This window comes from Drosophila novamexicana, unplaced genomic scaffold, assembly GCF_003285875.2.
Source record: "Drosophila novamexicana strain 15010-1031.04,08,12 unplaced genomic scaffold, DnovRS2.1 tig00004554-arrow-pilon, whole genome shotgun sequence".
In the NCBI taxonomy this organism is placed as follows: Eukaryota; Metazoa; Arthropoda; class Insecta; order Diptera; family Drosophilidae; genus Drosophila; species Drosophila novamexicana.
The window spans coordinates 1,661,679-1,732,826 of NW_020825051.1; the positions used below are offsets into that span (position 1 = coordinate 1,661,679).

Below are 71,148 nucleotides of genomic sequence, written 5' to 3' on the forward strand. Positions count from 1 at the left end.
TTTGCTGTCCGCAGATACGAATCAAATAAATTAAAAGTTTTCTCAGCTTATTTCTTTCAATTTTTTGCGAATTTCCACATATGTCTGTCGGCTATGTGCACAATCTTTAGATTTTCCTGGCTGTGCATGCCAATTCTCGACTGCATATGAAGTTCAAACGGTAAAGCGATTCAATTTATGAATTTGCATTTTAATAGGAAGTTTTTCAGCTTAAGTGCTTATATTTAATAACTGCCTTTGCTTTTGTTCTCCAGCAGTTTAAAATGTTTGGCTCTTAAGTTTAATTGAGCAAATACTTGCAATGGATATGATTTCATAGTTCTATTTTTGCATAAGAACTCTGTTTTTCTAATGAACATTTAGCTGGGGCTACAGCAGCTTTGCCAGCAAATGCTTAATGGATATATAAATTTAAAAACTTAGTTTGGTTTTTGTTCTCTGTCTGGACCCTGACTACTTTGTTTTTATGTGATATTTGCGAAGGCTCGAGGATATTTTGACTGCCTTTAAAGGGGCTCAGACAAATAAGTAGTTCAAATTAAGAAAGATGATAAAATTTGAAATTGTCAATTTAATATCACGTTGCTTTGCATTTAAAAGTATTTTTTAAACATATTTAAAACATATCAAAAACAAAACTACTTTAATTTCAAGACACATCCAATCGATGGCTGCCTTCTGCATCCTTTTTGCATAATTTTTTATCAAATGACGACAGTGGCGAAGTTTGACCAGCTGCTTGATTAAATTTCGAATAGATATCAGACAGACGTCGCGATAGAACGGACGGCAACAGCAAAAAGTCTGCTCAGTTTGAAATTGCAACATGGTCCTGCGGGCATTGGAATGCTTTCAATTGCATGTTTGCAACTTTGACTACAAGTTTATGTAATTGACAATTACATAGCGCTAACACAAAATGCTGTTTAATTTCCATATGAAGTCGTGTTATATACGAATATTACGTATACGCACCATTGTGCTGAGCTCGACTGCAAATTTGTATTGCTGTCGGCATGACTCAATTAAAGCTGACCAAGGACTTGGGTGTTGCTGGCTTTAATTATGCGCTACATGAACACCTTATTGCTAACGAGTTTCTGTCAAGGACCTGCGTTCAGTGCACCGACCGCCGACCTGCCATTCGAGTTGCGAGTGGAAGTCTTTTCATTTTGCTTCCTTTGTCTTTCCTCACATTTACGTTTCGCTTGTTTTGGGCTAGTTACTGCAGGTAACGAACCCAACTCTCATATTTCAATAGGGCCAAATGCTGAAACGTATCTGCTCACATATACGTAGTGTAGCCCTAAAGGGTATCCGCCGCCAGGCTCATGCTCAACTACATGGTCCCTGAGCAGAATACGCTTTTATTGGCTGCCATTTCTATTTTTGAGGTCATTTGCCACCTGCAAGCCAAGCAGAGCTCCTGAATTTAAAACCTTTTTTTCTTAGCTTAAGCTGGAATTATCTGTCGATTGTCTTATGTTAATAATTTCTATGTGCCATTGTTGTAGTCGCAGTTAAGCGAAATTTGCTTTGGGATTTTCTGCTAAAATCTGTGCGCATTATTTATAGTATTTTGTAGCATTTTCTATGGCTCGCGGCGTGTAAAAACAAATTCAAGGGAATCGAAAATTTATGCACAAAACCAAAAGAACATAGTGTAAAATTTGTTTTGGCGGTTGCCCAATGAATGCGCCCCCAGCGAAATGGAAACAATTCGTTAAAAAAAGCAGAGATTATGTTAAAGCGTTAAGGTTATTTGAAATTTGGTTAAATTAGAGCTAAAACGCTGAGAAAACTCGGAATCTATCAGGGACTGTTAGAGCTAGAGTCCACAAATTTGGAGCATAAGTTATTGTACATCACCTTACGGTATTGATGAGTCTTCCCCATTTCAGCCGAGTTTTCTGAGCATATCTCACAGATTATAAGAGCCGGTGCTATGTTGATTTTCGCGAGGTTTACGCAAATAAGAACACCTGCCAGCACACTCAAAACTTAAAAAAAGGAACAAACAAAACACTTTGAAGAAGCACAGCATTGTTTGGGTGTACACTTTCTCGTGCTCGCAACTTTCAAGTACAGAAAATTTTGCAACGATCGAACAATAAACAAAGAAGATATTTACAAACACATTTCCCAAACAGTGTTACGCGGCAAAGAATAAGCACAGCCGCGTGCGTGCTTGTGTCTGTAAGAGGCTTGAATTTATGCCACAAAAACAGGATATCTTTTAGGCGAACACCCTTACTCTTAAGGAAATGCACAAGCCAAAAACAAAATCTCTGCAGATTATGGCAAGGCAACTGTCGATACATACTACCAATCCCATCAATCATTTGCTCAATCTCATTCTTGACAGTTGAACTTAAATAAGCATTGAAATCCTTTCAAGTTCTGCCAAAACTTTCAACTATACAACAGCATTTAAATGTGCTTCGGCAGTTTATCGAGTCTAAATGGAGCGTAAAGCTAAAAAGCCCGTGCAAACAGCTATGTGCAAATGAATTTTGTGGTTTGGCAATAAAGTTAACAAATTAAAAAAGGGCATGCACATGTGTGGGTTGTATTATGGTTTCAAAGTAAAAATTGTGTTTTTTACTCACATGCGTTGAACGACATGTCGTTCGCATTTCAAGTGCAAATTACATTTTCCACACTCACACACACATAGACAAAACAGGGGCTTAACACACTGAGAAAACCACAACAACAACGAAAACAACAAAAAACAATTGGCAGAGTGTCAACAACACGACAGCAGCAACAAATATGCGCAGCCCAAAATGCCGGAAGTTGTTATGCAAATTTTCTATCAAATTTGTTGCGTGTTGCTTGACGCATTTTCATTATTATCACAGCCGCAACCATTGTTGTTGTTGTTGTTGTTGCTTTTGTTGTCATTGTAATTGCTCGATTAATGCCATGTGTGCAGCATGTGTGTGTGTGTACAGTGTTAAGCCTTAAAGCCTGACAATGTCATTGGATCGCGTTCTGGCCAGCAGCTTATGCTATAAAAATAAAGCCACGCACATAAAGTTCCAGATTGAATCTCGCTGTGGCTGCTGCTGCAGCCGCTTAAATAACCACTGACAAACCTGGCCGAAAGCGAGTGTGGAGCTATTGAATGGGGTCGAAAGGGACAATACAGCACGTGCGCGCACTCACACACACACACACACACACATATCTACACTTACGCGTAAAGCTGTTCCAGAAGTTTGTCCAAATGTTGTTTTTTCTGCGGCAGACATAACCCCAAGGCTATCGTTCGCGGGCCGCACTCTGGACTCAAAGAATAACATGTTTTTTTCTTCAAATTGAATCTTTTAATACACTTGTAAACCTTTATTGCTTAAGCTTTGATAAAGGTCATAAATAAATGCTTATAAGTTTAAGCAATTTTTTTAATTTGAAGATGTAATTAATGAAAATACAGCAAAATAATATAGTCTCGAATTAATTAATTAATTCATAAGTAAGCTATCAAATTTAATGTAATATAACTTTTACGAGTTTTGCACTTCATTATCTTTATGCCCAAATTGGGATACTCGTCCTTAACTATTTCAAATTTTGCCTTTAATGCAGTAGCATGCCATAAAAATCTGAAAGTTGCTGCAACAATTTCGCTGAAATATGTTCCTTTTTTTTTGCTGAAACTAGAAAGTTGACTGCGTCATACGCGCCGTATGCGTAATATTGAACATGCCGCATGGCTTCGAATTTCTAGCATTAGTTCAGGTCTAAGCGATGTCCACAAGTGACGCTCGTTGTCAACGGTTGTTGTCATGGCAGCAACATCGTTGGGCCTTAATTAAGCCATTTTGTTGTTACACATACGCACCGTTGCACCCAGCACAATTAACTTAAAAATTTCTACCCTTATTTTTTGTTGCTGCCGGGCAAAAAACTTTGCCAGCTTGTCAATAGCATAGCTTAAAAGGCAGGAAAGAGCTTAAGTTGTGTTTTCTATTACTTGTTTTTCGAATAGCTGAAGTAGATTAATTAACTGATTTTTAGCCTGCTCTTTGGGTTAAAAGTTTTGAGTCCCAGCCGCTGCTCAACTGTTTACCCAAAAAAAATCCCATTGAATACACTCTCTCATCGTTGGCGCTCAGCTCAGAAGACTATTGGCTTTAAGTCTGGTTGCACAACGAAATCGGCCTTGCATGCTTTAAGCTCAATTTGCCGTCAGTCGCAACCTGTGCAGCAAAATCCTCATACAGCAACAACAATAACAACAACAGCAGCCATTTAAAGCACAACAAGCTTACGCACCCACACACACACACACGTGCCCGCATATGAAGTGCGTCTGTATGTGTATTGTGTACAGAAGTTGTTTCAGCTTCTTGACAGGTGTTGAAAATGGCGCCTACTTGTTTGGCATTGCTTCGCCAGTGTTGTTAAACAGTTTACTATTCATATATATATATATATATATTTACTAAATATATATATATATATATATATATTTACTATATATATATATTTACTATATATATATATATATATATATATATATATATATATATATATATATATATATATATAAACGACTATGTAAGCTGCTTATGTACGATGTGAACATCAAATAAATTGTCTACCTTTTGATGCTGTGCCATGGAGATCAAAGGGTATTCTAGCCACAAGTTTACCTTTTTAGCTTTTCAACCCCATGCCAGACAAATTTGAATTCTATTTTCATAGCACTTACTTGAAACGACAGTAAAATAATTGTTCTCATGTTCTCAAACAAATTGCACAGCTTTATGGTAAAGTGTGTTTAGTTAGTTTAATTTTGTGAGATGGGAAACCATGGCAAGGCACACACTCACACTCACACACAAAGCTATTCAAATAGTCAACGCAGGTAGATAAAATCTATGAACAACTGGAAAATTTTATAGCAAGCATTGTCTTACAGTTCCACTTTTGCTTTAATGCAGAGCGCAGTTGAGGCAGCACAGAGACAGAGATCGAGTTAGAAACAAAGATGAAGTCAAGTCGGGCACGTTGCGCTGGAGCCGCCTGCATGTTTATTGGTTTCCCTGCACGTCCGGTTCCAATTTCAACTATGCAGCAGGTATGAAAGCAGTTGGAACTTAGACAATACACGCACATAAACACACACAAATATATATATATATATGCACAACTATAGTTGCAATTTGTTGTTGTCATATTTGCAGCCACAACGGCAAACTTGAATGCCTTTCATGTGATTTCATTAATTTTGCCAGTTTTCTTGGAATTTTTTGCTCGTTGTAACAAAAACATAAAACTGTTGTTGGCATGTTTTTTCTTCAGTTTTCAGTTGGTTCAGCTGCTATTGTTTCGATTCGAAGTTCAAAATTTGAGCATTTTTAGGGTAAGTTGCTTGTCAAATACACATTTTTATTAAGTCAACTGAATTAAGGCGAACAAACATTTGCTCAGTTAGAACATGTTGATATTAAGGTATTATATATATATTCTATTATTCTTTACGAGAGTTTACTTGCACTTTAAGATTGAATATTAATTTAATTTATTTTAAATTTATTTTATTGATATAAAAACAAATCGATTGCTGATATTCAACACCCGAGGACAGCGTTGCAAGTTTAATAAATGGCTTTAAATAATCGCTGGCAAATTGTATTAATAAATAAATGTTTTGTCAAGCCGTGCATTAAATATGCCCTGATTATCCTGTGCTTGCCAAAACATTTACCGAAAAAATATTGAACAAAAATTGCAAATGCAGTGTTGAGTGCTTTTAAAAACCACAGCTACCCATGTTTACCCCTCGTTACCCCCTCATTTCGACTAATTTATGTGCGCACATTTCCGGCCAGTGGCCAAATAGCTAATATAACTAAACCTACTTTTGTTACATTTGTGGCAACATTATTCAATTATCATGTTTAATGCCAATTTTTGGTCTGTTCGGACGCAGCGACACGGGCCATAAAACAAGCTTTTGCCACGCCTCTTTCGTTTGCGCCTGTTAATAATTAACAACTTTTGGGGCTGAAGTGTTTCTGCAGCCCGAAAGTTTTTTTTTGTATTATTTGCCTTTCTGGTTTGTTTAACCAAGCGTTGCGGACTGAACAAGCAACTGTTGTTGTTGATTGGTATAAAGGATATACATATATATATATAGAAATTCAGCTTTAAACATGAGAAAGACTTGGCAAGATGTTAGGTTACTATAAATGCATTTTAAAACATTTAACAGAAAAACAAGGTAAACAAACTTAAACGAAATGTTACTAAATCAGAGAAAGGCCATATTCGAAACAGCCAGAAGAATTTACCTTTACAAAAATTTACCTTTTACATAATTTATATAGGGGTCCGATCTGCCCGGTTCTCATATACATATGTATTACAATAGAATTCATAGAAAGATTTAGGACAATAGCCTAAAAACTTAGAGGCTACTTTGCATAGGAACCGACAGCTCCAGCCGACTATACCAATTCAGCTATTGATGCTGATATATATAATCTATATACATACATCCAAAATATTAATGCCCTCTATGTGGCATACAAAATCTCGTTATCTCCGAATGAATTTAAAATAAAATGTAACCTTAAGCTCCTTCGTTTACTTAGATTTAAGACTAAGAATTTAAAGCGAACTTATGTCAAAAAGAAAAGAAAAATGTGTTGGCTTTTTTTCTGACTCTAAGCTGTTAGCCTTCAAAGACGAAACTAAATGTCTTGCGGCAAGTGACACTTGAAGTCATCAACGAAATGGTCCGACAATTGACATAGCAGCTAACGAGACTACTTGGCCCCGAAAGTAATTACATATAAAGCTGCTCTTTTTCGAAAATATTTCGGTTGGAGTAAAGTGAATTTTAGATAGCATCACCAGCTTATAAGTATAAGCTTATTACATTTTAATTTAAGTGGCTTTTAGCTAAATGAGTTATGCATTAGTTATACATAGTATTTAATTTCTACGTCCCGTTGATTTTACTCAATTGATTTAAATTTGCAAAACTCAAAGTGCATATGGGAAATAACATAAATCCCAGTTCTAATTGCAGCTTATGGCGCCCCGTTGAGGTGATGCGGGACGGCTTGCAGTGATTTTCAATAACTAAGTACCTCAAAGTAATGCTCATGATGAGGCATTCATGTTGAACACGAAATGAATGTGGGCCACCCACAAGCTGAAAGCTGCACAAGCAACTCGAGTGTAGATAACCAGCTGCAACAATGTAAGCTGAATGCACAAAGCTCCAAACTACTCTAGATGCTAGGAGCAGAAATGCTTCAGCTAAGAGTATTGCATTATGAGATATTATTAATATCCGGCATATTGTGAAAGCAGATACCTAAATTAGTAGATCAGCTAAATGCTGTAAATCTGGAAAACGTAGGACTTAAGATTAAGTTTTAGATCGGTTTACTTGAATCGCGGCTATAAGATAAGTTGTCTAACTGACTCAGTCACATTATTGTTTTAATAATAATACAAATTCTAACAAATAACTATAATTAATATAATTATAATAAGATTACAAGCGATACTTAATAAATAATATACTAGAGGATACCCGTTGCTTATAGATAATATTAGTGCAAAAAACCTTTAATGAGAACGACTGCAAGTGATTGACAGCGAGTGATGCACATAAGGGAAGTAGACTGAGAATGATACAGTGAGATAGATAGTGCGAAAGAAAGAGAGACGGGGGAGCGAGAGCATGTGAGAACAAGTGGGCAGAGAGTCATAGAGAAGGTCGCCTTCATACAGACAGACTGGATGCACAAAGTTTAACTCCCAGCAAACAAATAAAAAGGAAATATATATTATCTAAATGTATATAGATAAATAATAAATCAGACACTCAGCTGAAAATTCTTAATTGTTGCATATAGCCATAATTGTTGCTAATAGTCGGCTAAGCTTGTGCAGCGCACAGTAATTGCCAACCTGTACGCACTTGTAGGAAAGCCCAATGGAGGGGTGCTTGCCATTTGACACAGAGATCACGTAATTACGTTAATGAGACTCATTAGATGCGCCAATGGTAGCCAGGCTGGAGCGGAAAGGCACAGAGACCCCCGGCTGCAGTTGCCCTGATAGGAGTTAAGATGTATTTCTTTATAAGTGCCACATGCAACATGGCTGACTTTGCTAATGCGCTGTGAAAACTTGTGGCAAACGGCTTTAAAGCTCTCAACGCAATTTAACAAATGACGCTACAATATTAATTTCAGGAATCTGACCACATGACTGCCCACAAGAGATGTGGGCAACTGATGGCCAACAAAACTGCAGCGTACAAGGCAGTTGAGTTCTGTTTGATGGGCATCAAAAACTAGCAACCAGTGCTGTGGCAGCTATGCTCGTTGCAGCCGCTTGCTAATTGTAGTTAAATCTAATATGCAAAGGCTACAGCAGACACAGGCAGCCCAGCCAGGCTGCATCCAGGCTGCCATTTAGGCCCTGCTGCACGTACACTTTAAATGCTCTCGTGCATTCCGGCGGATGTTGGGTGTGCACTGGGGGTGGCAGGCACATTGTTGCCGCCCGCTTTGAGCTAAAGCTTTAACGGTTTCGGCCCAAGCTGTTGGTAGCTGCACTTAACGACGCATGAGTTTGCTTTGGCCCTTTGCCGCAATTTGCTCGTCCGGCTGCCTGACGCCAGGCAAAAGTTTTTCAATCAATTTCATATGAAAACTTTTCATTTAGTACACAAAGGCTGACAGTGCGTATGCTTAATAAAAAGACAAACGAACAGTCATAATTATTATCGGATACCCGAGGCTGGAAAATAATATTTTCTCTAATAATTTTATCAGTTTGTAAGCCAAATATATTTTAAATTTTGTGATTGTTCTTCATTTTAAATTAACTTCAAAAGCAAACTATATATGTTAAAGCAAGTTATGCGAGTTGAAAATGCCGTGAATTGTGTCCCTCTAAATTCGATAACCGTTTATATATATTTTTAAAGGCTTTGCAGTCGTAACATATTGCAATAATTAGCCAAACATCGCATTTGTTTTTGTGCTTAAATGTATTCAGAAAACCATTTTGCTGAAGGCAATCTAAATGGAGTTGGCTGCTTCATTTTATTAGCTGATGGTTCGGTTTTATTTATTGCATATAACTAATTTTCAAAGTCCATGCAGAATTTATTATTAATTGCGAACAGAAAATTAACGACTGTCACGGCTGTTTTTGAACATGTGAAAGCAATTCGAACTGTCAAAACAATATCATTTATTACGCAATTGAAGTTATTACAGCGCCACAATTGACTGCGTGGAGTGCTCGAGGGGGAGAACTTTACTAAAGTTTTCAAGTCGATTAGCTGAAATTAGAGAAATAAAAAATAAGCTGCAATAAATTAGGCTAATTAATGGAGGAGGTAAACAGCCAGGTGTGGCTTGCCTAACTGCACAACTAAGTTTACATAATAAACAAAGGGCTTTAGCCTTAAGCTGATTTTAAGTAAAGCATAAGGACTCAAAATAAATACCTATCACTTTCTTCAAATGTTATTTAATACTCAGCTAAAGGAATACAACTACTTCTCACTGTAAACGACTGAAGCTTATATTTCGCTTTACTCCTGGCGAATTTATATTGACTCGGAGCTGCGGGCGCTTTCTGTTGCTCTTAAGTTTCACGGACATCTTCTTTGATTTTATTGCTGTTCATGTACTTTTTCAGTTTTCCGTGGCAGCGTTTCATAGCCTCATGTAAATTAAATTTCATTAACATTCCGTATGTTGTCAAGTTGCTGAGTTCTGCATATTATGGCTACCCCGCTGAGACTTGGCTTGGCAGAATTCAAATTGTTTAGAAACTTGTTCAATTCTTTGAAAATTATGGGAAAATAAATAGCTAAGCTTATTTTGAGTTTACATATTTTTAAATTAACTTTTATATAGTTTTTTGTTTAATTTATTACATAAGAATAATCAAGCTTTACATAAATTATATATAAGTGTATAGGACTTAATTACACAACTAATTTTATAAGCGAATTATGTCTATTTTAACAAACAACAATTTTTCGTATTATTATTCTTTCTTTTCCGAGTGAAATGACAACGTTTTAATCAAATTATATTTTGTTTTGCCAAGTGCTTATTATTTTTGTTGACTTATCTACTTATTGTTATTTTTTTTTTATATTAGATTTATTATTTTAGTGCTTTTTACAAAGCATCCGAAGTGAGCGGCATTTTTATTCAAATGCGCGGCTGTTTTTATATTAATATATATTTTTTATTTAATTTATCAACAATTCAATTTGTGTTGCATACACAAGTTTATGTGTACCTATTATAATTGATTGAAAATATTTGCTGGGGCTCAGTTGCAAACACTTTCATCAATATAAAATATATATTTTTTTTTTAGTATGCATATACAACAGTTTTATGCAGCCTTCGCCTATCACTTATAAGTAATTTCTTTAACAGTCGATGCTTTTAAATAAAATCGCTCGATATCAACTCAATTATATAATTACTTTTATTATTGGCTTAAAAAGGATGCAGTGATTGTTTAAAAGCGCATCGATTAATATAGCAAAAGCTAATTTCTTATGTACAAAAAGTACAATTATGTAAAATTTCACGCAAATTATTTTAACAAATAATTGCACTGTCACTGCATATTCGAACCAATATAAGTAAGAAAAATAAATTTGAAGAACTATACATATTTATATATGTTTCTAATTATTATTTTCTTTTTATATTCAATAGCTGTAAATATATACACCGCGACAACATTGAATAGTTGCTATGGAAAAAAAATAACGCGCACAACTCTTGCAGCTATTTTTTGGGCCATGTAAATGAAAATCCAATACTAACATAAGCGCATTATGTGCGCTTTGTCATCCTATTTGATTTGCAGTTGACAGCAGCTGCACGGGGTGGCTGCGGGAGGGGGTGGGCCGACGTTACGTGTACTCTTGCATGTGCACACAACAAATTTTTTTTGGGAATTCTCTGAACTGTAAAGGACTGCTGCTTGTCATACATACACATGGCTGTGGGGAATCCAACGGTGCGTATGAATGCTGCGCATTATTATCAATTTTTTATTGTTATATATTTTGTTGTTGTTGTTGTTGACGTTATGCAAAATGCCCTAATATATATGCAATAGTTTATTGTGCGCACCACAAAATAACTTATCAACCGTAAACTGTAGATTTGGACCAAACACGTTTAAACACGGAACAAGACTTATTGAATTTTAAATTTACATAAGCAGCTATCCGCTTTTGTGCGCTCAACACTACGCGACATGAGTGGAACTGTTGGTGGCACTGGCACTGACAATGGGCGCGCACAGGTGATGATCTAGGGCACCGCTGCTGCTGTCCACAACCACGACAATGGCCTGGTATGGCGCCGTGGGCAGCGCTGCCAGCTTAGCTGCTGACAAGCAACGTTTCAAAGGATTTCCTCCAGTAGTGTTGGCAACAGCCACCTGGCTGCATGTGCGCTCTATTGGCGGTTTTGGATAGAAAAGCTGCTGCTTCTGCTGCTTCTGCTGCTGCTGCTTGTGCTACAGATTCGTCACCTCGGTAGCATTGTTGGTCGTTGTGGTGGCGGCAAGCGTCACCACTTGTGGCAGCTTGTGCGTCGACTGGCACTTGTCAGGCGCCGCTGCGACCACAGAGCGCTGCAGTCCGTCCGCCCGTGACGCAGCAAGTTCATCCTGTGCCACCGGCAGCCATTTGTCCAGGAACTTGGGTCGAAAGAGCAGCGTAAATGTGCTGCGAAATTGTTTGCTCATGGAGCAATAGAGTATGAAATTGATGCTAGAATTGATTAAAGCCAGTACGTCCATAAGGTCACCTAAAGAAATGGAGCGCATGGATTCAATGTGCCGAGCAGCCCAAGATTAATGTACAGAGCAGACACTTACTCAGTCTTAAATAGCACTGCATGAGGAATTCATTGCCCAGCACACTGTTCAGCAGTCCCAAAATTCCTTGCGGAAACTCTGTGATTAGGAACAGCAACAGCACCGCCAGCAGCATGCGGGTGGTGCGATCCGTTTGCTTTTCTTTTTCCAGCGTTTTGCTATTCTTGCGCGGTCGCTCCGCTGCCTTTCCGTTGACCAAAGTCTTTGTGCCGTTGCTGGCCGCCGGTTTGCTGGTGAGCTTCTTGCGACGTCGCTTTGCCTCAAGCAGTGCCATAATGAGCCGCACCGAGAGTATGGTCAGCGCTATGCAGGGTATCAGTTTGATGAGCACGCTGTAGATCAGAAATGTGGCAGTCTGCAGCGAAGTATTGTGCAGCGCCAGGTCGCTGTGGTACAGTCGATAGACGGTCACGTTGCGCACCACCAAAGAGGCGGGCGGCACAGCTGTTGGTGGCATTGGCGTTGTGGGCAAGACGCTCATGTTCAACCACTGCGTAACATTGGCTGTGGGGCTAGTGGGAGTGGCATTTACAGCAACAGACATTTTAGCCTGCATTTCGTTTCTATAGTCAATCACATACTGACTCATGGGTATGCTGCTGATCAGATTGCCCTCCACATCCAATTGATCCATAAACTCTGCTATGGCCGTGATCAGATACAGTGAGGGTGAAACGACCAGCACACAAACCACATAGGCTGTTGTTATGGTTATTATGGTGGTGCGCATGCCGCACCACACGCGATTCTTTTGCGGATGGCCCACTGCAATGTACCGCCAGACAGCCAGCGTAACTGTTAGCCAGATCGAGATGGTGTGCAGCACCTGTGCAAAGATCGAATGGAACTTGATGAAGCAGGCCCAACCATAACTCAGCTTCTGCTCCCTGGGCAGACTATCCTTCAGTATGTAATCGTGCACCGTATACGGTATATATTCTAACATCACAGCCAGATCGGCCACAGCCAAGCCCGTTAAAATCGCATTTGTGGGTGAACGCATCTCGCGTCGTGTCAGCACAATGATGTTTAGTGTGTTGGCTATGGTTCCCAGTATGCAGACCACCAGCGAGACATAGCCATGCATGTTCTTGTAGCTGTAACGAAAGTAAGAGATGAAGAAAGAGACAGAGAGAGAGATGGAATGAGTGTATGGAATGCATACAAAATCATTTAATTAACCTTAATAATATTCAATTTATATGTAAATTGTCTTAGTTTATGCATTTGCCGGGGTTTGACATACTGTTGAAACGGACTCCCCCTCGGTTTTCACATCCCAGGTTTTGCACTAAGCCTTGTTTATTCATATAAAAGACGCGGTTTAAATGGGCTACTACTAAATTTGTCTAGTTAAAACGTGTTGGTAATTATGAAAATCTTTAAAGCTAAGTTACATTTTATTTGCGTTTATAAAGAAAATTCCCTGTTAAAGCTGCCTTGGATACCTGTCTAGAAATAATAAAGCTTCAAAGAAACGTGTGGGTTTCGCTTTAATTAGCCGGGCCTGCGAGTGGTAAAACATTAATGCTTGCTATGTGCCACAGAGTGTGGCATCAAGATGCTGCTGCTGTGGCTGACGATTGGAATGTGGATGCTTAGATTAGGGCCTGTCTGCCTGCTTTAGTAATTAGATGTGTATCTAACACTTGGCCATTTGCTTTGTATGTCAAATAGCTACGTGCCAAATTGCCGAAGACCAAAGCTGAAACTTGGAGTGTGCTGTCACGGCCAAACGGCCTCAAACTCAGTTAGTCACTCAAGGGCGCGCTCATGTGCGGCACACAACGTGAAAAATTGTAGCGCCAATGTGTCAACAGTCGTATAAAAGAATAAAGACAGCTTGACGGACAGACAGACAGACAGACAGACACGCGCACATAAAAACTTCAAAAAGTCAGTCAAGTGCAACCCTTTATGGCGTCAACTGTCCTGGCAACGCGACGTATGCGTAATATTAATGGCTCGGCTGTAGCCAAACTTTGACACACGCATAAAACAAGCAATTAACATGAATAATAATCATGTTCATTTCGCAGCTCCTGTTTTGACAATAAGTTAAACATTTTGTTTGCCCAAAAAAAAGGGTCGTTTATAGAAGCAAATGAAATAATAAATTATTTGCTGCAAAAGCAGAAAAAATTCTTTTAATTTTGATAGACAGCTTGTCGCTGTGTCACTTTTTGTAATAGCTTTTAACTAGTTTTAGTGTGACGTATTGCATGTCAGCCTCAAATCGAGTGCGAAATAGAATCGGTTCTATTTTTTTTTTTCGTTTGTTGCGCTTGTCATTGAGGACAATGGAACAAGTGCAGGACATGTCCAGGCAGGTGTCCAGCGTCGCCCCGCCAGCATCGCATCTGCAGTTAAACAAGCTTTTTCATTTTTGGGCGAATTTTACAGCACCATTCATCAAAGACATTTGGCCGTCGCGCATTTCAGACGCGTTTTCTTTGGCCAAGCTCTGGTCCTGGCTGCCGCTGTGTTCGCCTAATAAAGAATACCCAGCTTTGTTTAATTTATTGCTGCTGGTAATCTTAGTTGATGAATGGCAACATAGACCCATACCTTAGCATTGAATTGTTTTCTTTAAAAAAGTTTTAAGACTACGCACAGATGTGGGTACATACATATGCATGCATATATTTCGAGCTCTTTAAAAGCCTTGTTGCCAGTTGGTAGTTTCTTCCTTTATAATTGCTGCAAATTTTACTTTGCCTAAATGAGAAAAGGTGTAAAAAAGTGATTTCTTTGCTGCCCAAAATAGGTTCTACGCAAACGCACCAACTGGGGATTTGCTTACATTTACTATTTTTTGGGTAAACATGAGCAGAGAACATAGCAAACATATTGAGAGCAGCTTTTATTGCACTAGCGAGGTCTGAATACCCTAACAGACATATTGGACAGGGCTGTCCCATCCTATCCTTCTTCCTATCATTCTTATATGTAAGCTGCTTTTCCCGTATAGGTAAGCAATAATACCCTTATTGCCTTTCAAAGGGTTCGGGGTATGCAAATATAAAAGAAAAGTAAATATAGACATTACCTTTTTTTGTAATATTTGCAATTACGTGAAACAATGCAAGTACACGTAAATTTTTTTCGAATCCTTTTATAAATGATCAGCTAACGCGTTGGTTTTGTTGATTTTGGAAAGCCCTTGTTTGTTTTTTTGTAACAAAAAGTGAGATGAGAAAGGTAAACAGTAAACATTTTACCTGAAGCAAGCAAAACAGCAGCAGTAGCTGGCTTCTCTGTATAATATACATGTTTATGGTACCATGCCAAGGGATCTAGTATAGCATTTAAGTTGCGAGTAAAAGCGTGTGGCAGCTTTAAAGCCCTCTGGGGTTGAGCTACACACTTGACGTGCCTCACACTTTGCGTTAAGTCTAATTTCTCGAAGAGCAAACGACGAACGGAAAACCACAAGCAACCCGCCCTTGCGTGCATCACAAACAAAGCCCGCCTGGAGGCCAAATCCAAAACGAAAGCTGCTGTCGAAAACTGCACCCACCTACATTTTTGGCTCGAGTCGCTGAACTCGGCCGTAAAAATTTGGGGAATAATTTGAATGCTCGGCTGCTGCAAACTAAACAACAACAAACAAACCCGAATAAAAAGGGCATGTTAAATATTTGTTGGCTGGAGGCTTACAGTTTTTATTCGCATTGCAAGCAACTGTTTGCCATGCACATGTGCTCTGTTTTTTATTGCCTAGCACGTGAGCTAAGCACCAGAGACTATTAAATTTAAATGGTTATCCAATGTTAAATTGATAGAGCGTTAAGTTTCCAATAACAAAGCTGAATCGTAATGTCTAATAAATGTGATTTTATTATAGCTCAATTAATCAACACTGGTTTTTATTTTAATGTACTTTTCGAGACAATAAAAGTGATTGTTTTTTTTTTATTTTTTTTTTAAAGCAAGTTGTTTAAACAAGTCTTTTTAGGACTTACTTAATTTTATGTTTAAGCTAAATTTTGGATAAATTTGATTTTATGTGCTTAAAGGTGCACGTTGGGACAAGGCTTCGGGAAATACCATTTGCATGTGTGGAAAAATCGCGAAAAAATGTTTTTATCAAACTTTTTTGTTTATTATGCGAACCCCTTTATTTAAAGGTCTTTATTCAAATTCATTTGAGGGGCGTTTCACACTTGGAGACCTCCTCCATAACTTATTGGTTGCTAAGCTTTGATTATTAATATATTTACCCATTTTAGGCTGAATCTTAAAGCTGTGAAAATTGAATAAAATTTGAGAAAAATAACACTTAAGATATTTTGCAGCAAATATTTCAAGTTGCGTGTTCGAGAGAAGCGGAAGAAGCACAGCAGCTGTCCAGCTAGTCCGGTTCTGGGTACATATAAGTCCGGCCCGAGCCTTTTTATATGCTCTTTCCTACTTTTTGTTTGTATATATATTTCTCACTTTACGAGCGCTGAGCATGCGATAAACATAAATATTTCCTGCCGCTTTTATATACATTAATTGCATATAATTTTTATATCTGTTGTTGCTGTCATAAAATTGTCTTCACAAACAATTGTCGTGCATATAAAAATCCACCAAGTAATTGACGACGCGAATTATGGCACTTTGTGGTACAAAATCGAAGTAAAAGCCCAAAAAATATATAGCATTATGATACATTAATCGATTTTTGATGACATTAAGCAGCAAAGCATTAACACTTAAATATCCTGGCGAGTGCTGTCATTTGTCCTTGGGGAGCTCTCGAGGCGCAGACACTGACATTGGCATTGGCAAACTTACCTCGTATGAAAATTATCCGTGCCCGTGCCGCAATAGAGCGGCGTGGTATCATTGCTGCCGCCAGCCATTGTTTTTGTTATTCTTGTTGTTCTGCTGCTTGTTGTTGTTGTTTATGTTGTTGTTGTTGTTGTTGTTGACACTCTACTGTTGCCGCTCTGTAGTCAATGCAGCCGCGACTGCCAAGGCCAGCGGCGGCGGCTGCCTGTGCATTAAATGCGTTGCGCGCAGACGCATTAATAATAAAATATTGTTCAAATTTCCAATACGTTCTGCAAATAGAATAGAAGAAATTTAGATAGTGTTTAACATGGCGTATAATTAATGCAAGTTGTAAAATGAAGCGTATACGCCACATGTGCCGCAACTACTTAAATATTTCATCATGCGCCTCGGGCGCCTGCCACTTAGTCAGGCCTTAAGCCGATTAGCAAAGTGCAGCAATATTTTCATGCTGATCACAACAAGTGGCAGCTAGAACATGGCGAGCTTCCATTTAATTGGCACAATGGCCAGCTGCAGCGCATCTAAATTAGAGCTAAAGCTCGTCATAAAAAAGGTTGCCACTGGAGCTGACCCAGACGTACCGCATTTGTATGGCATATTTGCCGTAGATTCTCTCCGTAGCTAAGCGATAAATTAGATTTGTATTTGCAGCACACGCAGACAAATGACATTCCTTGGCAAATGTTATCCATCTTGCAAGGTCTCAGTATCTGTGACTGTCGTCTATCTGCCTTACTCAAATCTCCTTTGTTCCCGTGCTCGGCTATTTGTTATCTGTCATTTGCTTTGCTTAGCACTCGTTGCGGTTGCCACACTTCCTGCTCCTAGAGATTTTAATTGCATTTGCGGAAACGGCGGCACTCGGCTGCCGGCTGCCGAGTGTCGGGCCAACGCTGAGGTTAAGGCAACTTCAATTAACACGTTCCATGGCATGCAAAGCCGCAGCAGCAACAACAAGAATGCTCCTTTAATATGCAGCCCTATGATTTATAATTCTTTCATAACATGTGTGTGCAATAAAATATTGTGGGCTTTAAACTTAATTAAAATTCATTGATTCATGTGGGGAAGATTTTCAATAAGCACAATGCAGTCACAATTGGGTGAATATGTAAAAGAATTTCGTTTACTAAGGCTCCTACTTCTATATTGGCTGCAACGTAAACTTGTTAATTTAAAAGTTTCAACTTACTGCTCGCCGGTTCATTTGTTTGCAGCTATAAATTAATTAGCCTAATTAATTTGCTACAATTGATTGTCACTCTTCTGGCCAAAAGAAATTAAATTCCATGCACACACACACGCTTGCCCGCAGCTCTGGCACATTAATAACAAAAATTCTAAGAACTACGTGTAGCCGCCAGCGCGTATTTTTATGCTTTTAATTACAGAAAACACACTCTCGTGCATGTGTGTGTGGGTGTGTAATAGGATGACAAATGAAATGATTAATTAAGGACAATGGCGGCTACTTTGCTTGACGGCGCACAAAAGTATGCTATGATTTTTGCAACAATGAAAAGACTCGAATCAAAGCAACTGATTATATTGAATAGCCAATCGCCGAGCTTAACATATTGGCCAACGAGTGGCAGACAAAGTATTGTATGAATTCACACACCGACGCAATCAATTTCACAACAACAAGAACTTAATTTTTCGCATGAAAAGCCTATTAATAACACAAATGTGCCACAGATTTCCATTTGTGCACAGTCCAATGCGCACAGGCCACAACAAGTACAATGCCCATCGGGCATCAGCTATTGGAGAGGCATCTGATTTGCGCTTAGGTAAGTTGAATGAATGCCAATGCCAGAGAGTAATGGTCAGCCAGTACACTGCCACAAATCGCAGTCACTGTAACCATTTGCCCTTGCTTTTGTTTCAATGGGCGAACAATGAAAAATGGACCCGACAAGTCAAACCGAAGGATCGTGTAACCTCTGAGCTGATGGAAGGCTATTTTTGTCTCTGCACCTGCATTAACTTCGTTTAGCTTCGACACTTGATTTATGCACTGAAGCGTGCATCACCTGGTCAGGCTTAAGGACTGAACATTGTCGGGACACATCAATTCATATGCATTTTATACTATCGATGACAATTATTGATTTGATTTTCTTTACCAGCATTGTTTAACGTATTTTCCCTTGTGCTTGTTTTTTCTTTCTGCATTTTATTTATTTTCGTGTAAACAAAAAGTTGAATTTTCCTCGAGCATTGTTGTTTACACAGGGCGCTCCCAGGGCACTGGAATTATTTTAAATTGTTTTTTAAATGGCCAACGAATAAAATATTTCAGCTGTAAGTGAAGTCGTGAATGATGAAGCTGTTTTGCGAATAAGCGCAACAGCCGGGTTTTGTCTTTAAAAAGCAACTGCAAATTGTCGGAAATTTGTTCGATTGAATTGTTGATTGCCGTAAAAAGATGGCGAAAGGAAATTAGAAAATTGTGATTCGAGTTTCAGTGTGTAAAAAGATTGCGTAGATACTCAGCAGCAGCTGCTACAATTGAGAGAGTTTTAGATGCTTAAATGGAACGCTAAAAGGATATGTTTATATAATCGGTTGGAGACGGAACAGGATGCGTACGCAGAATCTCACGAGGCTATCTAGTATGCATGCACATTTTAAGACCAAGGAATATGCTCATTTGTTGGCTGGCAAAATCTAACAAAAAAAATGTCAAATGTCTCCTTAAAATTCTACAACTTTTTTACCTTTTTCTTTAAACAAAAAGTCAACAACTGAGTGGGAATTAGCTTAAATACACCAGAGCTCAACTAGGTAAAATAGTTTTCAATGGAAAAATTGTTGATTTCTTTATCCATCCAATCTTTCTGAGCAGCTTATCTATCGGCCTGCCTGCAAATTTAATTTACAATATGGATGAGAATGAGATGGAAAACGATACTTATATATTTTTACTCATTTACACAAACTATTTCTTTCCGACTTTTCTCCCTTCTTTATTAAATCATTTGCAATTAACTTATATCATGATGCGCTCTCACGCGGCAACATTGTGAATTTCTCATCAGCCATGCGACTTTCTTGGCAACAACAACAACAACAACAATAAGTGACAACTGTCGCTTCCCAAGCAGCGACGCTCCTCGCAAGTTAACAACAGCAACAAAGTTCACGGCGATGATAATAGATGGGCGCATGCTCCCTCAAAGGCAGCATCAGGCCATTAGGGACGTTTGGGTTGAACGCTGTGCAACACTTAAAGTCGTATACATAATGCATATGAGTTGCCACGCCCACTCAATGTTTAAGGCCGCTTACATAAAATACAACTTTAATTGCTTGAAGCTACAGTTTTGACTTAAACGGAGCTGCATTTAACTTTAAGCATCATATTTATCATTTTGTTTCATAAAACAGTTGAGTCACGGTCACAGCGTGGCATAAATTGCAAGGGGCGAGGGTGGGGCTAGTTGGGACGATGTTTATGCCACTTGCAGCACGTCTGTCGGCCCTTGGTCATGACTCTACATGTATACAAAGTACAAACACACTGTACAAACATAAATACAGTTACATGCTGTAAATATTTTGGCCGACTTGCCATTCTGTCAGCTAATATCCTTACAAATTTCCGCCAGCTGAAAACTAAGGACAGCCATAAGGACATAAGCGACTCTGCACTCTCTAATCCTGACTCTTCATTCTCTGCTCTCGGCTTGCCAGTCTTTTGTGTGGCTGCCTATGCCTGAATGAACAAAAACAACATTATTTCTATGTCAGTTACGAAATTGTAACAAAAATGAAAAAGCGAACCGAGTACCGGATTGCCGAATAGCATATACCCTTGGGGATAGTTAAATGAACTTGTTGTCACGTTTGGTAAATATAAAATGGTATAATGTTTATATAATATAAGTTATATTGTATAGTTATTGTACAAGACTCGACAATGATCAAGCTCCTTTCCATATGCAAATGCTTAATAGTCCGATTCAGCCGATATCATGAGAGTGTATTAACTCTTCGTTCTGATCGTTAGCCCAGGTATTCTTCGAGGTTTAATTGGTGCCTTTCTAAAGCTCTTTGTTAGGGCATTAAATAACGAACTGTTGGCTTAATTACCAGCTGGAAAGTTAATTTGGAATAATATTCTGCCAGTCATGATGACCTGTCAAGTGATTAAAATAATACCTTTGCACATTTATTTGCCTGCAAATAATTTTAATCAAACCGCACAGGTGCCTCGGCCTCGGCCTCGACCTCTCGACTGTCGTTGCCAATAATTCAAATGTCAGCTAACAGTTATTGTCATTGTGGTTGTTTTTGCTGTGGTTGTTATTGTTGTGGCTGCGTCTTATTTAAAAAATAAAAAATAAAAAGAGCTCGACTTATTACGCAAAATGAAGCTGAAATATGTTTAAAGAAAGTTGAAAGAAGGGTGCTTTATGCATATGTGTGTGCAGTGCGTTTATATATATATATTTATTTATATATATGTTTTTTTTATGTGTGTGTGCGCATGTGTGCGTGTGTGTGTGTGTATGTGTGAATTTCCAATGTGATGTATTCATTTTCAGTGATTCTTGCGCTTGCCACGCATACGTCATGTTGTCTGAGTCTGAATGCGAGCGAACAAAAGCGAGCTCATTTGACATTTGCATATGGTATATGAAAACTGCTTAAGGAAACAAAAGACAATCAGACCGCGAGACAGGCAGACAGACAGACAGACAGATAGATGGCTTGCATTTGAAAGTTGGATGTAAAAGAAGCGAGAACTTATTCTTTTCTTCACCATTATCAGAAAACATTCCATGAATTTAAATGCCTTTGCAATCTGATGTACTGTCTGGCATTGATAAGTTATGAATTTGATATTGCATAAGTGGATTTCCAGTTATCAAAAGCATGAATTCTAAAATTGTGCAAACAGCTGAAATGGCTGAGCAATGACTTAGATATTGTTATGCACAGCAAACATGTATTCGGATAAATAGAGTGTGCTTCATTAAGTTTGGATTTCATGAACTGCTATGCAAATTTTGCATAATCAACGCTCCAGCACGTATATCCTGTTTGTGCAAGCCATCGGCTGCCCACTGCCTGCCATAATAATGAAGCTAATTGCGGTCTCGCCAAAGCTGGTAATTGAACTGCAACCGTAGCCACAACAGCAGTCAGAACAACAACAACAACAATTTGGGTTATCAATGCAATTACACATGAGTTCATACTATTTGCAGCGCCCGTTATTGTACGTCCCCAAGGACCAAGCCGAGCTGGGGCAGCAGCTGTAAGAATTGCCACACAATACAGATAAAAGCCAACATCTTTTGGAGCCATATCCTGTTGGCTGCCATTTGGCTTAATTGAAATGTGCCCGGCCCGCCTGAAATACCTGTTAACTAGTAGCCAGTTGGCCAATTGAATGGCAGCAATTTGCAACGGCAACTGCAAGCAAAAGTTGCACATGTTCCGAGCGAAGCGTGTAAATGGCTTAACAAAGTGAAAGTCGACTACATCATGTGTAAGGAGCACGTCCTTAAGTGCAGAGCTTGCCCAGAACAAAGCTTCTCCTAATTGACTGAGCGAGCTGAGCGAAAGCAGTCAAAAGATTGTTGCCAAAATTAAAGAGACACTTTAAAACGCAGAAGTCGATCCGGATAAGAAGAGGCTTAGTTATTATCATCGTGACTGGCCAAGTAACTGACTGATTGATGGATTGACTGACTGGTTGATTGATGCACAGTCCAAGCCGTCAGAGCCAGGAAGATATTGATACTGTATGTGATGTAATGCAAGGACTGATTGAGTGACTGATTGAATGTGCTCAATACACCATCAAAACCTAAGTGCTAGGAAATAACAGTTTTCACTGAACTTGCTGCAAGTGGAAGGACTGTGTCTGGTTAACTGATTGACTGACAGCTTGACTGAATGAACGACTACTGCAACGTTCCCATGTAAATGATTATGTGCTGTAAGTGCAAGGCCTGATTGAGTGTGGTTAACTGATTGACTGACAGACAGGGGCACAATGCACAGCCCCAACCTTAAGAGGAAATTAGGGAAGTTAGTCTGTCCCCTGTATTTAACTTCTGCGATGTAAGCTCCCGAACTGTGGAACTTTTGTTACAAAAGGTTGAATGAAACTTCTTCATTTAATTCCTGTCAGGCTCACACTCATTGTGAACACTAGTTAGAGTCATGTTGCACACTTTTCGGAAAATCCACCTGGCTAGATTTTCTGGCTAGATTTCACCCAATCGGCTACAAATCCATTAATGCCGCCTGCTAAATTATATTTGTTTGCTTAACGTATTTTAGTTAATTATATTTCACATTATATCTACTGATTGTTTTCCTAATTGTTGCTCATACAAAAAAGTATTATATGCTTATTAAGCATACGCCATGCGCACCTCACTAAACTATCAAAAAATCAATTTGTTTACCTGACATTGCACCTGAATTTGATTTTCAGATACCGCCCTCTACGCTTCGCCCTGACACATAATAAGCAGCTGTCAGTTGCTGCTATAGAAAAGTCGACTGCTCATAACAATTGGCATGGCCCGCCACAGCCCCCGCTCCGTAGACTTCCGCTTCCACCATAGTTTACATTCAATGCTCGCCTTCGGGGCGGGACCAAGTGGACAAGTAGTCGACCATCAAATAGACGCATTGAAGCGGTGTGAACGTCTTGAGGGCACCATTGAAAACAAGGTCAAAAGTGTAAAAATACAAAGTTATGTAAATAGCCAGCGGGCCAGGACTAGATACTCGCAATGGTAATTACAATTCGGCATACTAGCATATAAAAAAGGAAACAGTCAGCAGATATGCAAAGTGAAATGCAATGACTAAAATTTAACAAATAAGAGCGTCGCAGTCGGCTGCTACCGACTGACAAATACACTGTTCTCAGTTTATTTAAACTATGGTAGTTGAACGCAAAACTAATATACTCTATTATATATATTGCGAACAGAGTATACAAATGTAAGTATAAGAAATCGGAAAGTGACAGTCAAATCAAAGTTGTAAAATTTCTATCAACTACAAATCGCAAAAAAAAAGTCAAGATAGAAAATTGCTTCGAAATGTTTGAAAAAATGCGCATAAATTCTCCTCAGACTCGCCAAACAAAACTTTTATGAAGCTCTTAATAAGCTTAAAGAAGTGGCAAAAAGACTTGCGACTCGGCGAAAAGAACTTCAATTCAATTGGGACTAGCTTTTTCTCTTCTTTGCGATTTTATTTATTATATAACTGCGACTACCATTTACAATGCAGGTGGTGTGAAAAGTGAAAAACACGTGCACAATGAACTTTCAAAATGATCTGCACGAATGAGTTCATAGTTGATGAGCTGGTAAACAAAATGCTTTAAGATATTTTCCATCAACTTTTCATATTTTTGAAAATATACTGTTTGGCAAATGTGGTAAGGGTAACACCATGATTTTAGTCAGAAATTGGGTCTTGTATTCAATGAAAATCATTTGAGAGAATGACAAGGGGTAACTCAATAATTATTGCTTCGTGTTTAACAACAATTTTTGATTCGAATCTATTCTTTTGTGTCTCGCGCGTTGGAAATAACAGTTTTTGAAAATCGTTATAAATAAAATAGTAAACATTTCTATACTAGTACGGATAAGTTCTTTCGATTGGCATTCAAGTAATCAAATTCTAAATTTGGTGAAATGGGCTCAATCTAAATATTTAGCATTTTAACACGTTCCATTTAGGCAGTCAGTTTGTCGCTTTAAGCTCTTTTAAATATGTAGATTTTTAAGCTTAGCTCAACACAGCTCACTTTATTTTTAAATAGAAAAATCCGTTGTACACTTTGAACGCACATCTTGGCCCCTTTTTATGGTGCAACTATCATTTTATATAGAGCTGCCCTGCTGTCCTTGTCCTTGGTGCCATTATAGACAAAGCTATGCATTTTGTGCACCTTTTCAACATTTTGTTTCTTTGTATTTGCACAGGAAATGCATTTGCCTTGAAGCTTACCCAGGATAAACAATGAAAATAGTTAAATAAATGCTTCCCAAAGCGCAAAAGAGCAGATAATGGTGACGGGAAGTGTCATAACTTTAAAACGGAAATGACACCTTTAGCAAGTAAAAGTATTCGTGTGGATCCAATGAAGACAAAAGCGAACAGCTATTCCCAGGCTGGTGACGTCTGAATACGCTTGCCGGCAAGGTAAAGAGGATCTTACAAAGAGAGCAAAAGAAAGTTAAAATCAATGAAAGATAATCTCGTCTGGCGTATCCTAATATATATCTGGGGTTCTGCAATGCATAGCTTGTTTCGCAATGTAATGTGAGGATATGGAATTAAATGCAATTGAAAAGTAAAAGGAAATTGCTTGCACTCTGCGTTGAATATTAAATAGATATCAACCAAAGCTGCGGCACAGGCCGAGTCGTGGGTGTGACAGTGTGGTGGGCATGCCTATTCAATGGATAATAATTCGAATGAATTACTTGTGGAGCGCCTTGGGGCATTACGCACTAGTAAGCTTTGCATTCCTTGATTCCTTGGAGACGACAAGTCGCCAGTCCAATAAAAATGCCGTGCAGGACATTGTGCTGTGATTTTCAGCGCACAAGGACAAACACACACACCCACACAGACTGCGTGCTGACAGAATAAAATGAGGCAGGCACGGGTGATATCAAGGCAGCTAGAAACATCTCGTTATCATAATCAGCAGCTACCGCTTACAGTCGTTGCTGTGGCTGGCTCTCAGCGTTAAAGTAAACGACATTAATGGAAACATCAAAGTAATTTGATTGCATTTTGCCACAATGGATATGAATGAGTCGGCGCAACTGGCGACGGCCCGAAAGAATAAAGGCATAAGTCCAGGCGAATGCAAAAAGAACACATATATAAACATACAAATGTGGAAACACGCATCTATATGTATATGTGCATATCTAAGGCAGGACATGAGCAGCATCGCCTAAGTAGCAGCCAGTGAGGACAGCAGCCAACAACAGCTCGCCTGCTTGGCAATGATATCCTGCTGTGAGTGCTGCCTCTGCTCATTTTCGTTTTCTTGGTCTCTGCGGCATATAAAATGTTGTGCGTGTTGTTGTCTTGCCTGGTCTCAATGTCGTGTTAATTTCATTTGCGTTCAGAAATAGATACCCAAATGGAATGGGAATGGGCGTTTTGTGGGTGCACATCAGCTAACAAAATTATGTAGTTACAACCAAGTCGCATGTCCTGCGCATCCGATGAAACATACAGCTAAGACCGGACAAGTGACCAGTGTGTAAGCATGGCTTCTAACTAACAGGCCGCATAACTCAAACACAGAACTCACTTAAGAGCAATAACTTAATAATTTATGTTGATTTTCGCTCAGATTAGCTAGCTTATTTAAGTATATACAGAATATTTAAACATGCCTTGCAGGATATCTACTAGCTAACCAGTTGCTACTAATATTTTATTCTAACAATAAATAATGCAGCATTTACATAAAAGTGTCTTATTAAATATACATTTCAAAGGGTTCGTTATACCTTTAAAACATCAACAGCACATGGCCAACTAGCAATAACAACAAAAAGAACACACCTGACATACAGATACGCACGCACACACAGAAAGAGTTAGTCATTTGAGGTATTACAGTTGTATCTGCTATTTAATCCATTTAAATTTATGTCAACTTTGTGGGCATCAGCACGGGCATGCCACATACCCTTTGAATTGGGCAACAAAATATTTGAGTTTAAGTAAATTTAAATTGTTTTGCATATTCAAAGCCCACTGTCAATTTGCGGCAACACATGTCGGTTATTTTCTGTATCGTTGAACGTTCCTTTATGCCAATTTATGCAAATTTTTGCTGGGCAAAACGAAATTGTTCTCAGCCAACATTTGCTCTCTTTAAGGACCAAGAGAGTTGCGAGCTTTGTTTTGTTATTCTTGTGGCTAGCTGGTGTTGGTATGTCTGGTATTTACTTGAAGTTGTGGCAAATTGAGTTGCAGCCAGTTAAGCCCCTGGGTCAGCCTGATTGATTGTGCAATTGTAAACCAGTTCATTTGCCAGTTCAAGGCTGTTCAATCACTGGAAATTCATTTGACGAGCACTTGAGAGAGTACTTGCTCCACGTACTTCATTATGGCATATATGTATTTGGTATATCCCTCCAGGGCAGAGCAAAGCATTACGGTTTTAACAATGAAGTAGACCTTTGAATTCTGGAAAAGTAGTCGATATTGCCTTATCCATTCATCTAATATCTTGACTCAATTTTGCAAAAGTTCTCATTTCTTGTAGTTGGCTAAATTCCTGAATGAAAAGCCTATTTGCTCCTTTTTTGGAGTCTTCGCGTTTCTTATTTAAAAAAAATGCAAATAGCAATGCAAAATAAAAAGCAACAATTAAGCAAATATTTATTTTCAAAATTGGCCGACGCCTTTTAACTCTACGCCTTGGGCGTGTGCACTTGGCCCCAGCACTTTGAACTCTACTTGAAAACAATTTTCGCGCATATTAGCTGCTCGTTTCAGCGTTGGCGGCTAACAAAAAGCCGGGACCACGTAAAATATGCACAGAATTTCGTATTAAAGCAAATAAAACGCATACGCCGCGTGGGCCCAAAGCCTGTCAAATATGAATAATGGTTGGGCAGATCAACCACCTAAATGCTTCCCCTTTAAGGCGATGGGCGCGTTTTAAATGGCAGCTGTACGAAAAAAAAAATAATAAAATGGCGCACAGTTTGCCTGCGGGAAAACGGCCAAGTTAGCTGTAAAAAGTAAAAAGTGAAATGTGCTTGGCCCACGCATTCGTCTGGCTGCCAAATGCCAGCAGGGTCAAGTGTGCGGACCTTTCAGTATGTGCTTTGTATATGTATTTGCTTGGAATGTCAATTTTGGTTGTCCATCCTGCTGACCGCTTGACAGTATTTGTGTGTCGCATAGTAAAAACAGTCGATGCAGAAGCAAACATAACTGATGCGCCTACGTGTTGGCCATAGCTAATTTATTATACGCCCCTCGGAGTTTGTCTGTCAGTGGCAGGGCTTTATTTATATTTGCCAATGCTTTAAAATGTAGCTGACAACTTTTTGTAGTTTGTTGATCTTTTATCTGCTTGACGTCGTCTTTTGTGTGGGCCTCAATCAATTGCCAGCTTCTTATCTGAGCTGGCAGACAGCAGGAAGTTCTGACAAAATGGGAAAACACAGTCTTATTATGACAGAGAACTCTAATGCTGAGCTCATCAACTCAGCTCACACCTCACCTCTCGTGCTCTGTCATAGTCACTTTGCCTCTCTGATTGATGTTACTTATTTACATTCGCACACATAAATCACGGCGCCAGGTTTGAGTCCTTCGTGCGTTCAATTTGCATTTCAATTTTAATTCAAGTATTTACTAAAAGCTAACGCTTCGCGATTTGTTTGGTAATTTTGGACAATTGTTTAGATTTATCGCTGCCCCAATATTTGGACAAGAACTAGTCCTGAAATAAATGTATTCTCTTCTCGATTTCCTTCCGGCTGGGTGCCAGTGCACGAGCTTCTATTTAATTAGGTTGGCCAGCAGCCAGACAACGGCACATTAGCACTTCACATATCATATCATCTTCCTAGAACCATGCCAAATGTCATCAACACTAATGGAATAATTTGAAATCTACTTAGCTCTGGATGCCTTGCAGCAAGGACACACTGCGAGCACTACTTTTGCTGGCAGCCAAAAGACAGGATGTTTCTTTTAATTATTTTATCACACAGCACACAGAAATTACAAGCAGCTGACACCCAATTGGGCGTGTCCCAAGTCCTCTTACATGCTGGTCAGCCAGTCCGTTTTAATTAACAATGAAGTTGACTAATTAAATTATGTGAGAGCTGGCAAGGTTGAGAACTTGTGCGACTTCGTTGCCTTTAAAACCTGTGATAACAAATGCCTTTCTACACACTATCTCTGCGCCTAGAAGTAGGCAACGTAATGCAAGTTTCTAAGTAAACTATGTAAATAGGTTTATTGTTAAATGTATCTTACATTATAAATAATTAAAGTTTAGAGACTCGAGCCCGTCGTCAAACGTACTCTTTGGCCAATGTATATATACCGCTGATTAAGTTTCAGCTTTCGCTTTAATTGATAAACGTGACAAACTTTCATAATTTCCACAGCAAGAGGCAGAAGCCAACAGCAAAATATATATGCCAAGTTCTTGGCGATAATAATTTTGCCTTTTATTATGCGCTCGAGTAAGCCGGCGTAATTACTTAGAGACTTGGCTGGGCAAGCAAACAAGGCATAGATATGGTAAGACGTGGCGGGTAATAAAAAGCTAGTTTTGTAAACAAACTTACTGATTAGTAAAAACACTTTTATAGTCCACGGAGCAATCAATCATGAAAATTAATTATTTAATTGGAGTTCGTATCGAAAACATGATACAAAACGCTGACCAGCATTTACTATATATCTATATATCACGCTATTTATGTATATAGGGTGTATCGATGACCTCATAATTATGTCACGCTCAAACAGTAAGCCAAAGTACTTAATGCACATCTAACACACACACACACACACACACACACACACACACTTTGTAACAACCAGCCAATCGAAAAGGTTATCATCAAGCCTATTTAGTTCGAATTATACAAAAAGTCGACTACACCGCCAGATCCTTGAACTAGTTTATGACCCAATTGTGCCAAAGTGTCTGACAATTGGCGATGCGTTTGGCGCCGCCCAGAAGCGAATTGGTAAAGCCACTTGAATGCACTTTAAATGAGCGCCACCCACCAACCCTACTCTCTACTGGCCCGCTTGCAGCAAGTGGCACACGCACATGTTGCACCCAAGCAGAGGTGCATTCGAGCATTGGCATTTCAGGTCTATTTTCTTTTCAATAAATAAATGAAAACGAGCATAATTCATTTACAGCATGCTAACAATTACGTGCCTGAGTGCGCACTTGTTCGTCTTCAAAAGAATAAAATAAAAATAGAATAAATAAATAAAGAACCCATTCACATGTCCTTTTGCAGTTTTTAAATGGTGTTCGCCCGACATGTTTCACAGTGGCAGCTGTTCGTGCCGCAATTGTGGCACGTGTTACAGGCCTGGGGTCGACTCTAGTTATGAAACGCTCGTTATCTAAAACCTGTTAGCCAAATGGTAGTGCCATGTATAGTGTATACATAAAAGTTTGTTTCAGCTGTGTCTCATTTCATTACCGAATTACAGCCCTTTCATGGCTGGCCCTTGGCCAACGCCACCTGTCACAAAGTCGTTTACAGCGCCACTTGCAATTGGTCATCAAAAAACATGAGCCGGAATATTGGCGAATGCAAGCCTATGCACGACTAGGCAATACCCAACAATTGTCACATGGTTAGTAGTACTCGAATTTAATTGATGCTTCTTTATAGATACTTTTTAGCATAACATTAGCTTAGCTCGACCTTTGTGTGCTGCCTTAGCTTCTTTATTTCGCACACACATTTTGCTCCGTCACTAACTTTCACTTAATCCAGAGGGACCCCAAGCTGCCCTTTGATACACTTTCTGTGGGCGCTACAATTTCGTGGCGCCTGCACCGAAGAACAATTTTTTCCGTAATGCTGTCGCGCTTTTGCCATTTCTCTTAGTCAGAATGCCGCAGGCTGTTGTTGAATTCATGCTAGACATGCCTCCACTTTAATAGTCATTCCCTGTTGGCGAATGTTGCACATCTGCTGTGGCACTCACAGAGAGCTGGCAACATTCCTTTTCGACAGCATTTAACAATTAGTAGGGGGGGCAGTGAGAGTAGGAGTGCACGGATGCTTGGGTCACGTAAAACTCGTCTAAGGGATTCCACAGAACACTTGAATGCTGCAGTGTGCTGTTAAATAATTATTTCTATTGCTGTCAAAATATATATTTGAAAGCTCGAATTTATATTTTTCTCCCCGCACACCTCACACTGTGACTCTTTCTCTCTTGTGGCAGCCTCTGAAGTGCTAACAAAGTTCGCAGCAGCTGCCTTTGCTGTGCAATTAATTTTGTCAACATAACTACTTTTGTATACCCTGTAATTTAAGGAATGTTTAAATAAAGCTGTAAACGTTTAGTTACAGCTTTCAAAACCTAGGAATTTGTATTTATAAAAGATTATATAAGCTAATGTTCATTCAGCTAATGGTGCTGTTTTATCTGTCTTGAGTCATCTGCTGGTAAAACAAATTCCTGGTCCGCCTTGTGTATTTTGTTATTATAAACACAAACATTTTTGTGACATTTTCAGTCACTTTATTCTGTTGTTTCAACATAAATTGTTGGTCAAAAAGTCTGCTTCAAGCGGATGCAACTTTTGCCGTGCTTAGTTTTTGTATGTTGTGTCTGCCCCAGGCGCTTCTCCAAATGCTGAAAAACAATTGGCAAAATGTTTCAGCTGCAGTTCAACTTCTTGGAATTTTTTAGTCATTTAACTTTGTTGGGCTGTGCATATTTTGCTGTCAAAATACATATATTTTTGAGGGGGAAAGGAACGCTTATCAGCAATCAAAAGTTGGGCGTGAATTTTTGAAAAAGTTGAACGCAATGTAAAGTGCATAAATAGCACAAGGACATGTTTAAAATACTTGAGACCATTAACATATGCACATTTTGGAGACAAGTTTTCAAATGGCTGAACATTTCAAATATTGTTAAGTAGTTATACTATGCAAATTTTTGGCACAAGTTTTAAATGTCCTACTTTATCTCAAACTTTATCTTTACTTTAGCTTAAAAATGTATTAATTTAACAGCTACATGACACAAATTTAGCAGAAAACACGTATAATAATTTGACTTAAATCTAAATATTCAAATTAAGTAGATATTTGTATGTGAATTCTGGGCGTAAGCAAGTGTATTTCCTATATCTAAGCAATATTTTTGATTGATAAAATTTATTTGCTTAAAATTGCGTAAACATTCCCTTAATGCAAACAAACGACTTTAATTTTCCATTGTGGTATTTTTGATTTATTTTTGGATTTTCTTATGTACACCCACACACAGACATACATACACGCGCGCACACACCCACCAGCTAAGTAAGCAGGCAATTCATAAATAAAGCGCTGCAATGCCAAAAAATAAATGTAATTTTATTATAATTGGCAGTACGTGCGGCTGCTTGACGTATCATTTGCACACAAATCTGAACCTAAGTGCGCCATAAAAAATGGCGCTTGCCAAGAACTAGGCGCACGACCCGCGCCAATTGCTGTAGCAACAAGGCCAAGGCTGTCAGGTCAACGCACAAATATAATATGTAACAATCAGCAGCCACATGATAGGTGTGCCCGTTCCACACACACACATCCCCCTCATTTGTCGTATATCAACACAAATTACGCGTGCACACAATCAAAAAACAAACAAACAAACCAAAAAAAAAAAAAAAACCCCAATAATATCAGAGGAAAAACGCAATATTTTTGTGTGGCAAAAAAACAAAAGCGGAATAACAAAGGCCACGAAAGCAGCCGAAAAGTGAAATTCAATCAGCAGGAAACAAGAAACGGCATAAATAAGGGCACACAATGTTAATATGGCTGTTGTCTATGCGTTGATTTTTATTTCAATACTTTATTGCGTATACGCAGCCTTATGCAAATTGCTTGTTTACTTAAATTTCAGCTAGCGATGAGCAGCAACAATAGCTCAGCACTCTTTATTTTCAGAGGATAATTTATAATTTATGGTCGAAATTAGTTTTCGACAACAAACATTTTGTTTCATATTTTTTTTTTTTTTTGCTGAGAAAGTTTGACAAGGATTTTCCCAAAGGTTGGCAGCGGCTTGGAAATGCTGTTTACCCAACGATGAAAGTTTCAACTGATTTTTGATTAAAACTTGCAGCTGCCGCGACGGCTGCTGTACAGAGAAAACAAGGCTAACTAGAAAGGGAGGGTTATAATTTGGATAGCATGACCAAGCGTTAAAGTTACAGCCGTAAAAGTTATATTCAAAAAATAACTAAGCGAGAAATAATGAGAGTCAGTTGAGAGACTGATATATTTCTAGTGATTGAACAGCATTCGCATCCGAATCCTGCCAATGGGACTTAGATTTTAATTAAGTTTTTGATGGCCATAGGCGTTGTTAGCTATTGATTGATGGTGTCCAGTGTGCAGGCAGCCCCACTAAATAACAGTACGAATTCTAATTAACCCAACAGCCACAGCCATGGCCACGGCTGCATGCACCATACACCTGACATGTACAGGTGCACAAACAAAGCTAGCAAAATGAGCAATCCAATAGATGTGCCAATATGTCATGTACGCCCCTTGCTTATCAGGTGGGCGGGGGGCGGTGCAAATCACTCGAATAGTTTTATTTCATGCACTTGCAGCTTTCAACAATTGTGTGTGCTTCTACTTTAGCGACAATGCAAGTTGTTTTTCACCTGCTTTCGGTATCTTCGAGTGTTTTTTATTTTCTGTTCGAGCCAATTCCGGGGGCTCGTCTCATAACCATACAGAGCCACATGTATGCTCAAAGCGAAATAAGTGCACTGTCGACCATGCCGCACTTATCTTTTCAATTCATTTTTGTACTTTTATTTTGTTTGCTTCCCAAGAAGCATTTTCTTTTCTATTTTGTGTCGTCACGTGCCAGAAACGTGCCCTTTTATTTGCCTAGTGCCATTTTGAGATTGCTTGCGTTTGTTTTTTGTACAAGAAACTGTCCTTTTGACTTGAGAATTTCTTTTCTTTTCTTAGCAGCTCTCCTAATAGCAATCAGTTGGGATGAGCGTAAAGGATTGCAAAAAATAACTGAGCTTCTAGATTATCTAAACAACATTGGGGGGTTATTTTTTAGTGGATTGTTTTTCAAACTCAACCCTTATCCGTTTCTAATGAATATCAATGGCAATTGTAAATAAAATTGTTGATGCTGGCATTTATAACACTTCATTAAATTCAATGGGGAATCACGAAAAATTATTCAGCCGAATTATTCAATTGAAGCTAAAAAAGTTGCCGAACAATAATGATAGTGTATGTATATACAGATCTCACATTTTTTCAGCGTTAATTTTCAAATTCTGCGTAAAGGTCAATTGATTGGAACTCCAGTTAGAGTGTGGAATTTCAAAAGGAATTTTCCGAAATACTTATTATACATAATACCTAGTTTAGTAAAACTGAAAAAATTACAACTATTAGATAATTTGTTTACCAACTAGCTTTTCAGCTTTTTAGTTAAATATTATTTTCTTATATTTCTATTTATTATTATTCTAGGCCCCAAATATATTTTGTAATAATTCAAGAGTGACACTTACAGCAATCAGTGTTTGTTTTTATTTATTACAGTATTTAAATGTGACTTAAAATAAGCCTAAGTTCTTTGCACTATGAACAACACAGTTTTTAAAAAAGTTTACAAAAATGTTATTCAAGCATTTAAAATAGCGTTCCGTTAGAAGTATTCTGGTCTATTTAAGTCAAGCCGATCGTGCGGCTATTAAAACCGATTCGCGGCGCACGAAACACAAAACACAACTGACTAAACGTTGCCGAAAATTCGCATGATATTATTCGCAGCGAGGAGCCGGAACTGGACTCGGGCAATTGACGACGACGACGAGGGCGAACGATGCGAAAAATGCGCGATGCCAGCTAAACGTTGCGAGCGAAAACTGAAACTGTGCGCGATTCGCAGCAGCACTTGGCGGCTACTGCTGGCAGTAACTTGGCCACAAGACCGACAACGTTGTTAACTTCCACAACTGTGAAAAGCAAATTGGGCGCAAAAGCGAATGCAAAGTCAGACAAAGTCAAACAGTGTCTGCAAACGGTTGCTCTTAGCTGGGCAAAGGCTCTCTTAAATTTCGTTTTGTTGCGCAGGCGCTTTTCAAAACCAGCTGTTGACAACAGCTGATTGGCCATTAGCTGTTGCGCTGCACGCACAATGTTTATGTTTTTGTGTTGCTTTTGCTTTGTGCTTTTGCACCTTTCTGTTACTGTTACTGTTGGTGCTTTGCTCTTTGCTTTGTTTCCCATTTGCTTTGTGCTGCACGGCGTTGAGGTTAAGGTCAGTGCAAAAGGCGACAACAGATGGCGCTTCGGCCACATAGCTGTGAATGAAAAGCCTGTTGTGGTTATGGTAATGGCCTAAGCTAATTTATGCAGCCAACATGTCGTATGTGCAATGTGGTCAGAGCCATGTTTAATGTGACAACCACAAATGCCGCCATGTGTATAATTGGCAGACAAAAAACAAATATTTCCCCTTACTAAAGACATACAATTTATGACATAGGATACTAGTCTGACACTTCATAAACCAGTTCATATTTTTGACTGAGATATAGCTTAATTTCTGTTTAGCACAAAAGCCTAAGTGCTAGTTAAGGTCGAAACGCAGTCGGTTTATTCTTGACACGCAAGTCTGACCTTCATAAAATAGTTTATGGTCTGCCTAACTAAGTATTTATTCCCTAAACTAAAACTTAAATTCAGTACAGTTTATAAGCCTAACTGCCAGTTAAAGCCGAATTGCTATCTGCCCATTATCGACACTTCACTGACAGTTGTCAGACGACCCGTCTTTCTTAACTGTTCAAATCCCAAACATTTGTTAGTGAAGGACTTCAGTGTGTTGGCATTGTCGCTATTGTTCTGTTGGATGCGAAATTTATAGCGTCTCTTTATGCAAATGAAGCGTGAAACTGTCGCAGCAGCAACAGCAGCAACAAAGCTGTTCCAAGCGCTGATATTGCTCCTGGTCCGGCTGTTTGTTCTGGTTCTGGTCGTGGTTTTAGTTTGGTTTGCTGCGCCGTCTGGCTGTCATGTTGGCCAACAGATGCGTCTATCAACTTGTGCTCTTGCCTGTTAATCCCTTAATCCTTAATCCTTTAAGACAGCGCATTGTCTGTGCCAACTCAACTCGGCTTGTGCCGCACTTGAGCTGGCACATTGAAATTGATTCAAATTCCGCTAGCTTAAAGCACAATTATGGCCAACACTGACTAGCCTAATGCGGCATTTCCTTCTAAAATGATGAATAATCAGCCTAAATGATGGCAGCAATTTTGAAACAGATGACTATTGGATGGAAAAAGAGGGAGAGTGCGGGTGATGGCAGACCGACAGCACAAACTGTGGCCGTGGCCACAAAATGCGGTTAAATTGCAGCCTCATTGGTAATGCAACCAAAAATGCGCCTGCGGCAACAACGCTGCCAAAAATATTCCCACAAAAAATACTGCAGACTTTTCTCGTTAGTATTTCCGGCTCAGTGGCAGCAGCGGCAGCAACACTCAGGCCATGCCCCCAAAGTATATCAAAATGTGGCCACCCCTTAACACATTTTCCTCTACGGCTTATGATGCCGCATGTTGCGAGTGACGTTATAAAGTTTGGGGTTGTGTCATAAAGGCCAAAAGCTAGATGTAAATGTTTTGAGCCCTGCAGCTGGCCAATGTGGGATGGGCTGAGGAGGGGTCGTTTAGTTAGCGTAATGGTGGTATTTAGGACTTAATTACAAATGAGTCAAGTTCTAAAATAAATATATATATGTATTACAGCCGCAAGCATACAAATAATTTTCGGTGGCGCGGGTCAAAATTGGAATTACCTTTGGGTTTGATTCGTAAACTTGGCAATTCCATGAACCCAATTTAAACTACATCAATTAGATTTTAGAGTCATAAAAAAACATAATGTTTCTTGTGAATCGCTCATGAGAATATAACATTAAATTAATATTAAATATCAATTACTTTTTTAACTGAAAAAATATGTTTTATATTTTTTTAAAATGAAACCGCGAAAAAAAAACATAAAACAAGTAAGAGGTTCTAGTCGGGAGCGACTAGGGGACTAGGGGAGCTCCCGACTAGATGATCTTCCAACATCAAATGCATATGTTTATTCTATATTAGATGCTATATGTCAAGTTTGGTGACTCTAGCTCTTATTATTTTCCAAAATTGCCCAAAAAAGTTATCGATTATCGGAAACAAACTAGAATCTGCGCGGGAACTAGGAGCACCTACATCTGCAATTTCAAGTCTCTAGCTCTTATAGGTTCTGAGATCCTTGCGTTCATACATACGGACATACTGACGGAAGGACAGACGGGACGACGGACAGACAGACAGACGGACATGGCTAGATCGACTCGGCTATTGGTGCTGATCAAGAATATATTTACTTTATGGGGTCGGAGATGCTTCCTTCTGCCTGTTACATACATTTGGATTTTGCACAAATACAATATACCCTTATACCCATTTTTAATGGGTTCAGGGTAACATATTCCAAATTTCGCGTTTTTATCGCATTCTACCTAAATTCACAACAACAGCCAAAAATTCAGGAAAATATAATAAAAGTGGACATAGAATATAAAATATGCCGCTCTGGCGTTTTTCAATAAAACGCAACCAATCGGTAAATTTATAGCTGCATATTTTTAGAAAATTCACAACAATAACAATAAATTATACAAAATCAAAAGAAAAACAAAATAGTTAACAGCAAAAGGTAACCGAATGAAATGAAAATATAAAGCAACAAGAGCATGGAAATATTCGACTCTCTAGCGACCATATCCATAAACATTCCATATATATGATATGTTCGCATGCAACAGCTAACTGAAGATATCTTCGTGTGATTGTAAATAAAAACCAAACATGCGATTTTCACTGGCAGCCCAAACAATTTTTATATTTATTGAGCTGCCTCGCGTTTGCCAATGCCGCACGTGTGGGCGTACAAATGGATGCGGATGTGGATACGGATATTTGTGCTGACAGCCGGGAATATCGCATGGCTTACATGCATAACAGTTAGCTGGTCGTTGACGCTATGACATCCACCCTGCTGCACTGCGGTGGCTGACACGATTTCGGCTAAAACCCTGTCAATTACCAGGGCAAACTGTAAAGGTGACAGGCTCTTAAGAATCTATATTGTGGCCTTTACAATATGCACTTTTCATGTTGAGCAAATAACTTTCTTGACTTTTCTCAAAAACTGTTTATATTGTGTTACGTTAATTTCATCTACAAGCTGTCATTAGCCTAAACATTACTGGACTGGTCGCGGGGGGCTTTGCATGATTGTAAACAAATAGAACGTCAGATGAATGCTAAACATCGGCGCTGGCGTTTCTTTTTTTTTTTTTTTGTTTCAAATTTACAAATGCCACAAAGCATAAACCAACAAAAATGGGCAAAATGTTGTCAGCGAAATTGTTCAATATTTCTCTTGCGTGGGCAGCGACAGTTTTCTAAAGGAAGCGGCAAAGGCGCTAAAGTCGGCGGCGCCCAAATGTGTTTATTTAAATGGGCCGCAACAGGAGCGTGCTGTCGCTATAGCGGGCCCAAGCTGGGGCGCTGTAAAGCAAAAAATTCAAACTCAAGCAGACCATCCACAAGTATACATATTGAAATTAAAAATTTAAAGCAGAAGACATAATTATATAATGAAGAAAATGAGCAAATTGGAATTAAAAATTCATGATAAATTATTTTGCTTTATTTTGCGCCCCTATTCGATACGATTTCTTTCTGCCGCTGCTGTAGAAAAATCTACGCAGCTTTCGTTACTGAATAAGAAAAAAAATTTGTAGCAAAATATTGCTCAGTTTATATAGCTAGATTTATATACATACATCCACGCCCATGAGTAAATTATTATTTAAAGTGGAAAGCCTAGCCTAAGCACAGCTGGGCCCTGGGTATAATAATTCGTGGCGATTTCAATTTGCATTTTATTAGAGCGCCAGCTTTTTTTTTTTTTGGCAAAGGACAGTTCCGGAGCTTTATTTGGCCTTGTACATTAATCAAACAGCAACAGAAAATTGCGAGGCGTTACGCATAAAATAAAAAACAAGAAAATTCCACGGCACATAAAACAGAGCCGCAGGCGAAACACCGCAGCTGCGAGCCATCCAAGTTATTTAACATTACATTCTTGACAAGTCAGCTGGTTCTATGGACTTTATGCTGGAATTTAAATGCTGCAGCGGATGTCAAACTCTATGTGGAGTACGTGGGTTCGTAAGGTCAATCACTTGGTCAGCAGTTCTTTGAATTGACGCGTCGATGACTGCGTTGACAGACTGACGAAATCAATCTCAATAACAAATTTGATTGCATGTGTGCACTTGTCGTATACGTGACACGCTTTGTGACGTACAATGCTAAAAATAACATGAAAATCTAACAATATTTGGATTGCTAAGCAAATTGAAATTGGATTATATGTTTCATTGAATGCATATGTTACTTTTCAACAACTCGATACAATTTATCGAAAATCTTTAATTTGTTGTGCAATTTCTAGTCAACCTAACTTGGCTTAATAAAATTTCCCATTGCCAAAACTATACACTAGTATTAAAGAATACTCGCCAGCTAAAGGGCTGCCAGGCTATAAAACAGAAATTTACGAGCAGGCGGATGTGTAGCTTCCAGCAGCATTTCGACGAGCTGCTGACCCACATCTGTGTCTTAGTTCTGGTACGTTCGCAACAATTTGGCATATTTTGGATGCGTTCCTTGGAGAAATCTGCGTAATGACGACGGAAACTGGCGACTGGCCGCAAACGTTGTTCTTTTTTTTTCCACCTGGCTACCTGGAAAAATGTGTACTATTTTATTTCATTTTCTTGGTTTTGTTTCTTGGCCGGTTGGTAATTTTTCTTTGCAACTCGACGTCTAAGCACAAATTAATTAAACGCAACAGCTGCGTTGGCAGCGTCTAGGGGCGTTTAAAAGGTCGCCCGGGCAGCCTTATAATTTAATCATGCCACAGTTGTAATTATAGCTCAAACCATGCGCATTTACAGTTTAGGCGGTGCCGCAAAATGTGGCGCATGAGTTATTCATGCACAACATCAATTGTTAAAGTTCCGGCGAAAGTTGCCAATTGCCCAACACCAATGGGCAACGCAAACTGCGTATGCAAAATTAATTACAATACAAGTATGCTAACTTTGATTGCAAAATTTCTCTCTAATTGCTGAGGGCGCAGCACAAAGGGCAGCTGCTTCAAAACGAGTTCAATTAAATTATGCATCAGGCATTGGCGAATGGAATAGGTTTTAAATAAACATTGGCTTTGGAAAGCGGAATTCTTATTGACGAATGCAGAGCAGCTACTCAGGTCACAGTTTACTTAGGTAGTATACTTTGATGACTTTAAACAGAAATTTATTTTAAATACATTTAGTGCAGTCTTAACCATCAGTCTCGACAGTAGATTTAAGTCGCGTTAGATTACGATGATAAACTTTATAAATAACCCGCACGTTTATAGATATTTTCTGATTTAAACCAACTTTTTATCAGTCCACCCTCGCGTATATGCTCGTTTATTTATACATTTATGGCTATGCGCAACAATTCATATTCATTTTTTTATTTGCCTTTTAAAATAGTGAACTTGGGCTGCTCGCTGTCATTCGTTCCATGATTTATGGCTTGGCATTCAACGTCAGACAATAAATTTCAGTATAAATGCATTTGATAGCATTTTGGGTAGCTCCGACAGCAGCTTCTTCAGCACCGCCAGCAGCCGCTCTCAGCATTAACCGTAAAAAGCAGCATTACGCATACGCACCGTGGCATAAATGTAATTCATGCTGTGCGCTGAATTAGAAATAAACTGTAATAAGCTTTAGATATACTCAAGCAAAGCCCTACACCTACATACAAGGCGAAATGTAATTTGCGAATGTCAGACATTCATTCCAATTTCGAGCACAGTCACAGCCATGAAATGCAAATCACAAATCAAATTAGGCATACAAATTGATAAGCCGCGTTGCTTACCTACTAGTAAAATCTTAAACAAAGTATAAACCGTAAAAAGCTAAATGAGTGATTATCCAACTTTAAGTTGCACCCGAGACACTAATTCCGAGTGGCTGTCACTTGTCTAAATTAAGGCGAGGGTTGGCAGCGAATCCGGCAAACTTGCCCGGCTCTTTGCCCTGCGGCCAACAACTGATGCCCGTGGCGCAGTTGGTGCATAATTTGTGTGCGCGTGTGTGTGTATTTGGCCCAAAGCTGATGGCAAGTCAGCCAACGCAGTGGCCCTCAACACACTTACCAACAAATACATTTGGAGTGGCAAAGGGACTAATGGGTCATCGCGGACCGGCAGCTGCCCCAAAAAAGTTTACAGTTTTCGTTAGTTGAATTATGGGCGACATTTTCGGCGTTTGCCCACACTTGTGAGCTCTTTATATGTACGGCACGTGCTTGCCCAGCATTTAAGGGCTCTACTTACATACTTATTAAATGTGTGTAAAAAAGGTTTATAGTCGAGGCAACAACAGCAGCTTTCATTTAAGTTCAAATGTTAGGCATAAATTGTGTACATTTCTTACGGTAGCTTTTGTTTCTTAAATATTTTAATTAAATTAACTCAGGCTTTGCTTTATCGCATACTTTTTTGCATACAACAGAATTCATGTTTTTGGAACATTAATTTATCATTAATAGAAAAAATTGTTCAATTTATAATGAGCAGAAAAATGTGCATAGCTTGAGCCTGGCTGATTTTTGTTTGAGTTCTTAAAGCAACTGGCTTTGTTATATGTATCTTGGCGTGACCTTGTGCCTTACGTCGTATGTCACCTGTTGTGGATTTCCGCTTGTGATTCGTCACCTGCTGTGTATGTTGAAAGGGGAATGTGGACTCGAAAGAAACCCACAGGTGTTGGGCTGTGGTATGCGGCTGCTGCAGAAATATAATTAAAATTTGTAATGATTGCAGCGCAATCAGGTCCTGCCATCCTGCCTTGAGCACCGTGGCTACGCTTTTGTAGTCATTTTATATAATTAATTAAAATACGTGCGGCTTGGCTTCATTTTATATGTGTTTTTTTTTTGTCGTTCACCCATTACTCATACGCAGTGGTGCGCATTTTACAAACAATTTTTTTCGTGTTCTTGTTTTTGATGTGCGTTACATATTTGAAAGCACTTTATTTTCACTGAGTGGCTTAGCAATATTAATGAGCTCTTGAGCCTAAATGAAGATGCAGACTAAGCAACTAGCACAAATAATTAAATCCTTGCTTGGGAATTGCATTTATATACAAATATAATGTCAAATCCAAAAAGTACGTCTTTTAAATATGTACGTAGGAAATAGATGTGTATAAAAATTATAATACTCTTCAGCTTTGCTTAAAAGTTGACAGGAAGGGCTAAAGGCTAAAAACGTATTTTGGCAATAAAAAGCAGCCGGACAGGGGCTAGGGTCAGCTCAATAGTATGAACAAAGACCGTCCAATGATCCGCACTGTGCTAATGGTAATATAAATCATAAGCCCATTGACTTGCCTGACAGCCCACCGTGTTGTGAATGACTTCACCCTGATCCCTTTTTATGGGCTGCGCAACATTTGAGCATCATTTCAGGGCAGAGCACTGGGCTTTCCATTTTGCTTGAGGCTATTTTAAATTCCGTGTACACTTTAATGCATAAACGAAGCACGTCGTCGAGTTACAAAGCATTAATGTGCGTGTTTGGTCAGAAAAGTGATGAAGCGAATAGAATGTTGGGATCAAATAAACCCTCTTGAATGGACAAGAATTTATAAGGATTGTGTTCGACAGCCTTCAACAAATGAATGGATTTTTCCACTTAATGTTTATTAACGTACATTTCGCATTCTGATTTCATGCCGGGCAAAGAATTCAAAGTGTCCAAACAAAAAGCAAACAAGCCCATGCCAGAAATAGCCTGCATTTTATAGCACCTTTGAAGTCTTTCAAAGGCCGCCAGTGAGCTGCATGCAAATCAATTTAAAATGTCACATAAAAAGCGCAACCTACACAAAAGTCGAAATGCCAACACTGCGTATGATTAACATCTCTTTTTACTACTCTTGAAGAATGAGTGAAACATTTGGTGTTCCTGCTGATGCAATATTTAGCATAAAAAACAAACAAAAATAATCTTAAAAATATTGTTTTTATTGACATACGCATTAAAAATTAATTTGTAAGATTTAAAATTTTACAGAGTTTTCACATTCCGTATTGATTGATTGAAAACAAGAAACAAATTTTAAGCATATACATTTTTGATGTAGATTTTCATGTAGACAGAATAATGTTCAAGAATACACTTTGAAATTTTATGGTTTATTGAACCCTGCGAATTTTCATGCAAAGCTTCGTGTATGGAAATTTAAATGCACATCAAGTTGACAATATTGTTGTCGACGAGAATGATGTTGCATTGAAGCTGTTGCTGTGGCAACTTTACTGCAGCTAATTGCAGTAATTACTTCAACAATACGAAGAAGACCTTTAAGCGCAGTTGTAATTAAAAATAAACGTTTACTTACAGTTTTGGGCGTTCCGAGAAGTCCTCGTATGCTGGCCTTGTTTAAACAACGTGTAAATTGAGCTTGAGGTATTTAAGTATTTACTGAGAAACTAATGTCTTTAATTATGAATAAGTTGTAGCAGTCGGCCACAAGTCAAGTCAACTAAATTCAAGAATTAATAAAGTTTGGTTTAGCTGTGGTCTGTCTTGCTGGAAGCGAAAAATAAATGAAGTCACGTAAATATTTTAATTTGGCATTAAAGTACATGCACAACAAAATTTCAGTGGCCTGGAGATATCATTGCAAGCATAATTTTCCAAGGACATCAACGACAAGAAAAGGTATTAATTCCGCCGTGTGTTATTAATGTGAATGTGTGTGGGTTTTGTTTGCGTAATTGAGCGCTCACCATGTTGACTGCCAACAAGGCGTATGCGTGATATTAACGCGTACGTGAGTATGGCCTTCTGCCTATGTATGTGAGTCTGTGTGTGTGGGTGTGTTTGTGTGGGACCTGCTCAGTAACGACGTTGATTTGATTAGGCCATATGCCTGCTAATGACAACTGCCCTCCGTAGGCCATAAACTGCCCAAACAATATCGTTGGAGCCAAGGAAAATGCGTTGTTAGCTTGTTACTTGTATTAAGTGCGTGCTAAGCTGTTGCCGGTTTCGTTCGCTTATATTCAGCAGAAAATATTGCCAACTGTTATTGACTTTTCAATGGCTTAGCCACTCAGCGCAGACATCCGCCATAGATAATAACAACAATCAGTTCATGGTTGAGTGCATCAGAGCACGAGAAGCTTATAAAACTGAAGAATACTTTTGATTACTTTTCAATTTTATTATTATTATTAACCATGTACATTTGCAATGGAAAATGTACGTATTATATGTGAAATACCTAAGTTCGTGTTTGGTATGATTTTTGCCTCTTTGCCTTTTTAATATATTTTCTAATCCCATGGCTATTTACTTTAACAACTTTTATCTTTGTATTCATACGCCACGTGGTACGCACACAAACGCTTTCTTCATTAGACGGAGCAGACATTCTTTTTAAAAGTTGTTTATGTGAATCACGCGATGGGTTTTTGCATTCAGTTCGAGCTGTGTTTGACAAATGCGCTGTCATGTCATGTTTTGTGTATATTCTATGGTAAGGCGAGAATATTATGGGGGAGGCGTAATACCAGCTTTGCAGTCAACAGTCAACACGTGCTTGTCACGCTGCGACAGAAATTTATGCGTTGTCATGCCATTGGGAATACCCCAATGATGTCTCTGCCTTGGAAATGGTCATTTTACGTTATAATCAATGAGCCATTAAAAATTCCATGCTCATAAAATTCACAACTAATTAACGCAATGCAAACAAAAATGGCGCCAACAAGGAACAAGTTTGCCAATGAACCAGCAATAAAATCTAAATCTAAATTATTCTCTCAGTAGATCCTCCAGCTACAACTAACTGGTAGGTATTGTACACAGATAAGTAGAAACTTTTCGAGCCATTAAGTGATTCGAAACTTGTGGGCGTGGTTAGGCATAAGACATGAGAACAGCGCGCAGGCATCTTATCTTAATTCGATCAGTCTTAATTAATTGTGTAATTAAGTTTTATTGCCGGCTGGCTTATCCAACAACTTAATGGCGTCTTTTATGGAATTTTATGAACCCAAATGGCCTTTTAAGCCTTTTTCAAACGACTGTCAAAGCTTTGGACCAAAAGGCTAACAGCATAAAATTCAATAAATTTACATTTCCGCACAAAGGACAATTTTATTATGCCATATCCAAGTGGCGAGAAATCAAGAGCTAAAAAGTGTCAAGCAGCAAAACTTCAAAGGTCACTAGCCCTGAGCAACTTACCACCCACGCCAGCAATGGTGTGGTGTGAGTGTATGAAAGTGTATGTGTGTGTGTGCATTAGCATGTGGTGCGCAGTCAGCCGTAAGTGTAAATGAACACACACTCACAAACGAGCTGCGAGGCAGCGGTAAACAATTTGAATTTTCCAACACACGAGCAAACGAAGCATTTAAAAAGCTACATATTGATTAAAGCAGCCCAATCTAAAGCACGTTACAAAAAGTTCTTCGACCATTTTTGTTAGGAAATTTAAACAGGAGTAAGGAGTAAAAACTAAGTCTAGAGAAAATACAATTTCGAAATACAAACTGCACTGCAGTTCAAGGACCCTCACTCTGTTGAAATCCCTTGCAAAATATGCTAATATTCAACTAGACGGCAACAACAGTGCAAGGATAATCGTGTGCACCATTGAGCATTTGCAAATATCCACTTAAGCTAGCCATTCGTCAGAGCCATTATTTTCCAATTTAAATTGCAGCTTGGCTTATTGAAGCTGCCCAAGAACCAAACATTTGCATTTGAAAAACATTTGAAAAAATGACACACACAGTATAACATTTCGTTTATACTAACATTTGGCCTGCTGCTGCCGGGTTGCTGATATGTGGCTTTTGGCCAGCTTAAGCAGCTCGTTAAAAACACAAGCTACATTCATTAATGAGCCCTGAAGCCCGGTCAACTTGTGACGTGTGCCTTTAATCAAAGAAAGGTTGCCTGATTGGGGAGTTCTCGACTGCGCAATACTGTATCCATGGTATTTATAATAATAAATAGTTAAGTTGAAGGTAATAATAATAATAATATTAACAATAATAATAATGATAATACTCATCTCTCTTAGTTGTTTTTCTATGTTGGTTATGCTAGGCTAAAATCATTTTTAATCTGAAGCCCGGCCTGAAAGACCCGTGTGTCTCTTTTAGTCGCCTCATACGACAAGCGGTGACATGCTGTGGCAGTATTCTAATGCCCGCCAACCACACGGGTGAAGACTTAACAAACAAAATGTACACAAATTCGGGATATTCTTTTGGTCTGTGAAAGTAGGGTATTTAACAATAGCCTGCTTTTAACAAGGCTTATATCATTAGACACTAAGCTGAATTTATTTTTATTTTTAAAGAGAGCAAAAAACATTGAGCTTAAGACAAAACTCAACAGAAATCATCAAAGCAAGCATTTAGACAGCTTTGAAGCCGTACAAACTGTAACACCCCCGTTCACAATTCAGTTTAATTCCTGGAAGCTGTCGCAGCCAAGTACGTATAGGATTTTAAACAGCAAAGTCGTATCTCAAGGCAACATTTAACTCAAGTCGAGACATAAATCATTTATGTTATTACTGGTCATGATGCTTATGTATATATATATATATATTTATACTTGTATATACTTATATTTGTGTGTACAGATGTCAGAGATATGACTAATTACACTGAAGCAGCAGACAAGCGGTTGGGAATGCAAACCGAAATAAGCCCCAAAGATGTTGCAAGCTGTGCTAATTATGCAAATTCCAGTTATGTTGTGGTCCACTTAAATAATATGCCATGTTATTTTCTGTAAATTGCTTATATTTAGTCCGTAATTAGTTGCATATATTTCAGAGATTGTTGGACTACGATTTGCATATTTATTGCATTTGTGCCGGTACAAGTTAAAAGGCGAAATGCAAAGCAATTAAAAAAAAAAGAATATCGTGCAGCCACGTGTCATATTCATTTCACACTCACATTCATTCATTCGCCTAGGCTGTTAATTTGAGGACTGCAAAGTAAATCTCATTAGCAAGCGGCGCTTAATCCTCCGCGCCCAGCTGCTGTGAGACCTTTGAGCGTGAGTCTTTAGTTTGCGCTTCCTTTGACTAATTAGTGTGTCGAATTTTCCGCTGCGTCACGTATGAATAATGTCTGGTCAACTGATGCCCGACTACCTTCACTGAAATTTGATTTTCAGCGGCAGCTGTTTTCTTACTGACAGCTGTTCAATATTTCCTGAGGTGCTGCTCATTAGAGGCTGACCCACACTTAATTCTCCAAAGTCCAAACTTAAGCTCAGAATTGAAAAACTAAAAACTTCCCTTTAAGCTGTTAAACATTACCAGAAGAATAACAGAGCGGTTTTTCGACTCATAATAATGGCAAACCAGGAATTAAAGGAATTTCCAGAATTCGACTACACACGAACACGTTTTAGGAATTTCTTAACAAGAATTCAAGTTCAAGTTTTACATAACAAAACATAAAAACGCTCATAAATTTTAAGCAGCTGAAAATTATGATTAATAAAGTGCAAATGTTCAGGAAGAAGAGGAGCAGCAGACGAAGCAGTCAGACAATAACAACCAACAACAAAACAACTCTTTTCATTTGAACTTTGCTTTGTTATGTTCAAACTTTGCCGTTTGCCCTTCAATTAATATATTGAAGTTTATTTGGTAGAAACTTGTTTGCATTTCTGCTGAAACCTTTTGCAGGGAAAACGGGAAATCCATTAAACTGCAAAAGTTTGGCTTAATTCACTTACTTGGCAAATTTTGTATGACTAAAACGAGCTCTCATCCATGCGAATTCTTTAACTTCTCCACTGACTATATATTTTTTACGACGACTTTCCGTTGTTTCGACAATCTGCCAACCCCGCTGTGAAACGCTAACTGGCTCATCAAAATTTCATTTGCTGCCTGCGACGCTTGAGCAAACATCAGCACAAGCAAACATTGTAAATTATATTGAAATTTGTTAAAGTGTTCAGCTTTGCGGCGTGTTAGCTGCTACGTTTTAAAGCCTCGACTGAACCGGCCATGCAATAAACGTTTTGTGTACAAAAACTGTTGCATACTTCTCGGCAACGGCGCCCTTTTACGGCCCGTTGGGACCCGTGCTTGTGAACAAGCGCATTAAAGCTGGAAATTGCGGTGTATGCAAATTGTGCTGCATGCTCGAGGGTGTGTTTATAATAATAGCGTTCGAAAATATCCCACTAAATCCTTGTTGACTGACTTCCTGCTTGGCTTTTCCAGCTATGCGTAATATATGTTTAATCTGGCCACTTTACAGTTGACTTGATTTACATTGCTATCATTAAAATCGATTCCTTAGTTAACCACAGCCTTGCAAATACACGCATCCATCCTCCAGCCACAAAATTGCTGTGACAATTTATTTTCTCCGAAACTTGCGCCTCCTTCCTGTTACATAAATCCGTTCTCCTCCTTTTGGGGCTCGGTCTGAACTGAATTCAGTTTGTTTTACCCAGTTGTATCCATGACCCGCTATCTGCAACAATTCAGTAACTATTCGCACAATGCGTTCCGTATGTTTTTATGGAACCTCCAACAGGAACAGCCACGCTGGAAAATTAAACAACAACAGGCATCGTCATGTTTGCTCGTACTGAGAATTTTTAGTTGCGTGCATGAGATTTGTGGAAATGTCGCGAAAATTTGTAAAGCCATAGGAACTAAAAGGGAAATCCTTACGGTCATAAATGCGTAAAAAGGGGATTGAGGATTAGGGTTACCTTAGTGTTACCCTTTAGGACTAAGTACAGGGTATCTATCTAGGCACACAAGCAAATTCAAGCAGACCACAACTATGCAAAAAACTCCACAAATTTTTCTAGGTGAAAAAAACTATTTGAATAATTTTTCCAGAATTTCGTTAAAAAAATTAATGCTATCACTATAAGACCTAACTGTTTTTACACAGTGTGTGTGTGTGTGTGTGTGTTTATGTATGGCTTGTAGAAGTTCTGGAAAATTTGTACAGCTGACAAAACTAAGAAAAAGTCCCTAATTTCCAAGAAACTAAACAGAAGAGATTTAATCTGTGCTCTATAGTGTATTCAATTTTAAAGGGTATTTATCAGCAAGTACTTCAAGCAGAGCGCTCCTTGGTGCCGCTATGCAAAGTATTTGAATAAATATTCTAGAGCGGCGTATAAATGTTAAATCAATGCACATGTGGTGAGGTAACTGTAACTCAAATGTATGTGAGCATGTGTGTGCTTGTGTGAGTGTGTGTGCGTGTGGGTCGGCGCGCTGGCCGAGCATTCACAAAAGCTGCAGCGCCAGCGCCCAAGCGGATTAAAATACAATTCTTAAGCTTTGGCCCGAGGGGTCATCGTATAGTTTGGGGCTATGCGAGGGTTACATAATTGTTTGCCATGTTTCCATATTCGCGCGGGTGAATTAATTAAATTTAATTAATCAGAAAGTGAAATATGGCAGCTGGCAGCAACAGTTAAGATTAAAGTTGTGATAATTGTAAGCCCTATTTAAAATAATAATTAAGTTGGGCCAGTTCCTTGTCCACCCTCCCATTCACGCATAAGGTGTTATGTATAGAAAAATATTACTAACTGGTTTGCAATTGGCCCCCGTGACTCACGGTGCTGACCATTTCATTAGCTATTAAAGCGTTCGCCATGCTTTTATTTTGCTGGCGACCTTCGTTAAACAACAAAAGAAAAGTTATAGGGGGCGTGGACGCTGCCATCAGATATGAAAATTGTAATTTTCCGTGCCAATGCGATGTGTGAATACTTGTATACGTATGTGAACGCATATATCTTTATGCGTATAAGTGTGTGCTACGAATGAATATTAATACAAACACGCACGCACACACACACACACAATTGCCATAATGTGTATGAATAAAAGTTGCCCATTGTTTGGTTAAAAGGCATTTTGGTTCCGGCTCCTGGAATGTCCAGCAATGTTAGCAATTAGTATGAGTTTTTGTTATTGTTGCTCAACTATATATGAGTGTGTGTGTGTTTATGTAGCTGTGTTTGGGTGTTTGTGAATGCGTTTATGTGGCTTGTGGCATTAACTTTGATTAATCCTTTATTAAGCAGTCGCACACTCCACAGCTTAAGGCCATAACTACAGTCGTGTCCGGAATATTAGGCGCCCATCTCATAAACCAACCAAAGCACTTATATATGCAGCTTTATACAATGATTTACCCATTAACTAGTTGCGCACACAAGAGAAGATGATGATGATAAATAAGTGAGCAAGAAATAGACGAACAAGAACAACTTCAGGTTACCCTGTAAGCACTCAATTTTATAGTTTATTTGCTACTCAAATTGTTAGCAAATGGCATGCATGTTAAATATATAAACTAATTTTTCAGAAAATCAGTTAACTATTGTTCATTCGTATAAATTATATAAGATTTGTAGACAAATATGCTGAGTATTCACAAAATAGGCCGACGAATCCTTCAGTCGCCCAATTTGTCAAACACAGGGCACATAGCATAAAAATCACTTATAATGCACACAAATACGCACAAAACTTGATACACATACATATAATCTCTGTATGTATGACGGAAATGTGGGAGCTATTACTGTGTTAATTGTGCAATTAATTTCTAGGAGAGGAGCAAGAACGGGCACCGACCATAAGCATCTGTGATACTTGAAGTGCCAGTTATTGTTGTTGTTATTCTCAGCGTTTAATCATCTTCTACAGCGTGCTTTTGGAGGCTATGAATGGGCTGTTTTCAATGTTGGCTCCTCTTATTAGGAAAATTAGCGTTGCGCACGCTCTTAACGATGTTTACTAATTAAAGTATTTGCCCCAAAAAAGGGTAGCATTGGTTTGTTTTTGTTGCCAGCTCTTTGACCGTCGAACATTAAAACAAATCGCCCGACAACTGGGCACTCGCATTGACTGGGTGGTTTTTTGTTTTTTTTTTTTTTTATTTTTAATTTAATTAAATTGCAAGTACCGAGAACAGAGCCAAGTGAGGCAAATTTCAAAGGCTAAAAGCCCGCACATTTCTGACAAAGCAAACAGAGCATTAAAAATGTCAAGAGGGGACAAACAAGAATTTGTTCAGAGTCTGCACCAATCATGCCCATCAATTTCAGACCAATCGAGTGGGCGATGGCCCAAAAGGAAAAATCCAACAAAGCAAGAGTCCTTTGCAGTACTCATTTCAAAAAGAACACTTCTTGGAAACGTCCATGTAGAGATGAATGCTTGTGCGGACGGATAACAGATATTTCATGGAAGTGTTAAAGCGTATTCCGAATTCGAGTTTCTGCTCTATGTTCTATCTAGAGCCTCTTTAATGACCTGTCTTGATTAATGATGCTCGACGTTTCGCTGTCAATCTCGGACGTTTTGCAGGTTGTTGTCTAATTATTTTTTTGTTCCTACAATTTCTCAAGTGATTTCCCTCAGATGTTAAGCCCAAAAGACTTGAGACAAGCATTTAGGTTTAAAATTGTTTTATTGTCCTTGTATCAAATGTTTGCTTTTATATTCCCCCATCTGTACGCTTCTCACCATTGATCCCCTGTTACGTTATTGTTCATTGAATTGCTGTCAATTTAAAAATAATATTTACACACAATTTCCTAACATCTTTTCGATTCTAAGCGATTTGCCACATCCACACACGTTTGCAATAAACCCACAGCAAATAATACAAGAGCTGCATATAGAAACGCTTACAATTTTCTATGGCCTGCTCTGTCTGTGTGCTTCTAGAGCAGGGGGCTGTGGCAGCTGCGTGTTTGCGACATGAGCTCATGTCGACCATTTTCCGAATGAAATTGTTGCTGCTGTCGATTTATTTATGCATAATCACTTGCGGTAATACCCTATCGAAGAGTACGCCGAACTAATTAAGAAGTTTGCGGTTTGTAAAGTAGAATATCTGTAGGTAAAAGAAAGTTGTTAATTTTGTGGCATGCGTGGAAAAAACTTTGCACAGACGTTGTGGTAAATGCAGCTTAAAAGGCATATGTAATAACTAGGGAAGAAATAATATATATTTATTTGATATAAATTATAAATACATAAGTAGAAGTTTCTTCAAGATAATTTGTAATATCTTGTCAGACAAATTCCAAGCCTATTTTAGAGATATAAATTATATATCTATAAGGAAAGAGTAGCTCAGTCTCGCTTCTATTGGGCTTTCAATAATGTACGCGATTTACTAGCAACTGCTGCGCATTTTCAACAAATTCACATATTTTATTTGTTTGAAAAGCAGCTAAAATTTATGTTACTTTCATTTTTTGGTAACATTTGCTGGCAACTTTTTTGCCGCAACGAAAGATTTTAAAAATTTTATGAGGCCCGCATATTTTAAATTTGAAGCATCTGAATATTCTATGAACGCCAGACACTCTGCATATTTGACAAATTCCCAAGCCAGTTGACGGAGCCGACTTCCTGGCAGCCTAATACAGTCAGTGGCAAAAGTTGGTGCACTCTAATGTGTCGCTGTCACCAACGTCGTCATAAATGTAGCCTTGCAGCAGCACTGTGCTAACTACCTGGCTACATCGTTGTCAGACTCAAAATGTCATTGCACTGCTGTCAGGACACACCTGCAGACAGCTGCCATCAGCCAAACGCCCACCACCCACAGCTTAGTGTCTAGAAGACTGCAGCAAATAAAATAAAACGTCGCGCATGCACAAAATGTCCGAGCTGTCCGAGTTGCATGCATGCATGCCAAAACTGACCAAACCCCAATCCAACAAATTTTCGGAATTCATGTTTGTTTACCTTTTTATTAACACTAAACGCTTTAAAGCGGGATGCCACAGAAATTAATGTCTGTGTAACAAAAAGTGTTTTCCTAAATAGAATGACAGCCATCTAAAATAATTTCCAAGTTGTCAGCAAACCCTTTAAGTGAAATAAATGGGTTTAAAGGGCATCATGCTGTTTTGACAAAAGACATTTGTATCCATAGACACAGACTCCATGCTTATGCTAAGATCGAAACATCAAATGCAGGGTATATGTTCTAAAGAAATGCTCGACTATATAGAATTTATAATATGCACATAATTTATAAGTAATAAAACAAAAACAAAATTAGAAACTTGGTAAAGAAAATGCCATAAATGAATGTGCATATATTTAGTTATGTGCACGTGGTATCTTTTAGTCTATTATACCCAGTTAAGCTTCCTTCCTTGTACGCGATGGGTTGGTGTGCTGTCATTTACTAACCTGTTAAATCTATCCATTAAAACGGCAGCTGACAATGGCGACAGATGCTGCTGCTGTGGTGTCCGTTGGGGCCTTTGACTGGCAGCAGAGCAGCCCAGCTGCCAGCTACATTTATATGTAAATACAGGTTACTAACAGCAGCCGGAACTGCTGTCTGAATATTTTGTTCAGGCAAATACAGAAGTGTGCTAAAAGTGACTGACAGGCATTTGCCGCCACAGTGGGGCAAGGGTGCCAGAAATTGCCACAAAGTACTATTTAAAATTAGAATTTCGCACGCACACACAACCAAAAAACAATTTAAAGATGCAAATTTATTTGTTGGCAAAGTGTCTGCCCATTTGCTATTAATGTATTTATTTGGCCTTACAGCAAAATTGTTCACGCCACGCGTGGACAGCCTCCGCTAGGAAATGGCCAAAAGTGCGGCACGTGTAGCCGGTTGCTTTCACCAAATGCCAAACAATTTTGCCATAATTCTATAGAATTATATTTACATGCACATGAGTTTCTACTGCGAATTACTTGAACGCAATGCTGGTCGGCACTGTCTCAATGGATTCCGCTGGAAGCTTTTGATTGCTGGCTTTGTGATATAGCCGCAACGCATATCCATCAGCTGTTACCTGGTGGTGGTGGTGTGTGTGTGTATGTGTGTGCGTGTGTGTTTGTAAGTGGAACAGCGGCAACTGCTTGACACAACTGGGTCGCCGTTTTGCTTCGCTCGCTTGTTTACAAAACTGGTTCAAGGAGACAAACAACAGCAGCTGCAACACAAAAATGTCGTACTACAAAATTGCGGCAACAATTTTGTTAAGCACACGCGCACACACCCACCCACACACACACACACACACACACACACACACACACACACACACACACACAGCGAGCATGCTTGACATGCCTTGGAATATTTTTCACACACGGTGACAACGTTTAGCGTTAAACTATTCATTAATGAGCCCCGGAAAATTGCAAAAAACCAAGGAAAATAATGGCTAAAACAACTCACAAGAGTTCATTTACTGTTGCTCCATTTTATTTTGTTTTCATTTTTTCTTTGGCTGTTTTCCTTTGCAATAGATTTTTTACCTTGTGGCTGGACACCTTGGGCGAATCGGCAATAGTGGGCGTAACAAATTGAACGACTTTTTGTGCCATTGTTTGTTGCTCACAATTCTTGAGCCGGGGATCACGCCCACCGCACAAACTGGGCCACAGCGCATCCAAAATGGCAACAAGCACGCAACGTGGCGGGCGCATAGTTTTTCTTGCTGTTGTTTTCATTTTTTGTGCTTAGAGCACCTGTGCAAAGTTGTTTACATTTTTAATGACGTTTTTGTGCCACATTGCGTGCTGCAGTTTGACGAAATACAATTGATATGCAATTAGGCTTTCAATTTATGTTCAGCTTTAAGTTTTTAACAGTCTGCAGCCTGCTTTATGGGTCAACGGCGCCTGAAAATAGGCAACGAATTTGTAGGCTCTTAAATTAAAGTACCTTTTCTGCACTTATGAATGCTTTAAGCATGACTGCTATGGAAATCAGCAAGAAATGGAAATCCTGTCAGCTCAGCAACAAGCATAGCTGTGCTCGGCAGCTGTTCCTTTGATTGTGCCTTCAATCAATCAATTATTGGACACGTGCGCTTTGCATTTGCTGAGCATATGCCTGAAAGGCCAGCTTCTGAGTCGAATAAATATTTCATTTAAGCTCAGGCCAAATGCAAATGGTGAACCACAATAAAAAAAGCAAAAAAACCACAAAAGTGCCTTTACATAAATGTATGCCGACTCATACCTGCAGCAGTACATCTATTGTATGTAGCGGTGTGTTTGTTTGTATTTGTGCTGCTCAGCCGCCAACAAAGCCTGAATAATTTAGGCGCAAAATGCGTATACGCAGCATTGCCTGAAAGCAGAGATTTTAAGGTTACAATTTGACTTTTTACCAGGCTTTGCTTTTAGCTATTGTGTCAATTCCCTGTATTAGTATCGTGTTGACAACAGTTTGTTTAATTTAACTAATGTACTTTGCCTTGTGAACCACTTCAAAAGGAAACCGTTCTAATCATTATACTGGAACACTTTGCCCGTGCCATATCATTTCCATAAACGTCGACCTTTTTAATTACTCAAACGCTTAAAAGTGTAACGAGTTGGTCTTCATTGAAAACTGTTTAATCACCTTTTGAATTCTCTTGCTGACAGTAATTAAGACATTTATCGGCATTATTGACAAATTGCAGCAATAGGCAGTTTACAATATATGGAAAAACTTGCAAGACATTTAAAAGCACTTTCAAGTCTTTCTATCAAGCAACACTTGCTTCCTGGTAATCATCTATCAAATACGCCAAGCATCCGTACGCATATTTTAAGGCAACCACATTTTATGACGTTTTCTGCAAGCATCCAATCGAATAATAGCCACTCCCTCGAATCGACGCATTTGAAGTGCATGCCACACAGGCTGCTGCACAAAGACGCTGCTGCAGGAACTAAGCTGTCAAATTCTTTGCCACAAAAATAGCATATATTACCGAAAATTCTCAGCTATGAATGCCAATAAACAGTTTTTGACGCTATTATAAAAATCGAATAAAAATAAATAGATTGCTTTAGTGGGGAGTACCCGACTAGGGGATACAGTGAGGCCAACAAAATTTAAGATACTTGATCTTTATTTACTATTCTAGAAGCAACAAGGTAAATATAGTGATTCAAGATCTTAAAATGTAAGAGATTTGCTCAAGAAACAGATTTGTGATATTGATATTTATCGAATTCTTCGAAATGAGGCAAGTTATTGATTATCGCGGGGATTGGGAGGACCTACGTTCAAATTCTTAAGCTTCTAGCTGTTATAGGTAGATCGACGAAACCATATATACGGAAAAACGGACAAACGGTGTGATTGCCTGACGGATATGTCTAGCTCGACTCGAATTTTAATGCTGATCGATTATATATATACTTTATGGTGTCAGAGATGCTTTCTTCTGCCTATTACATACTTTGTATATGACCGTAATTCCCATTCACACATTTTCAATGGGTGCAGGGTATACAAAGGAGGAAAGTAGGATTTGAAATTTTATTGTTTTCAAGGGCAGCCAAAATATAGCAACTTTTTTAATATTTCTTTGCCCTTGCATCTGACTTACTGTAGTTTACAAAAGGGCTCTTCCTTGACATTGGAATGCTCTATCTTTGTCAAAACTGCAGACATGGTTTAACTTTCTATGCGTCTAAAATTTTGTAGATGAGGATTTTTTCATAAAATTTGCAATTTCACATATATATGAACCAATTTCTCTGATTCCTTTGCAGCCCTTTTTTAATAGTATCTTTTAAGGATGTCCAGTAAACCTTTCATCTAGCGATTGTAATCTGGAGCGACACGTGCTTCCAGCGTTTTAGACGAATCATTCTGGCCATATCACAATGTCAGCTGCTGCTATTTACTTATTCTGGATAGGCATGCAATTTAACTTTCCATATCCACGGTGCTGTCTCAATTTACAGCTCCCAGCTGGCTAAAGCTCTGCTGCGAAGTTTACTAAAAACATAACAAAATAATGAATCATTGATGAGACGACAGAAATTTGTGCGCTTCGCCAAGGATCAATCAAAACTTGGCCATGGAATTCAGTGGGGTATTTTCTCACATTGGACTGCCAAAATTGGGGGCCTGCTAATTAGGCGCCAATTTATATTGGTAGTTGTGGAAGCCAATTTGCATTTTAACACTTGCTGCTGCTCCTCTTGGCAATTATGTTAATTTTTTTTTGGCCAGCTGGCGCACATTTTACAAATTACCAAACAACCAAAAATTCAGAGCCAAGGTCTCGCTAGATGGCGGGTGGAACCGCCCCCTGGTTGTGGCCTTCCTGTGTTTAATTCAGCAAAATTTGCTAAAACTGCATTTTAAATTCGCCGCCAGCAGCTGGCAGATTGGTTTGGCTGCCGGCCATAAAGAAATTAACACACACTCTGCAATATTAAAATTAAAATTTTACGTTAACTGGAACAATGTAAGGTTTCCAGAGTTTTGTTATGAATTTCCGAGCTAAACAAAGAATCAAACTTAATCTATTGTTAGTTTACAAAACAAAACGTTATAGTTCTCGTAAGACTTAAAAATATACACAGAAAATCACATATACATATTGTTTAGAAAGCCATTTAAAAAGTGCACCTCACTTTGTCTAAAAGTCCGTTAGTACCCAAATTATTGGCCAGTGTTAAATATTAATTAACATTCTAACATTCTACATATGCAAATGCCCAGCAACAATAAAATTTGGTTAGGCATTCGAAAGTCATATGCCAAAAGCCAGATTAAATAGTTGTTGTCAGGCAGTTTAGCCTGCAGAATATGATCCAAATACTTGCAGTTCTTTGAACGTGCCCATAACCAAGCCACAAACAACGCAGCGAGACCAAATGAAAATGTCTGTGTATTTGTGCTTGTAATTGCAATCCTTGCGGTTCCTGCCAGTGCTGGCAGCATCCTCTGCATGTGCTAAAGCATTTTGATTAGTTTTTCGCATATATCCGGGCAACGCCTTTTGACCTTCTATTGCTCCTTTCATTTTTATCGTGTGAAAATTTATTGACACTCTTGTAAGCACTTGAGAGCGCCAGAGAGAGAGAGAGAGAGAGAGAGGGCGAGAGAGACTGTGTGTGTGTGAAAATTTAGTTTTTCAAAAAAACTGGAAATTGGGTTGCTCATTCGCCGCATGAACCACAAAAAAGTCAATGGCAACAGCAAAATATATATCAAGGAGTGCATATCATCTTGTCATTCATGCATTTTCAATGGCATTTAGATCGCAAGTTTACCTGAACAGAGAGCTTTCGATATATGACAAACATAAATAGCAGAGAAAGAGAGAGAGAGAGACTGAGTGCAAGATGATGAATGGGCGCTTTATACAGACTGCACAGCAAACATTTACTGCTAATTTAACAAATATCTTTACAATTTTAAAGTTTACATAAGTCCTGTTGGGAGAAATACCGAGAAATAGCTAATTTGTCAACTGTTTGTGTTAATGGAATTATATTGGATGAAAATAGAATTTAAGCCGGCTTTAGCATATAAATTTGATTAATGTATACTTTTAGTATATACTATATGTATATCAGGTGGCTGCCCAATTTGCTCTTAATTTAAACTTGAAAAAGCATGTGCTAATTAAGCTGCTGGGGAGAAAAATAAAGGGTGCCAATTAGCCGAAATTATAGCAAAAATGAACGTCCCCCTTTCTTTAAGCTGACAGCGTTTTAGAAATCGATAAGCGCAAAATAAATTTGCCCTAACAAATTCATGTTAAACATCTGCTAAATCTCGTGCTTTTTAAACGTTTTGGCCTTTTGCTTGCCAATTTGGGGCAATTTATTTTGCTTAGCTATTGGTTTTTCACACAACTTGATGGGGTCAAAGTAAAAACAAACACCTTTGGGCAGCTGCGTGCAGTCAGAAAGCCTTTGCGATTTGATTAAAAACGGGTCCGCTGAAATCGCTAAAGTAAAGCCATATATCATATCTAATAGCAACAATTACTAATAAAAACGATGTCATTAGCAGCTACGAATTGGGTCATCAGTTGTTTGTTGTTGCTTTGGCTGGCTTTGTGAGGGTTGGTTTTTGTGGTAGCTGTCTCTTTGCACGCAGCTGAAAAATGGAAAGTCGCACTTTGATTACAACCACAATTAATCAACGTCCTTTGCTAAGCCAAGTTTTCACTTATTTTACTATTTTATGCTAATAGTGAAAAATGAACTTAACTTTTGCCTTTATACTTTCAATAAGTCAGTTTTTTTTTAAATAGCCAACAAGCGGGACCTTCATTCCCTGAAAAAATGCAACTGCGCATAATTATATGCAGCTCATATAAAAGCAAAACAAGATTTTAATCTAGCTTACACGGTAAACTACACTCCATTATAGATATTACTTACTCTTCAGACTAGCTAAGTATATAAATAAATCACACATTATGCTAGAGTTACATTAAATTATTACTATATTTTTTATTTAAAACATTAGTTTAATAATTCATTGTTATATAAAGATACTTAGCGTAAGATGCTTACTGACAACCAAGGCTCACCAATTTTGAGGAAAACTCAAAGGCATTTCGATTGGCCCATCCTTAGCATAAGCTGAACTATAATTAAATGTTTATATTACATACGCTTTGCACTTAGAAACTAATAAACTATGTCAAGTATCACTTAGAGAAACTTATGCACCATCAAACTGTTAAAAAGACCCCACAGCCGAAATTTGGCGGAGCGCTGCACACGCGAGGGGCTCGATTCGTGCGTGCAACGCTGGCCAAAATTGGCAACGGGTGTTTAACAAATTGTGATTGGTCTTACCAGCTAGATAATATTCAAATACACGTGTAAAGAGTGCGGTTGTTGTTGTTGTTGTTTTCGTTGCATGGCTGTGGTTGCTTTATTCACAGCCACAGCGCATCGATGGCTTCGTCCATGTCATCGGTTGCCAAGCGAGCTAGTCGCTGCGGTTGCGACTTCCTCATTACGGCCTGCTGTTCGCTGACAACCACCGCCTTTGCCTCCATCTCGTTACCGCTGAGCAGCACCATCAGCAGCACGCTGCCGCGTCTGCTGCGTGACTCCCGCGGCAGCTGCTCCTGCTCTTGCTGCGGCTGCTTGTTTCGCAACTTGCGCAGCCAGTCACTGGCTGGCCAGATGCATTTGCCGCCCACGCTGCAACGTCGACGATGTCCCTCCCTTGCTGTGCGTTCCCGCCCTGCTAGCCGTCTGCTACTGCTACTGCTGCTGCTGTTGGGTAGTTTATTGTTTGTGACAGTGTCGTTTGGCTGCAGCATTTCAACCACGCAGATGTCATCAGTAGCGCCAATTTTGTTGGCGCATCCATCAACATCAGGCGCTGTTTCAGTCATTGCCGCTGCAGCTACGCCGGTTGCCGCCGTTGTGGTTGTTGTTGTTATTGTTGTTGACACTGCCCTGCTGCACTCCTGCTACACATTTGTCACTTGCGTCGTCAGACCCAGATCAATGGCCATGCTCTTGCTAACAGCATCCGTATGCACCAGACGCTGTCTGCCATAGCCATCGAGGCGACCGCCGGCACCATCTCTGGCATCGCCATCATGCTGCGACAACGGAAGCCATTTGTCGAGCCAGCGCGGTCGGAAAAGCAGCGTGAACGTGCTGCGGAACTGTCGACTCATCGAGCAGTAGAGTATGAAATTGATGCTCGAATTAATAAGTGCCAAGATGTCCATTAGGTCACCTTAAATGAGACATTAGAATTGAAATGCCATGAGCGCCAGTGCAAGTAATGGCTCCACTCTGCCAAGACAACGCTGCCATTAAATAACAATGAAAACCCTAATGTTGTTCTCCAAATAATAAAAGTTACTAAATAACGCATATATGACTGTGATTTTCTGTTTGATTTAGGCTAACAGTGCGTATGATTGATGTGAATCTCAAATTGTGCTTCATGTCGTGTATGGAAAAACATATAAATATAATTGACTGGTACTTTGCATTTTTTATAGATTAATATTATAGAGAGTGTTAAGTACCGTTGATTAATGTTTTGAAATAGATTTCAATGAGAACATAAATAATTGTAGGCTAACGGTGCGTATAATTGATGTGAATATCAAGTTGAATTGAGCGTGTATCCACTGTTAACAAATCGATTAATCAATATATCGATAGATAGTTTTCTGTGATTCTAGTATATTCCCAGTATGAGGCAACATCATTTCAATAATATAATATCATAAATAATTCTGCAATCAAAACATATTAGCAAACGTAGCCTTCCTACATTTTAAAAGCTCGTCCCCATCACGTCGTGTCCCATTTATATTCCTAACCAAGCGCACATTCAGTGTTCATGTTCGTGTCGCATTAAAACAAATCTTTCATTTACCATCACGTATAAAAAGTCTGATGTTAAAACTAAAACTAATAGCATGTAATTTGTCCCAGTAACAGACTGAACCGAGTTTCTGCTTCATACTCACTCAGCTTTAGGTAGCACTGCATGAGAAATGCATCGCCGAGCAGCGCATTCAGCAAACCCATAATACCCTGTGGAAATTCTGTGATGAGGAACAGCAGCAGCACAGCCAGCAGCATTCGCGTGGTGCGATCCGTTTGCTTCTCCTTCTCCAGCAGCTTGCAGCTCTTGGGCTGGCTAGGTGTCACCACTTTGCCATTGACAATAGGCTGCATATCATTGGCCGCATGGCAGGCGAGTATCTTGCGTCGCTTTTTCGCCTCCAGCAGGGCGCCAATCAGCCGCACCGAGAGCACTGTCAAGGCAAAGCAGGGTATCAGCTTAATCAGCACGCTGTAGATGAGAAATGTGGCATTGCGCAGTGGGCGATCGTGAAGCGCCAGTTCGCTGTGGTATAATTTATAAACCGTCACATTGCGCTCTCCCGCGTCGTATGGCAATGTGGTTGTTGTCATTGTTGTTGTGGGCAGATCTGTGAAGGGACTTATCAAACTGACGGCTGTGGTGTTGCTGCTGCCCGGAGCCAGTGGCCAGGCCATGTCCGGCGTGGTGCTGGACAGCACCTGCATCGTGATGTGCTCCTCGTTATTGTAGTCCAAAATATACTGACTTAAGGGCACCGACTTAATCGTCTTGCCATCGGCATCGAGAGTCTCCAGAAACTTGGCTATAGCGCTGACAAGGTAAAGCCACGGCGATACCACCAGCACACAAACCACATAAGCTGTGGCAATGGTTATCGTTGTGGTCCGCATGCCACACCAGATGCGATTGCGCTGCGGGTAGCTGACGGCTATGTAGCGCCAGACGGCCAGCGTAACTGTTAGCCAAATTGAGATGGTGTGGAGAACCTGTGCGAAAATCGAGTGAAACTTGATAAAGCAGGCCCAGCTGTAGCTGAGCTGCTGCTCCCGCGGCAGACGCGCGCTGAGTATGTAATCATGCACCGTATAGGGTATATACTCCAACATGACGGCCAGATCGGCCACCGCAAGGCCCGTGAGTATCGCATTTGTAGGTGAACGCATCTCCCGACGGGTCAGCACAATGATATTCAGTGTGTTGGCCAGGGTGCCCAAAATGCAGACGATGAGCGAGAAGTAGCCATGAATATATTTATAGCTGTCGAGAAATTAAAAGAATTTGTAATACTTAATGTACCAAAAAATTTAATCAAAACTAAAAGGTAAGAAATCAATCGAACTGCGTGTACATTAGGTAATTAAAATGCATAATTACTTATATCCATATTGCGGGGCCCTATGCCCAATAATCATATAATTATTAAGCATACGCACCGTTTAACCAGCCCCATAACAATATTTAATAGCAATTACGCAGGTGATTTCCTTATGTAAACCTCAGTTATCACATGGGCAAGCAAATTATTATGTTAATTGCATTCAAAAGACACAAAAAAAGTAATTAATATGCTGACACAGTTCACATGCCGCTAGCCGCATGCCGCATGCCGCATGGCAAACGCCCATCGACACCGTCCAATCAACTTACTTTGTGTGAAAATCATCGACGCTGGCGCCGCAATAATGCGGCTGCGACATGTTCGTGACCATGTTGTCAATTTTGGTCGGCTGATCGTCCGGCAGGTGGCTGTTCGCTTGATTACGCCCGTGTTCAGGCTGGCCAAAAGCCGCCTCCGCTCCTGTAACAACTACTCCTGGCGCTCAAGCTCTGTGCTGCGTGGTTTTGTGGCACTGACTGCTTCGTTGTGCTTCAGCTGTGCGCTGTCAACATGCCCAGACCCAAACTCTGCCTCCTCATTAATATTACTTTTTGTCTCTCTTCGATTTTCCAATATTAAAATTGGTCGCTTTGTCCAGTTGCTGTAGCTGAAATTAAATAAGCCAAATATTTGTACAACATTCGCGCCCTGCGTTTAGCAATAAATTATGGCCGCGCCTTGCGTGTTGGCATTATTTTTGTTCTTACAGCAACAATTTTCATGTAACATGCAAATGTAAAATGAAATATAACGTGTCTGTATCTCAAGTTGAAGTTCAAGGGAATGAACCAAATGTAGTGCTTAAATTTCCAGGGCTCATAATAAATGACATTTGCAAAATGTTTTTAATAATTAGGTTAAATTATAAGTGAAAGGCAAATATTTAGTTTCAATTAGCTCAAGTGAAAAGAACTTCGGTTAAATTGTACTTAACTTAAAGAAAGCGGCCTTGTTAAAGATCGGAGTTAAGTATCCCTTGACACTTTCTGATTAACTTCCTATATTACAGTATTCTATTCCGAATGAGTCTAATTTCTTATGCAGGTTCATTAAATAAGTTCGCAATACAAATTTCTAAATTTTTAAAACCCACACGTTCATGATTTAAGGACAAAAAATATACTTGTCCAGGGTAGTTTGGGTTAAGTAATTGGGGAAAAGACTGTTTCTGGCGTGGAAGCTGCAAGGGCAATCAATATAACGCATACGCCCCCAGCGCAGATACTCAGAGTTGAGCTGACAGAGTTTTTGGGCCAAGAAAAAGGGCAGTAACAAGTCACTTGTCTTCACATTACAAAAGCCAGGCAACTTATGCAGCTATCCCGAACAAAGCAAACGATTTCGTTATCCATTCTCCAATTTCCATTGCCAGGCACACACACACACAAACACGTGCACACTGCGTATACGCAATGGCATTGGAGTGAAACGAAATGTCATTGCATGGCTGCAGTTGGTTGCATGCCACACTTGGCTTTTGCACTTTGTCAACCACATTTGGCTTTTGCTGAACTTTACAGCTGTAGCTGCCACCGCAACTATAACTATGGCTCCTATCATACCCAAGTCACTTGCTACATTTAATCCAAACTTTTTGCCTTGGTCGAATAAATGACAAATTTTTTCACATACATGTGGACTTGCAGAAATATTTATAACCTTTTGTTAACAGATTTTAAATTTATCGGCTTTACCACACACCCGCTGTTTAGCTGCTTGGCAAAATCTCAGTGTGGCCCGCATCCAAGCATCCAAATTGACACACGAATAGACACATAATCCACTGACACATCTGCAGCTAATGAGCAGCACACAAGACTGCGTATCAGGCCAGTTTATGCAGCAACAATAATAAACGGCGACGTGCCCCAACGCAAGTGCAAGCGAATTGGCAACAGCTGCTGGCAGACATTGTAATTAAAATTGGCCCAAACGTAAGCCCAGGCTGATTATGTGAGCGCCATTATTTGGGGGCCGCATTAATAATGTGGGCAGTGCTAATGGCCTCAACGGCTTCATTAGATCATTTAAATAGACGTTGCTTAAGCATTAAATACCAAGTGTTTGCCATGTTTCATCTCAGGCCACGAAGTCTGCCACTGTCAGCGGCAGCAACAAGTTGTTCGATGGTTGGGCATTACGTGACTTGACTCAATTTCAACGCTTTCCGGTCACTCCAAAACTTGACAGTCACAGCCCACAGGTCCCTCAGCCAGAAGAAGATGCTAATGTACCCAGCTGCCAAACGCAAGCTCTCAGACGTTAATGTGCGGCATACGGTGCGTATACGTTATTTTATTTTTTTATATTTATTTGGAAGCAGCAGACCGAGGCCTGACTGAATGAGTGACTGGTGCGCTCCAGAGCTTGTGTGCCCTGGGTGTGGTTGCCAAGTAATTTAAGCTATTTGTTTATTACTGTTTCGCCCAGCTCCAAGAAGACCTACACAGAATTCAATTAAGTGTGGCCCAGCCACATGCTGTGCTTTAAATTAGATGTTTATTTAGAGTGCATGTTTTCTATTTTCTTCCCATTTTTTTTATAGTGGTCGTATATCGAAGGCGGGGCCCTGCTGTGCGCATTTAGATGAGCCACTTTGCTGGTCAGGAGCACAGCTTCCGTACTTATGAGGTACAAGGACTGCTCGGTTGACTGATAGTCCAGCGATTACTGCAATTGGCAGTGCTTCAAGCTTATTGAAACTACTTGAAGACGGTTGAAGCCATTATTTTGACAGCTGTCTTTCAAAGCCAAGATTACTTGTGCTGGCGCAAATTAATTGAAATCCCCAAAAATTCAACAACAATCGCTTACTAGAAAACATCAAACGCTTCTGGGCATTAGCTCAATACAATTTTTAAGTGTTAACAGCATTTGGCACTTGTTTGACTTTCGCCAAAAAGGAATCGAAAATTAAATCCCAAAGATGGCAACAATACTGTTGTAAATTGAAACCAGAAACTTGTGGTTAAAACTTTGAAAGTATGACAATGTCAAAGTGCCAAAACTAACAATACAATCAGTTAGAACGTTCCAAACGAAAATGTATGAATTGAAACTAACCTATGACCCCCTCTGAACACATATTCACTCTCACAATTGCTGAAGCTTTGTAAAGCAGATGGCGGTGCGGGTAAAAGTCTATAGTAAACTTGTTCAACTCGAATGAACATTGCTAGAACTTCTTTTTTTAACCCATTTTCAATGGACCCATATACCCTACATATGCCCAAGCAAACGTTAGCTGAACATGCGGCAGAATGTGAAGGAAGTGGTTTGAAAAAAAATGCGAGTTGAAAGCCAACAAAATAACCGAAACACCAACAAGGCAAAGCAATTAGGCAAAGTACAACTAAAAGCAAACATTTCTATAAAAAAATGCGAAGAAAACAACCAACAATTTTTAATCAGACGCTGCAATTGACAGCGAGCAACAACTAAACAAAAAGTTAATGGAAAATATTGTCAGAAAGCCAACAAAAAGTGCTTTAATTGGTAGCCAAGTCACATTTGGTTCATTTTCTTGAATTTTTGGCATGCTGCACTGGGCAGCAGTTGGCAATTTCCGTTTGCTTTAATGTTGATAATTTCGTTTGAACATTGCGCATACGCAGTGTGGGACTCATCACCTGTTCAATTATTAACGCTGATTTGCCAGTGTATGCCTATGGCACATTTACTTCCGCTTGTTGCCTTTGATAATTTCCTTGCGGCTTCTTTTACTTCTGCACTTCCGTTGCTCACAACGGTTCAGCGGTCGATGCTGGACTTATGCCAACCTAAGTAGACCCTCGAATGGGAAACATTTATGAGTATTTTTTGGAGTATTGCATTAAACATGTGTGCGCACGGACCCAGTGAATCGCACACGCGTGCGTCTCGAACTGTAAAACCGGATTTCTTTCAATCTGAGCACGCACAGACATACCTTAACATTATGGACGCATGCCAGTTGTTACTTTGTATGCCTGAGAATGCGTACTTGGAAGCAGCTGTATATAAGACGACTTGACTTGACTTGCTAGCCGGTCAATTTATGCTAGACCGAACCCTACTTACAACATCTGAGTGAGACGCCTTAAGGGTTTCTGTCGCTTTTTGTGCAAAACTTTGCTTGCCCCGGCCAACTGCTCGTTAGACGAGCTTCAAGTTCGTTGGAAGTAAGAAAATCACAGTCAAGGGGCAAGAAATAACAGCAAAGCACTAAAATATGACAATTTCGTATGAATATTATAATTATGCCAGCCTTCGTCCTTTTTGACAATGATTAAATGCTGAAAAGGGTTTTGCTTAAAACACAGACAGGGCATTCGCGGGCATATTTTAAATATGCCCGCAGCTTTAAATGCCAAACTCGTGCTTACATTTCATAATATTTATTACTCATGCTAAGCCACTTAACGGATTTAAAACTGCTGCGGAAACTTGGCTTGGGTTGAGGAGTTGTCAGGCAAATATTTGCTGAGGTAAAGCGGCGTGAAAGCACACACGTGCACACACATGACAGCATTTTATAATTAAGCATTCAGAAAATGCCGGCGAAAGCAATGTAAACATACAAAATAAAAAAAAAAAAGAGAAAAAACAGGCAAATGTGCCAGCGCGTGAGACAGTGGGATAAAAAGTTCGGGTGGTCATAAACAAACAGTCAGATAAAGAGTCGCAAAACGGAACAGTTGGGGCATATATGGGCGGCCGCAACACAGGGGACAAGCTGCTCATTTCATTGCCAAAACACAAAGCCCACTTGACAGGGACACGGCATAAAGCTGCGTCCTTTGTGTTTGTTTTTGATTTTTGGTCGCTTAGGTCAAGGTAATACCCATCCACAGACTGGAGCCACTCGAGTTGCATTTTCCAGCAAATAGATTGCATATTTCACAGGCAGAACTCAAACGGCCTTTTGTTTCAATTATCCGGGCGTGTTTTGTTTTGGCTGCAACTTTGGTCATTTGAGCTTAATTAAAATGGACGCTGACAAAATTGTTGTGCATGCAAATTTATAAATATTTCATTTAATTCAACACAACAATGTCAAGGCAATAGCTGCGGCTTTCGCATGAGAGACTACAAAAAATAATGTTGGAATATTAAATGTTCAACCATTTTTTTTTTGGCCACTTAAGCGCACATACTAAAACCTTAATCGCAATAAAACCACAGCAACTAGTGTCAACTGAATTCAGTGGGGACTCACAAAATATATTTGCTTCGCTCGCTTTTTTAATTTGCATTGCCTCTGGCCATAATAATATAATCTTATCTGCAGCTTGTTTATTGTTTATGAATTCCTATATTAAGTGCGACCCTATTTTTTATTGTATTCTGTTTTTGCTTTTGGCAAATGTCAGTTGATTAACTGCATTCACTTGTTGGTCTATAAAATATCAATAAAACATCAATAAAATTATTGACAGGCAGCTGAGCGTCCCAATAAATACCATTTTTTGCTCCCCTTTGTTATGAACTGGCCACGAAAATGCAAACATTTATGACAGTTTTTATTTTTGTCTCGCATTGAGTTAATAAACACTTTATTAACAAACAAAAAACAGCCGCAAAATATTTGCATATTTAATAATTATGTATATTCATTAAAATGGATTCAGCTGCATAATTTAATTAAGTTCCCCGCTTGTTTATTAGCAGATAAAAAAAAAGAACAAGTTATTAAAATGCCACATAAAAAATGTCAATCAATATGTCATCTGCAATTAGCCGCTCAATTGCAGCTAATTTCGCAAATGCACTTGCAAATTATATTCCCATTTAGTTTGCATGCGCTTCAATTGCGCTCAATAAATTTGTGCATGCATAGAACCGATTAAATTTAATAAAAAATGAAAAAACAATTTAAAACTTCAACTCATGTTCACCAATATGAAAGTCCGGTAACATATGCTCCCAACAAGCAACATACCTCTCGCCCACACACCCGACCTCATTTGCTGTCAAGATATGACAACAAATAAATATAATATCCGCAGCTGCCTCAACAGTTTCCACAAACAAACGAAATTTGTAGTAGACCAGTAAGTAAGAAGAATAGAAAACCGAGAAAGTAGGGATGTTTTCGGCACGCCTAAGATTTAACACTCTTGTCGACATTTTCCTTTTGTAAGATATGTGAGAATAGTGAAGCTCGTATATGCTGAGTTTGTTCAAACTATCTTTTAAGACAGAATTCACAGATCTTTCCAATAGCATTTATATGATATAGTTGTCCGATGTTAATCAGATCTCGCGTATGTATGAGGTTCGTAATGGAACTTACATATCTCCAGTTTGGTCAATTTATCTTAATATAAAAAAGGTTTCCATATCAGAACAAACATTTCGACCTATCGTTCCTATGGCAACTATATGATGCAGAGGTCCGCTCCTTGTGTCGGAAATATATCCTTCTATGCGTTACACACTTCATGACTTAACTATAGTACTCTCTACAAGGGTATAATAAGAAGGGAAGGCAAAAAGAAAAGAAAAGCTGTCAGAGCTCGAAATTCAACTGACTTGCCCAGACTAAACCCAAAGCTTTATAGACATTACTTTTTAATTTATCATCAGTACCTGTTGGCAGTTACTCAACTTGCCTTTTTCGTGCTTTATGGCAGCTTTTCATTCTTTTTATTTTTTTATTATTATTTTTTAGTCAAGCAGCATCACTTTTTCGGACCATTCGTCAGAAACAACATTTAGTTGTGGCCAAAATAAAATGTCGAAAACTGAATTTGCCAGACGGCTTTCAGCGCAAGTAAAAAAAAAAGTGAATTATTTAGAGACGCAAGTCAAGTAAATGCCATCAATTTTCCATAGTCAACGAATTTTAACTGCCATGTCATAAGTAAGTATAATGAGTTGGCCGAAAAATAAGTTGCAGCAGCTGTTCACTACTCCGCCTAAAGCCTGTTAAAACCTTAAACACACGCTGTCATATGAAAATGTAAAATATACTTATATACAATGATTGATTGCTTAGTAAGCACATTTTTCCACTAGCCACATTAAAAAGAATTTTAATAAATTCTAATTTTACCAACCTTAAGCAAAGTCTAAAAATGTATTATTACATTCTTGGCAATTTGTGTTAGGAAAGTTTTATACATTAGGCCAGATTTTTATTTTCTTATTTCTTATAGCCAAAAAGTATGCTATGTTTCGGCACAAAGTCGTGATTTACACTTCGTGGGCAAACAAATTAATGTAATCTCTCTTTTTTTTAATGCCATGCTCACACATACTTTTATGCATTTACTGTTTATGAAATTTATTTCAGCAAACTTTTTCTCAACAAATTTCAAACAGACTTCCGAAAAATTCTTGGCATAACATTTCGTAATTAAAGTACGAGTTCAACCGGACCGAAATAATTTAAATTCATATGCACGAAAAGCATTCCAAAAAGTTTGGACGCGCAGCCCCCAAAGGCACTTGCTATCAATGCTACACCCAAACCTATTTCGCATTGACTTTGCATACATATATATATATATAGTACATATATATGCGGGTCTGTTGTTGCCACTCAAACCAAAGCATTACATTTTAATTTTGGCATTACCCAGTGGGTCGCGCCTTATCGATTCGTTACCTATGGGCCCGACCAATCCCAGGATATTTTTCAGTTATAACACGCGCAATTAAACTTGAGCCGCTGGCATGGGGAAAATACTCATGTATATTATACAAGCTAATCCACGTGCGCGTGTTCGTGTGTATTCTGTGTGTTTGTGCGTGTGTGTGTGTAAGTGTGAGTTAATGCTAATGTAATATTCTCCTACCTACTTGATGACTCCTCCCAGATCGCATTTGTTGTTGGCCCCACACGTGTGTATTGTTTGTATTCATTACGAAATTGCAAAATATTCGACCCTGCGCACAATTTGTGTTCATTTACAATATTCGTTAGGCTCCGCTTTAAAAATCTTTTCAAACATATGTATACATATATTTTTTGCACGCTGTCGTCGTCTGGCAAGCATTTTTCTGCCTCTTATATACGTAGTTTATGGCCACAAGGAGACGGCACACGAGGCGCGGCATAAATTTCATTTAGTTAGTTTCACTTGACTCCAAATTTGTTTCTCTTTATGCCGCAGCGCATAAAACAAGTGCGTGAGCAACTCTTGTATCTATGGGCTGGGTTTTACCATGCACTTTAGCTGCTTGCCAACGTTTTTATTACGCATACGCAACGTTGTTCCATGCGCAAATTAAGTTTGGTGTCATTAAAGTAGTGTTTGGCCCACTTTCTTTTGGCTTTTATGCTAACTTAAATATATTCTTAGAACAAATATATGCCAGAAAGACTTGTCTTAGCCTTCCAACTCAGCCGATTGATTCAGTTATGGGCAACAGCTTTGATGTATTTGACGCTCTTAGCTAGCACTTTGCCTGAGCAAACGTTAAGGCCTTTATCCTTTACCTACTATGCAAATCTGAAGCACTTGCCCAACCACAAGCGCCGGCACAAAGCCAAATTGCATATTCATACGGCAAATTGACTACAAAAGCGATCCACCAAACTTGCGAGTGCGAGACTCGCACTTTTTTCTATTTATTTTTTTTTTTTGTTTGTTTGAAAAGCCTTCGAATAACAAAAGCCCGTAGTACAAAGTGTTCTTGCGGTAACAGCAGCATTTACCTTGGGCTCGCAGCAAAACCGGAGCCACAATTCCAGGGACTAACTGTCTGGGCGAGCTAACAACAAAAAATCCGCTGATGTCAACGAATTCACTTACTTGGCCAACTTCCACCGGCCAATTCATGCTCTTTGGCTTTCCTGCTCTCTACTTGTGCCCGGGCCCAACAGCTTAAAGCCACCAAATACATTTTTTTTTGTGCCAAGTTTTCCTTTTTCAAGCCCTAAGGTTAAGGTGGCTGCTGTTTTAATTAAATTAAAGTGGCAAGTGTTTTGAAGTCACTCAAAGGGCTG

General features: G+C 39.1%; 2 protein-coding genes across 2 annotated transcripts in view; both read right to left on the reverse strand.

The window, feature by feature from the left end:
• Positions 1–10,756: 10,756 nt before the first annotated feature.
• Positions 10,757–34,202, reverse strand: LOC115769665 (sex peptide receptor). The gene is made up of 4 exons (XM_030714578.1): positions 34,025–34,202; positions 16,702–16,970; positions 11,917–13,013; positions 10,757–11,846 (listed from the first exon to the last, which is right to left on the reverse strand). Exons 2-4 carry the CDS (start codon positions 16,767–16,769, stop codon positions 11,554–11,556), a joined length of 1,458 nt encoding a protein of 485 aa, XP_030570438.1. The 5' UTR covers positions 16,770–16,970; positions 34,025–34,202; the 3' UTR covers positions 10,757–11,553.
• Positions 34,203–58,996: 24,794 nt separating this feature from the next.
• Positions 58,997–71,148, reverse strand: part of LOC115769803 — a 20,853-nt gene continuing 8,701 nt past the window's right edge. Inside the window, 3 exon segments of the mRNA XM_030714771.1 lie at positions 58,997–60,226; positions 60,975–62,092; positions 62,483–62,820. Coding sequence (XP_030570631.1) covers positions 59,406–60,226; positions 60,975–62,092; positions 62,483–62,544 — 2,001 coding nt within the window. The 5' untranslated portion in view covers positions 62,545–62,820 and the 3' untranslated portion in view covers positions 58,997–59,405.

What these genes read in the sequence shown, in the direction of transcription:
- LOC115769665 (XM_030714578.1), bottom strand. Translation starts at nt 16,769, where the DNA reads ATGGCTGGCGGCAGCAATGATACCACGCCGCTCTATTGCGGCACGGGC. An exon ending in ACGGATAATTTTCATACGAG is followed by an intron (nt 13,014 to 16,701) that starts GTAAGTTTGCCA and finishes CTTTCGTTACAG; the next exon opens with CTACAAGAACATGCATGGCT. An exon ending in GCAGTGCTATTTAAGACTGA is followed by an intron (nt 11,847 to 11,916) that starts GTAAGTGTCTGC and finishes CCATTTCTTTAG; the next exon opens with GTGACCTTATGGACGTACTG.